The sequence below is a fragment of the Mytilus californianus genome, unplaced genomic scaffold (genome assembly GCF_021869535.1).
Source record: "Mytilus californianus isolate M0D057914Y unplaced genomic scaffold, xbMytCali1.0.p SCAF_1, whole genome shotgun sequence".
Lineage (NCBI taxonomy): Eukaryota > Metazoa > Mollusca > Bivalvia > Mytilida > Mytilidae > Mytilus > Mytilus californianus.
The window spans coordinates 128,966,694-129,038,782 of record NW_026262581.1 but is presented as its reverse complement, the minus strand read 5'-3'; the positions used below and the strand labels follow the sequence as shown (position 1 = coordinate 129,038,782).

Genomic DNA, 72,089 nt, shown 5'->3' with positions numbered 1-72,089 from the left:
AGAGTATAATGTCTTATTCTTATTCCAGCGAAAACATTTGGGCATTAAATAATTCTCTTTTAAGTAAAATAAAATGCTCCGCTGGGTGCAGCTTGATACGACTGCAGAGGTCGAACCCTGAACAGTTGGGGCAAGTATGGACACAACATTCAAGCTTGACACAGCACTGAATTTGGATTGTGATTAAATATTTGACACAGCATAGGTTTCTGACACAGAATGAATGTGGTCTAAGAACTTAAAAAAATTTTAATTTACCTATTCAAACCATATCATTATTATTTGCTTTTATAGATAAATCAGAAATAACCAATTTAAAATGGAAAATTTTAAAGAAAAAAAAATCCCCCCACAAATTTTTTTAACCTCCTTATGATTCATCACCCCCAAACTCAATCCCAGCCTTCCCTTTGTGGTATGGTAACTTGCAGTACAATTTCAGAGAGATCCATACACTTGAACACAAGTTATTGTCTGGAAACTAGAAAAATGCTTGTTTTTGGCCCCTTTTTCCTAAACATTTAGGGCAATTACCCCCAAACTCAAACCCAGCTTTTCCTTTGTGATATGGAACCTTGTAGTACAATTTCATAAAGATCCATATACTTACACACAAGTTATTGTCCTGAAACTAGAAAAATGCTTGTTTTTTGCCCCTTTTGTGGCCCCTACTTCCTAAAATTTTGAGGCAATTACCCCCAAAATTTATCCCAGCCTTCCCTTTGTGGTATGGTACCTTGCAGTACAATTTCAGAGAGATCCATACACTTGAACACAAGTTATTGTCTGGAAACTAGAAAAATGCTTTTTTTTTGCCCCTTGTTGGCCCCTTATTCATAAACATTTTGGGCAATTACCCCCAAACTCAATTCTAGCTTTCCCTTTGTGATATTGAACCTTGTAGTACAATTTCATAAAGATTCATAGACTTACACACAAGTTATTGTCATGAAACTAGAAAAATGCTTGTTTTTTGCCCCTTTTGTAGCCCCTACTTCCTAAAATTTTGAGGCAATAACCCCCAAAATCAATCCAAGTATTCCCTTTGTGATATGGAACCTTGCAGTACAATTTCAGAGAGATCCATACACTTAAACACAAGTTATTGTTTGGAAACTAGAAAAATGCTTATTTTTGCCCCCTTTTTGGCCCCTTATCCCTAAACGTTATGGGCAATTACCCCCAAACTCAATTCCAGCTTTTCCTTTGTGATATGGAACCTTGTAGTACAATTTCAGAAAGATCCACAGACTTACACACAAGTTATTGTCATGAAACTAGAAACATGCTTGTTTTTTGCCCCTTTTTTGGCCCCTAATTCCTAAAATTTTGAGGCAATTACCCCCAAAATCAATCCAATCATTCCCTTTGTGATATGGAACCTTGTGGTACAATGTCAGACAGATCCATACACTAACACACAAGTTATGTCTGGAAGTTACAAAAATGCTTATTTTTGGCCCCTAATTCCTTAACTGTTGGTACCATAACCCCCAAAATCAATCCCAACCTTCCTTTTGTGGTATTGAACCTTATGGTAAAATTTCATAGAGATCCATTCACTTAAACTAAAGTTAAGAGTGCGAAAACCAATGTGTCTTCGGACGACAACGACGACGATGACACCAACGTCATACCAATATACGACCGTATAAAAATTATAAGTTTGACTAGTAATTTTTTCATTCATTATTCATTTTAATAAAATGTATAGATTTATCAATTGAACTAAACTATCAGACTTGACTGTACATTTGTATGATTTTATGTTGCAGTAAATTACTTAAACATTCAAAAATAGAAGTAGATAAGGTCGGACAACAGAAAATAAACATTTTTTATCTGAACATTTTCAATTCCTTTTTAGCATCAAGACTTACAGACTGACCTGATAGAAATTAATTCTATTAATGTACAGCTCCTAGTCAGGACAGCCCTGAAGACTATTTATTCCAGCAATAGAGACAGATTACATTGATACTATTCCTTGTTATTTAAAATATATATGTACATGTGTAAGATAATATAAGATAGTTTGTTCCTAATTAGGTCAAATACATGTGTCAATACAACTAATGGTTCTTCCAGAATAGAATGTATGGGACTTTGGGTAGGGGAGTTAGAGGACATTTTTTTATAATAATACAAGTTTATCTTTCTTACAATTTATTATCATAATCACACTTCAATTTTTTCTATAAAATTGTATGGTTGGTAGGTCTTTAAAAAGCCTTAAAACCTGCCTTACATTTTTTCACTTGAAAAGCCCAAAGTTGATTACCTATTTAAATTAACATCTTTGTTCTGTTCATGTGCTTGTATTAACTGATTCACAATCTCTGTTACTGTCATAACCAGAAGTTCTTCTCTGGAAAATCCAGCAAAATTTCCTAAAGAAAAAGAATATTTGATGTAATTTTCATCAGTAAAAACATCTTTTTATGTTGATATACACATATTTCTGTCAACAGATAAATTTGCTTTGCTACTAATACAAATGCATATATACTTATACATATAACAATACAAGGTATTCTCCCCAGACAATGTTAGCATCATGGTAATGTAATGCTATATGACTTGAATGTGATGTGATCTGAAATTATTTAAGTATGTATAGTAAAATAAGGGGTTGTATAGAGTTGGTAAATTCACAGCTGTTAGCATCCTGAATCTTAATTGGAAATCAACTAACTACATTGTAACCATTATAGACATTAAGGAAAGCATTGGGACACTCCTGAGACATGGCCCCCTATGTTGGATCCCAGGCTATGCTAATATAGTCAGGAATAAAATAGTGATCCAGTCGTCAAAAGATGCAGCAAAGCAGGCCTCAACCCTAAATGACCAATATAATATCATTACAATGTCTTATGTTAGAAGTGTAGTCAGGATGTCAACAAAAATGAAGGTTTATCTATATATTGAATAATGGGGACAAAGATATTTATATTATGCAAATACAATTTTATATGGCCCTTTAACACCAATTTGAAGTGCATTTCTTTTATACGAACGCCACAGTAGTAGTTGGTTGACCGTTGTGGAATATCCGTTTCACAAAAAGAATGTACAACATAATCAAGTTTACGAACAGGTTATTCCAAACTAAATGCATACCAGTTTATAATAAACCAACACATCAATTCTGAAACCTGTGATCACTGCAAACAAAAAGAAGATGTACAACACTACCTTTTTGAATGTGATCTCTATTCCGATGCTATAGAGACAAATTATTTCATCAAATTTACTTCATAACAGGTCAAATTCCAACAGATTTAGACAATTTATTAACAATCAATATGCCAAATGCAGAAAATGTCGTTCAATTATTAGCGGAGTACATAGAGGAAACAAACCGTTTTAGTGGATAATTTAATAGACATTCTTTTTATTTTTTTTCATGTCAATTCAATTACCTGATTATACAATTTTTAAAATTTTTATTTTTTCTAAATACATTTTTTTTCTTTATTATTATTTTTTTTTTTAAATCGCAACCTACCATAATTTAAGTACAACGGAGAAACTACATTAGTGATTATAATTTTACAAGAGAGGATAATTTACAAGAGAGATTACCCTGTCATCACGACAATGATTGTTGTAACCACAATCCAGTCTTCTTTTCCCCGAAAGGTGACCTACTGAGTTAGGCTTATCACCGGATTTGTACTTACATTAGCTTCACAAAAGGTGTTTCATGTGGAGTATGATCTGCTTACCCTTCAAGAGCACTTCAAGCCACTTGAGATCACCCCCGATTTTGGTGGGTTTCGTGTTGCTCAGTCTTTAGTTTTCTATGTTGTGTTTTGTCTACTGTTGTTTGTCTTTTGTGTTTTTTGCCAAGATATATGTCTCTAGTAAAATATTGTAAATAATACATTTATTATCTAAGTCAATGCTCCCTGATAAGTTACTGATTTTTTTTAGTATTATAATTATATACAAAAAACTTAATATTAACCTTTAGCCTTATTTTTCCCCATTTTTGCGAGCACAGGTGTATTATAAACTTATTGCAACATATTTCACTTCACACATGTGTGTTTACATTTTTAAGGTATATCTAAAATCCCAAAATATAATCAAATACCAACGCAATGATTTATTTGCATTTTTTTTTTAAATAAATAACACTGGTTTTGTATCATTATATATCAACAATTACGGAACATTGTCTTTTTTTATTTAAGAAAGAGATGAAAACGGCAAATAAATATGTAAATATTTTCACACAGATATTTTGGGTTATTAGATAATTTAAACCGGAAGTGAAAATCAAACACCTGTTTATTTTTTCTTCTAAGAAAAAAATAGGTAATACTACGTCTTACGATTACATTTTTGTTTATTACTCCGTAACAATAATCGTTGAATATAGCAGGTACAGTTCCAGAACAAAATAACATTCATGTGCAGTGCACAATGTAAAAACAATATTGTCGACACAGGGAAACAAAAAACCTACTTCAGAATTTACAGAAAGAGACAAGGCTCAGCTCCGTCATTAGATTAAATGCCATGTTTTTAATTGCACCTGTATATATATTAAATTGCACCCATTCTCTTTTTGTTTAATAAATTTCAAAAATATTTCATGCGCTCACTCCAAAATGTGGCAGAATAGTCAACCAGTTGACGGTGGCCGCTTACCGGAAGAACTTTAGAAGAAGAAAAGGCTACTGGACTTATTTAGAAACCATCATTTGCTATGACGAAAGCCCAGAAACTACACAAAAACAGAAAAAAAATTGGAATTACATCAGATCCACAAAAAAAGACAGTTCAGGAGTTGCACCGTTAAGATCTGAGGGTATGCTGATAGATGACACAAAACAAAAAGCTGAAATACTTAATAAACAATACCACTCTGTTTTTACACCCGAAAATGACAATGAACAAATACCAACACTTACAGACAACTATCCATCTATGTCAGAAATACATGTAACATCAAATGGTATAGAAAAACTCTTAAAAAATCTCGATCCATCTAAAGCCACAGGTCCAGATGAAATACCAGCACCCATCCTAAAACAATTTGCATCTGAATTCGCACCACATCTCACTTTCATTTTTAACACATCATTTTTGAAGGGAGATGTACCATCAGACTGGAGACAGACAAATGTAATTCCCATTTTTAAAAAAGGCGAAAAATACCTAGCCAGTAACTACAGGCCTGTCTCCCTAACGTGTATATGCTGCAAATTACTAGAACACATTGTAGTAAGTAACATACTAATATATCTGGACACACATAACATACTAGTGGACAATCAATATGGCTTCAGAGCAAAATGCAGCTGTGAAACACAACTTCTTACATTAAGTCACGAACTACTCAGTAACCTTCATAACGGCATACAAACAGACCTTATAATTTTAGACTTCTCCAAGGCATTTGACAAGGTACCTCACAAAAAATTATTAAGGAAGATGGATAATTATGGCATAATGGGAAATACCTTGAATTGGGTATCAGCCTTCCTTAATAATAGAACGCAACAGGTTGCCCTAGATGGGGAGGTATCTGGTCAAATGCCATACCTGTCAACTGACCCGGATCCTGCGGGTGTGACCCGAGATTTTCACAATTCTGAGGGGTCACCCGGAACACCCGCCGGGTGACCAAATAACCCTGGAATTCGGAAAAATAACCCGTTTTCACCCAGATTCCTAAGCCTTCAGACTGATAAGATATAAACTGATTTCTTTAAAATACCGCCAAATTCGTAATTCTTCCTGGACAAGAAGTTCAACTAGCTGTGTAAACTCAGCTCAAGTGACCCATTTCAGTGCATGGCTTAACTTGACAGCTTTGGTGTCAAACACACTGTTAATTAACACCAATTACCTTAGCTTTAGGTCATAAATAATTTGTGCATTTCAAAGTTGTTTTAAAAACAATTTGAATTACTTCCCCTTTTTTGTCAATTCACAATATACTCTTTAAACTTATGTTTTTTTGTAAAAAGATTAAATCTAAAATGAATTGAATGCAAAAACATATCAGAATAATACTTTTAATTATTGTTCTACCTTAGAACAGTTAAAAAATAAAAATTTTGAAAATTACTTTTTTCATCTATACATGTACTTTCTTTAATTGTTTAACTTTATTTTATTATACTCTAATATCAACCTCTGATATGGTGTGTAAATGTATGCAAAGAAAACACAAATTGGCACATTGTATGTCATGGACTGAATATGAACAGGAATAAAGGCAATGTAACACAAATCTATCAATGGCCTCTTAGTGCAATGAAATAATGAAATGTACAATTTTAAATTACTTAACCATGTGGACATGTTTTGGAAAATGTCCCCTAAATACTGAAATTCAGCTCGAAAAAGTTCGTACGCGTTATGACCTGAGATTTCAAATATGTATGCAAATGCCTGAGGTCAGTAGGGTGCCTCAAGGCTCAGTCTTGGGTCCTCTTCTTTTCCTGATTTTCATAAATGATCTTCCTGCAACAGTAACATCAAAAACACGCTTGTTTGCAGACGACTGTATCTTATACTGAACAATTAAAAATCAGCAAGATTGTAACATCCTACAAAATGACCCTAGACTGCCTAGCCAAATGGGAACAGACTTGGGGTATGCAATTTCACCCAGAAAAATGCAATTCACTTACTGTAACAAGATCACAGTCACCATACAAACATAACTATATACTTAAAGGCCACATTTTAGAATCCCTCAACACAGCAAAATATCTTGGTATCACCTTATCCAACAACATGTCTTGGGTTACTCATATAAACAACATTACAGCTAAAGCAAATATGATCTTAAGCTTTTTAAAAAGAAACCTAAAAATAAACCAAGAAGAAACAAAAAGTTTGGCTTATAAATCTATGGTATGTTCAAACCTAGAATACTGCTCTTCAGTTTGGTCTAACACCTAAAAACAAAAAAACAACATCTAAAAAGTACAGAGAAGGGCAGCACGCTCTGTCACCAACAGGTACCACAACACCAGTAGTGTCACTTCCATGATTGACCATCTTAAATAGAAGTCACTAGAAACTCTATTTCTTACCAGTCGGTCCCCATGAAACATGTTAGAAATCTTCAACATATACAAATTGTATTTTTCATGTAACATATGTTTTGTGGCATATTTATATTTCTCAATAAATTGGAATGTCTGTTCCAATGCTTCTGTGTTGATGTTTTTGAATTGTTCATCTGTGTATGGATTTACATTACGTTGAAACAATTTGTCTACATGGTTTGCAAAGTGCATTTTGTCTACAACAATTCTCAACGTGGCTAGAAATTGTGAATAGTGGCTTTTATTTGCTCTGGATAGTTTGAATTTTTTTTGAAATGACAATCAATTATCATATGCCAACAGGTTTGGAAAATGCAATAATTCCTTGGCCAACAAACCAAAAACAAATACACTTGAGTAAATGATTCACAGCCAAACAATTCTTTTATTCCATTTATTATTCCACAATTATGTATTGAGGCAAAATTCCAGCAGTTTTACACTTTTTTGATGGACCTTTCTCCTTTAAGGTGTTGCATATTGTACTATCTTCAGTATCTGCATACTCTTTTGCAACCTTAAAAGAATAAATTAACAGTAAGTTAGTAAATTTTAAGTAAATAAGTGCAATTAGTTAAAAAAGTTGCGTACATTTTTATCAAGGATGGATTTCCCATATTTCTCAATTTTTATATGGAGATGTAACAGAAATGCATGATAACAAGAGTAAGAAGGTATAGACTAAGTAGTCAATATAAACACAAAGTTGACTAGCTATTGTCAACATCTCCATGTTGACGATGTGAACGATTTAAACACAAAGGTAAAGACTTGGATAACAATATAAGCACGATGTTCACAGGATATTGTCAACATCGTAATGTCTATGATGTAAACGATGTAAACAGAAAGGTATAGACTCAGTATACAATATAAACACGATGTTGACTAGCTATTGTCAACATCATGATGTCTATTATGTAAACACAGAGGTAAAGACTTGGTATACAATATGAACACAATGTTGAGTCCCTATTGTCAATATTGCGATGTCTATGATGTGAAATGTGTAAACACAGCTATTGTCAACATCACAATGTTTACGATGAGAATGAAGTAAACACAAGGTATAGATACGATATAATGTAAACACAATAACAGAGATGGGGTAATTGAAAATGTAATGGTAATTAAGTGTAATGCATTACAATTTTCCATGTAATTGAATGTAATGTGTAATTGAGCATTTTTTAAATTACATGTAATGGTAATTTAATTAATTACATTGAAAAAAGCATGTAATGCTAAATTACTTTTCAATTACATTTCATTTACATGTGCATGTAATTTTTTATGTTAATCATAAGAAATTCTGTTTATATTAATTGTAAAATAATATTTAATTCACATATATTAATGAGAAACCAACAATTCCTATTGAAACTTTTAGAGCAAATTGCCATCAATGTACTTCTAAAATATCTGGAAGTTTGACTTTGTGACTTACATGAAGGTAAAAAATTTTAAATCCTTGCACACACTAATTTTGTCAAATTAGTATACACAATAAGTTTATAGAAATAAAATTATCAGCTGTAAAAACAAATGGCAATTAGTCTGATTAATATGTGTGTAAAACAGCCTAGGGATAATGTAAACTATTACATGTATTTTATCTAATTAGCAGATGTATACAAATATATGAAGCATTAAACTTCAATTATTTTCAATGTTATGACAACTATATTTCTTTTGAAATTTTTATAGAACAAAATAAATTTGTAATTTATATAAAACTTTTTAATCAAATTACAATGTACAAAGAAATCCTTCTTCTTAAAAATGAGAAGAAAATAAGTTAACAACCTAAGTTGGCTACCTTAATTAATGGAAATGCAATGGTATTTGACCAAAATGCAAAAAAAAAAAAAAAAAAGACATAGTGATGTTTGTTGCCTTTGACACATATATACAAATGTAGCTTGGCAATAGTTAAAATTGAAAAGTTTAGAAAGACAATAGCTGACAAAAAATACCAGTTATCAAGTAAATGAAAATACTTTACATCCAAATTGTCACATAAGCTTACAATAGATATAAGAAGATGTGGTATGAGTGCCAATGAGACAACTCTCCATCCAAGTCACAATTTATAAAAGTAAACCATTATGGTTCAAAGTATGGTCTTCAACACGGAGCCTTGGCTCATGCCATATATATATATATAAAGAATCAAGAGGTCAAATTAAGCTGAGGGAAGAAGATTTAACATTGTTGGGCTAAATTTGAGACAAGTTTTATATATTTACATTGTACATAACATATTGGTTTATACAATTCTGATAAAATGTAATGTGTAATTTAATTAATTACTTTGGTAAAGTAATTGTAATTTAATAAATTACATTGCCAAAACTGTGTAATGGTAATTAGTGTAATTGATCATTTTTGCAATGTAATGTGTAATTCAATTAATTACATTCCAATGTAATTGACCCCAAGTCTGCACAATAATGACACGATACAGCAGACATTGTGCACTGGACATTCTTCCGAAATAATGTTCAAAAGACCGTGGAAAAAATGAATTTCACTAGCCCAGAATTGTGACTAAATTATTATGAGGATAGGCTTTTCCTCAGGGACTTGCACTTGCCCCTTGAAAATTTTGCTGTAATGTGCATACAGTGTTTTCCAAGACTATTTAAGAATAGGTGTCCCACTACAAAACAATTTCAGCCACCCAATCTATTTAAAATTAAATCTCCCCATTCGCTCAGGGAAGAAGCATGAAAAAATTAGTGAACAGAGATTTAATTTTTAATTAGATTGTCACCCACCATGCTTCGATGACCACAGCTGCATATGTCACTGTGTGAAAAAATTATCGACTGTATATTTATTATTGATATCGTGAAATGACAAGTGTTAAAAGGCAACTAGGTACTAGTCACACATGTTCTGAAATTCACCAGACTGCTTATTTGCAACACATCATATGCTGAACATTATTATTTAACAGCCTTGTTTCTGAAACTTTTCCTGTATATATGATAAGATGTAGATGCCAGATGTATTTAGCATACACAGTTCCAAAATATCTTTAGAGCTATTTTCCTAATGCTTGTAGTTTGAAGGTTTGGTTGGCTTGCTTGCTTGCTTTGTTTGTATAAATGATTACTCAAGCATGGTAATTAAGATTGACATCTGTTATCAATTGATAGGCAGGGCTTCAGCTTGTATACATTATACTCTGCATTTTACTTAACACCCAATAACATTTAAGTATAATGTATATAAGTTGAAGCCCCGCCTATCTTTTGATTGCAGATGTAATTCCAATGCTTGAGCAAACATTTATACAAACAAAGCAAGCAAGCCAACCAAACCTTTAATCTTCAAGCATTAGGAAAATAACTCTAAATGAAAGTTTAAACTATTTTCTGTTCATCCTGACGCTGGAGGTTTGAAATCTCCATTTTCATGATTTTATTTGATCATTGAAAATGCTGATATTAAAAATATTTCAATGTTAATTCTACTTATAAAATTTCAACAGAAATAGATGGGGAAAAAAATATCATTAAGGTTTTCACAATTTTATATGTACAAAAATAATGTATGCTAATAGACTTATTACACTTTTAGGTATAACTATTTAACTGAATTTTGTCTCTGAACAACCTTAGATCTGTCTCCAAATAACTTTCTGACATTCAAGCAACAATCACTTTTTAAATTATGATGTCAAATGTTTTAAATTGAAATGGAATAGTTTACGGAAATGTGTGGTTTTAAGTAATTGCAGACAAAGTTGCATACAAGAGTTAATAATCAAAAACTGCCATACAGACTTGTATGCTGATGACACAACTATGCATACATCAGGAAAGAGTATTGCTGATTATGCAATTAAAAGTACAAGATGATCTCCAATGTGTTGAAAAATTGTGTCATAAAAATAACATGTTCATAAATTCAGATAAGACTAAATGTATGGTTATAGGTACAAGACAAAGGCTGCGTTTAATTCAAGCAGAACCAGTTCTTACTATTGAGAATAATATTCTTCAAAAATCATCAATTGAAAAACTTTTAGGTGTTAGAATTGACTCTAATCTGTCCTGGACAGGCCATGTTAATTACTTATGTTCATCAATATCATCCAGACTTCATTTACTCTCTAAAATCAAGAAATTTCTAAATATTGATACACATAACTGATAAATGAAGAATCAGTAATCAGTGACTACACATCATTGGGCCATGTTTTAGTGTTGAAATCTGTGAATCCATGATTAATTCATTTGAATAACTATTTTGAGGTTTTAAGTTTATATCATTGAGGTTTTGAATTTTGAGGCCAACCCAGGGTTGGTAAAGTATTAAACGGGCGGGAAAACCCAGATGGGAAAACCCGGGTTTTCCCCGGCTGGGTAATATTCCCAGAAACGGGTAATACTTGGCAATCCTGGGTAATAAGAGTTTTGTCTTGCCTTGACGGAGTCAAAAAGCGAGACATAGGTATGCTGTTTCCGGCGTTGGCGGCGACAGCGGCTTCAACAATGTATTAGTTTGTGATTAGGTCTAGTCCATGGTGAACCACTAGTGGTAGGTCAATGATATTTGGTATGCAGTTGTATTAGCATTGGCACATCTCATTACCATGGAGATTATTTGGCCCCCGCCCCTCAAGTCAAGGTCTATTGACTTTGAAACTTTTCATAGTTAACATGTATTAGTTTGTGATTAGGTCAATTTATGGGGAACCACTAGTGGTAGGTCAATGATATTTGGTATGCAGTTGTATAAGCATGGGCATATCTCATTTCCATGGAGATTATTTGGCTCCGCCCCCTTAGTCATGGTCTATAGACTTTGAAAATTTTGCTAAGTTTACATGTATTAGTTTGTGATTAGGTCAGTTCAAGGGGAACCATTAGTGGTAGGCCAATGTTAATTGGTGTTCAGTTGTATAAGCATTAGCACATCTCATTTCCATGGAGAATATTTGGCGCCGCCCCCTCAGTCATGGTCTATTTACTTTGAAACTTTTGCCTAGTTTACATGTATTAGTTTGTGATTAGATCAGTTTAAGATGAACTGCTTATGTTAAGTCATTGATATTTGGTATGGAAATTTATTGGCATTTGCAAGTATCGTTTCCATGGAGATTATATAGCCCCACCCCTGATCATGGTTCATTGACTTTGAAACTTTTACATAGTTTACAAGTTAATGTTTGTGTTTAGGTTTGTTTAAAGGGAACGACTTATAATAAGTCAATGGTATTTGGTATGCAGTTGTATTTGCATTGGCACATCTCATTCCATGGAGATTGTTTAGCCATGTACCTTCAGTCATGGTTCATCGACTTTGAATATTTGCATTACTTTCATGTTAAAGTATTGCAATTTTAATTTCAACATTTGCATTATCAAAATTACAAAAAGGCGAGACATATCTCTGTGATAACAGTTTATTCAAGCTTAATTTTACACAAAATAGTAAAGACTTGTTGTAGTTTAATAGTATTCTAGCTAAAAATATGCATTTTATACAGATAACCATTGAAAGTTATTCCTGAAGATTGAAAATTCAATTTCTTCCTTTTCTCCACTAACTTGTAATACCACCAAATCATAGTAAGTCACATCCGGTTGCATACGAAAAAGGGTCAAAAAAAATATTCCCTTGAATTTGACAGTTGTAGGAAATTAATCCTACATTTCATTGCAGTAAAAAATTTCTGAGTCATAAACATATATCTTGAGTGTTTCAAAGCACCATTATTTTTTTATTTGGTGTTTCTATAGAATATTTTGGAAACTTGAGGTTACATGGTTACTAAAGCTTGTACACAGGAAAAAAGGGGGTGAAAATTTGATTGGTTAACTTCCGGTGATGGTTATTTTCTTATATGCAATGAAATGTTATGTGAAATTTTGTCTATAGTACTGGACAGGATAAAACTTTACTCATGCCAAGTATTTCTTTATTTGATATCAATGCGGGTATTACACCCTAATTCTATGTAGGCAGAATACAAGTTTTGCACATTTTCAGGATACCTTGTCAGACAGAATAGCGATTAGATAGGTTTTTAGGAGGATTATTAAGAAAAGCTTTCCACATTTGTCTTGCGTGTCTTCATGTACACTTGTCTTGTTGCTGGACCATTTATATTTTCTCAGATTTATACACCATAAAAGGGAGTTGTAACTTTAGCTAAAACTCAACAATTTAGCTAAAACTCTACAATAATGATAAAGTACAATGTTAAAAAATTAACTAAACAGGCTGTTTAAAACATCTAAGATGTCTCAAATACAGATACATCAGAGGATAATTTAAAAGTATCCTTAGATCAATTTATAATGTAATTTAGAATTTGAATGCCTTTAGTTTAAAATGATTTTTTTCTTTTTTAAAGGTACCACATAAGATGGGAAATTAATACCATAGATCCACCATGTATTGTCTTCAGTGGCTAATACCAGTGTTATTGATTCCTAAACCACTGAGTCCAGCATTAATTTATAACCATGCTATGTTCCTTGTGTTATATCTGACTAGCTTCTTCCTAGAGAGGAAACCTTGTACAATATGTAGTATTGTTTTCTTAGCAGCTGTGTCCCTTATATGCTATAGTTGTGTTGGAAACTGTGTATTGTGGCAGTGTCCTGAACAGGAATGTGTAACTGACGATTGTAATTAATAATGGATTCAATAGACATTAAATATTTGCTATCTTCATAGAGATTATGAATCAACACGTTAAGTGTCATATAGCTTCAGTAATGGGAAGGGTTGTCAGCCGGTGATCATGAATTTAATGTGATAATCAATCCACTCAAATCAGTTACCTAACTGTATATGTAGCAATATTGCTGCTGTTGTATTGATAATTTATGATTTGAAATATGTGAATACACATTAAATGTAAATGTTATTTTATTACCAATTTTGTTATTAATGATAGTTTACACATGTCCTAATTGTTAATATTTTTACAAAAAATTATCATTTATAATAAATAATTATATGTGTTATTTGTATTTGTCAGAGCTAGTGAGAGGGACGATTAAGGTGAAGGGGAGGATAGTGAGATCTTTTATAAAAAAATTCATGTAGGCAAATTCCCACCAGAAACTATAAGGTTGTATAATAAAACAATCTTTATTCACATATCAACCAGCTGCCCACAAATCCTATATTTTGAAAGATCGTTTCAGATATCCATATACTTTTTCACAAACCTTGATTGTTTCATAGCAAACCACAAACTATTGTTTAATGAATCTACTGCATTTAGTTGTATATATGTTGTAATTATAGGACAGAATACACTGTGGTTGGTTTGTAGACTGTCTTGAAACTAAATTCATGATAGATCCGTGAAGACATATTTTCCTATGAAATGCAATCTGTCAGAGTAAAAATGTTCAAGGAATCACAGCTGAATGCTTTTTTATATGATACCCGGTAGTTTCATCTTTTGTTAAACAAAAAAAATATTTGTAAAAACATTTTACATTATTGAGTGTTTTTTTTTTACTCACAATGTTGGCAAAAATAGTTATATCTATGTTTGTAGTCATTGATTCAACAAAGTACCCTGTAACATGAAGTACATGTTTTTGCACACATATATTTGTATTATTATGACAATATCAGAAAAATTAATGTACAAACTAAAATCAATTCTTTTACTATTGTATTTATGTTATAGCTTTAAATTGTAAGCAGTTTTCCTTTTTATTGATTGGATCCAGATGTGTTTAGTTTCACGTTTTTTTATAAAAATTTTATAATGTTTTACAGTCTTATATTTTTTTAGGAGACATTTTTCTACTGTTTAAAGCCCAGTTTATGCATATTTGAAAAAAGTTTGATTTGGTCAGTTTGTTTATGAGTTTCAATTGAGAAATTGTTGTTTTGGAATGATAAGTACCATTTGCCACTTTTGGTTTCTGTCCTTCTCAATTTAGATTAAACCCAAGTACATATAGATTGAGAAAATATGCACTATTTGCTTAAGGCAACTTACAAAACCTGAATAAATGTAAATGCAAGAAAAGAAATTGGAATAAAATTTATATAAAAACTCCTTTTATAGTAAGATTAATTCTAATTGTAAAGAAGGATATTATCAATAAAAGTTAAATTCCCTTTAAAGGGAAACTAGTCATCTTATGATACAGTGAGTAACAGATAATTTCTTGGTAATTAGTTTTCCTTGATTGAAGCAGTCAGTAATTAAGGGAGACTATTTTTGCTGTCTGAATTTTATAATTAAGATGCAATATGTGGATAAATTTGTCTCTTAATATATATTATGTCATTTACAACAGAAGTTTTGGATATTATTTATCAAAAATATAATTTATTAAAGAAATAAATACTTATATGTGTATATTGGTCCAATTATGCATTTTTTGTTCTTCCAAATAAAAATAGGAGATGTGATATGATTGCCAACGTGACAAGTATCCACCAGAGACCAATATATGTGGATGTTGGCAACAAAAGGTCACAAAACAGTCCTTGTCAACATGAAAAAATCTTACTAAGTAAGCTATAAAAGGCCCCAGAATCACAAAATATGAAACAATTCAGATGAGAAAAAGAACAGCCTGATTTATGCTAAAACAATCAATGATATTCTTGTTTTGAAATTCCAATTAAATTGGAAACAAATGCGGCAGACAACAACCAGTGAAAAGTAATGAAAAACAAGTTCTTGACTTGGGACAGGCACATCAAGAATGTGGCAGGGCTAAACATGTTTGTGAGTGCTCAACCATCTCCCTAACCTAGGACAGTGGTATAATAGCACAACATAAGAACAGACTAAAAATAGGTTTGAAATGGCTTGACTCATCAGATCAGTACTAAGCACAACAGCAACTAACAAAAGACAAGTATCTATTGTATGGTAATAGTCCATGCTAGACAAGTTGTGCTTGACAAGTATCTACTGTATGGTAATAGTCCATGCTAGACAAGTTGTGATGGAAGACAACATCATATGTTATCATCACAATTCTCATACATAGCACAACACAAAGATACAGCAACATTGTAATGATTACCATTGATTACATCTCACACTTTAGTCATATTCATGTGCATATCACAGAAACCTGTGGTTGTATACCAATAATATTTCATTGCAACGGTTCCCTTATATAGTACAACAAATTCCTAAAAGTTTCCCACTTTGACAGATAATTTTTGTTTCTGTTTTATTTTAAGGTCTATACTAAGTTAATATTTTACTCTTTATTTATAATTTATGTAAACACATCCTTTGTTTGTGATTTTTTTTCGAGCCTGCTACTTCTGTCGCAGAAAGCTCAAATTAGGGATAGTGATCCGGTGGTGGCTGCAGCGGCAACAAACCTCTTGAAAGCTTCATATTTCAGAAGGTAGAAAACTTGGATGCTTCATACTTTGTATATAGATGCCTTATGATATGAACTTCTGTCTTTCAAATGTCCATTGTCCTTGACCTCATTTTCATGGTTCAGTAACTACTTGAAAAAAAAGAAGATTTTTTGTAATGTTAATTTCTCTCTTATCATGAGTAATAGGATAACTATATTTGGTATGTGGTTACCTTGCAAGGTCTTCATGCCTGTCAGACATTTTTCACTTAACATTGACCTCATTTCATGGATCAGTGAACAAGGTTAAGTTTTCGTGGTCAAGTCCATATCTCAGATATTATAACAAATAGGTCTACTATATTTGGTGTATGCAATGATTGTAAGGTGTACATGTCCAACTGGCAAGGGTCATCTGACCTTGACCTCATTTTCATGGTTCAGTGGTAAAAGTTAAATTTTTGTATTTTGGTCTATTTTTCCAATCCTGTTTGCAACAGGTCAACTATATTTGGTGTATGGAAATATTTTACGATGTAATGATTGTAAGGTGTACATGTCTAACTGGCAGGTGTCATTTGACCTTGACCTCATTTTCATGGTTCAGTGGTAAAAGTTTAGTTTTTGTATTTTGGTCTATTTTTCCAGTCCTGTTTGCAACAGGTCAACTATATTTGGTGTATGGAAATATTTTACGATGTAATGATTGTAAGGTGTACATGTCTAACTGGCAGGTGTCATTTGACCTTGACCTCATTTTCATGGTTCAGTGGTAAAAGTTTAGTTTTTGTATTTTGGTCTATTTTTCCAATCCTGTTTGCAACAGGTCAACTATATTTGGTGTATGGAAATATTTTACGATGTACTTGTCAGTCTGGCAGGTTTTATTTGACCTTGACCTCATTTTCGCGGTTCATTGCTCAATGTTAGGTTTTTGTGCTTTGGTCTGTTTTTCTTTAACTTTAAGCAATAGGTCAACTTTATTTGGTGTATGGAATGATTGTAAGGTGTATATGTCTGTCTGGCAGGTATCATCTGACCTTCACCTCATTTTCATGGTTCATTGGTCAATGTTCAGTTTTCCTGGTTTGGTCTGTTTCTTTTATACTATAAGGGTCTAGTATATGTAGAACAACAAAATGTTTTGCAAGATCTTTGTTAGCTTACCAGACACATAAGTCTACTGGAATCTTATATTACCACTATGTGACTTTGTCCATCCATAAACCTTAATAAAACAATTCTTCTCTGAAAGCAGAGACTAACTTAGACTAACTTGGTACTGAAGTAATCCGCAATTATTCCTGTGGTATTCAGCTGCAAAATATTTACAACTGATACAACTTGTATGGCCTATGTTGCAATGAATTGAATATAGGGGTAGCAATGACAAAAAGGAGTTTTCTCATAATTTCATCTCATTTTTAGTACACAGATGTACAACAAGAAAGAACCATTTTACACAAATATACAACACTATATAAAAAATAGTTCCTACATGACATTAAAAGGGAGATAATTATTCGATTCATTGAATTTGTATGTGCAAGCAAGATCTTTTGAAGGTAAACTAGACCTATGATGTCATTTTGTGAGCCAGTTGACTGTACTTCTAGTTGTTTACGGCCCTCAAACATGCATTTACTGAAAACTGATAAAAAAAATGACAAAAGTGAAACAGTTTTACTTTTTTTCATTAATATTCAAGAATGATGACAATCTTGCACAGAAAAAGGTTTTTGTCTCGGATGTCTTGCACAAAACTGCTATTGTGATTCAAACTGGCTTTGATGAACTTTTGCTCAAATTCAAATTTTACCAAAAACTACATCAAAATGATAATAAGGAGATGAGGTATGATTGCGAATTTGACAACTATCCACCAAAGTTCAAATAAAGTGGATGTAAGCAATTATAGGCACCCGTACGGCCTTCAACAATGAGAAAAACCCATACCGTATAGTCAGCTATAAAAGGCCCCGACATGAAAAATATGAAACAATTCATGAAAAATATGAAACAAATGAAACTTTTTATTAAAGGCAAGATATGTCTTTGATATCAAATAAATGACATATTTGCACTAAAGTGGACAGATTATATTATGGAAAAATTTAGGGGACAAATAATGGCTCTGACCATAATTCTCCTTTTTTTCTTACTATTAATAACAATTACAAATTAAAGTCTGGACAAGTACAATTTTGATGAAATCTAAATCCAGAGGCCATGTAAGTTTGCTTAATATTGGTAAACTGGAACAAAAGGCAACCTTGATTTGAAAGTCATCATAATAAACTTATGTCAACTTCTACGTCATTTGGTCTCTGGTGAAGAGTTGTCTCATTGACTTTTGATCTGCAGATATTCCACATGTTGTGGTGCTAAGCAGTAGCTCCACTCATAATTCAAAAGTAAAAGGGAAGCAGGTAGTTGGTGTCTGACAGATCTGAATATCACTCACATCAATGTCAAGCTGCTGACCAAATATGAAGTCATTCTGTTCAGTAGTAATGGAGAAATGTGTGATGAAAAACTTTAATATAAAATAAGGAGATGTGGTTTGATTGCTAATGAGACAACTATCCACCAAATGACATTGATTTAAGCAACTATAGGTTACAGTACAGCTTCAACAATGAGTAAAACTTGTACCATATAGACAGCTATAAAAGACCTTGATATGAAAGTTTATTAAACAAATCAAATTATTCAAAGTATTGGCAAATCCTCACTGTGAAGCTGCTAACCAAATATGAGGTCTTTTTATTTAGCAGTACCTCAGAAATAATGATGAAAATATTTGTTAGATGAATGGACAGACAGACAAGGTGATTGCAGTATTACTCCACTCTTAAAGAAGTGCATAAAAGATTGGAAAAGGCGAACGTTCCTGAAATTTTTGAAGTCAAAGGGCTGTCATTCTGCCAAACACATATGTACAAAAAAATAAGCTAAATATCTGCAGGCATAACAAAAAACTAGAGGCTCTCGAGAGCCTGTGTCGCTCACCTGACTCTACTTTGGTTTTAGAAATCATGTAAAGATAGATAAAAATCATAACAGATACCCAAATAATGATTGAGGCCAAATTTTGATTAATATTGGTCCCGTTATTTAATAAAATATCCTGGTGGCCATCTTGAACAGTAAATCAGCAACAAAGTAGCAACACTTGGTCAGCACTTCATAAGGAACATTCATGCCATGTTTGGTTTCATTCCATTCAGTGGTACTCTAAAAGAAGACATTTGTATGTATTTCCCATAGGGTCCTATGTTAAACTAAGCCCCCCGCTGGCGGCCATCTTGGATGATGGATCGGCTACAAAGTAACAACACTTGGTCAGCATCTCATAAGGAAGATTCATGCCATGTTTGGTTTCATTCCATTCAGTGGTTCTCTAAAAGAAGACATTTGTATGTATTTCCCATAGGTCCTTTGTTAAACTAAGTCCCCTGCTGTCGGCCATCTTGGATGATGGACCGACTGCAAAGTAACAACACTTGGTCAGCACCTCATAAGGAACATTCATGCCATGTTTGGTTTCATTCCATTTAGTGGTTCTCTAAAAGAAGACATTTGTATGTATTTCCCATAGGGTCCTATGTTAAACTAAGTCCCCCGCTGGCGGCCATCTTGGATGATGGATCGGCTACAAAGTAACAACACTTGGTCAGAACCTCATAAGGAACATTCATGCCATGTTTGGTTTCATTCCATTCAGTGGTTCTCTAAAAGAAGACATTTGTATGTATTTCCCATAGGGTCCTATGTTAAACTAAGTCCCCCGCTGGCGGCCATCTTGGATGATGGACCGCCTGCAAAGTAACAACACTTGGTCAGCATCTCATAAGGAACATTCATGCCATGTTTGGTTCCATTCCATTCAGTGGTTCTCTAAAAGAAGACATTTTTATGTATTTCCCATAGGGTCCTATGTTAAACTAAGTCCCCCGCTGGCGGCCATTTTGGATGATGGATCGGCTACAAAGTAACAACACTTGGTCAGCACCTCATAAGGAACATTCATGCCATGTTTGGTTTAATTCCATTCAGTGGTTCTCTAAAAGAAGTCATTTGTATGCATTTCCCATAGGGTCCTATGTTAAACTAAGTCCCCTGCTGGCGGCCATCTTGGATGATGGATCGGCTACAAAGTAACAACACTTGGTCAGCACCTCATAAGGAACATTCATGCCATGTTTGGTTTCATTCCATTCAGTGGTTCTCTAAAAGAAGACATTTGTATGTATTTCCCGTAGGGTCCTATGTTAAACTAAGTCCCCCGCTGGCGGCCATCTTGGATGATGGACCGACTGCAAAGTAACAACACTTGGTCAGCATCTCATAAGGAACATTCATGCCATGTTTGGTTCCATTCCATTCAGTGGTTCTCTAAAAGAAGACATTTTTATGTATTTCCCATAGGGTCCTATGTTAAACTAAGTCCCCCGCTGGCGGCCATCTTGGATGATGGATCGGCTACAAAGTAACAACACTTGGTCAGCACCTCATAAGGAACATTCATGCCATGTTTGGTTTCATTCCATTCAGTGGTTCTCTAAAAGAAGTCATTTGTATGCATTTCCCATAGGGTCCTATGTTAAACTAAGTCCCCGGCTGGCGGCCATCTTGGATGATGGATCGGCTACAAAGTAACAACACTTGGTGAGCACCTCATAAGGAACATTCATGCCATGTTTGGTTTCATTCCATTCAGTGGTTCTCTAAAAGAAGACATTTGTATGTATTTCCCATAGGGTCCTATGTTAAACTAAGTCCCCCGCTGGCGGCCATCTTGGATGATGGACCGACTGCAAAGTAACAACACTTGGTCAGCATCTCATAAGAAACATTCATGCCATGTTTGGTTCCATTCCATTCAGTGGTTCTCTAAAAGAAGACATTTGTATGTATTTCCCATAGGGTCCTATTTAACTAAGTCCCCCGCTGGCGGCCATCTTGGATGATGGATCGGCTACAAAGTAACAACACTCTGTCAGCACCTCATAAGGAACATTCATGCCATGTTTGGTTTCATTCCATTCAGTGGTTCTCTAAAAGAAGTCATTTGTATGCATTTCCCATAGGGTCCTATGTTAAACTAAGTCCCCGGCTGGCGGCCATCTTGGATGATGGATCGGCTACAAAGTAACAACACTTGGTGAGCACCTCATAAGGAACATTCATGCCATGTTTGGTTCCATTCCATTCAGTGGTTCTCTAAAAGAAGTCATTTGTATGCATTTCCCATAGGGTCCTATGTTAAACTAAGTCCCCGGCTGGCGGCCATCTTGGATGATGGACCGCCTGCAAAGTAACAACACTTGGTCAGCATCTCATAAGGAACATTCATGCCATGTTTGGTTCCATTCCATTCAGTTGTTCTCTAAAAGAAGACATTTTTATGTATTTCCCATAGGGTCCTATGTTAAACTAAGTCCCCCGCTGGCGGCCATTTTGGATGATGGATCGGCTACAAAGTAACAACACTTGGTCAGCACCTCATAAGGAACATTCATGCCATGTTTGGTTTCATTCCATTCAGTGGTTCTCTAAAAGAAGTCATTTGTATGCATTTCCCATAGGGTCCTATGTTAAACTAAGTCCCCCGCTGGCGGCCATCTTGGATGATGGATCGGCTACAAAGTAACAACACTTGGTCAGCACCTCATAAGGAACATTCATGCCATGTTTGGTTTCATTCCATTCAGTGGTTCTCTAAAAGAAGACATTTGTATGTATTTCCCGTAGGGTCCTATGTTAAACTAAGTCCCCCGCTGGCGGCCATCTTGGATGATGGACCGACTGCAAAGTAACAACACTTGGTCAGCATCTCATAAGGAACATTCATGCCATGTTTGGTTCCATTCCATTCAGTGGTTCTCTAAAAGAAGACATTTTTATGTATTTCCCGTAGGGTCCTATGTTAAACTAAGTCCCCCGCTGGCGGCCATCTTGGATGATGGATCGGCTACAAAGTAACAACACTTGGTCAGCACCTCATAAGGAACATTCATGCCATGTTTGGTTTCATTCCATTCAGTGGTTCTCTAAAAGAAGTCATTTGTATGCATTTCCCATAGGGTCCTATGTTAAACTAAGTCCCCGGCTGGCGGCCATCTTGGATGATGGATCGGCTACAAAGTAACAACACTTGGTGAGCACCTCATAAGGAACATTCATGCCATGTTTGGTTTCATTCCATTCAGTGGTTCTCTAAAAGAAGACATTTGTATGTATTTCCCATAGGGTCCTATGTTAAACTAAGTCCCCCGCTGGCGGCCATCTTGGATGATGGACCGACTGCAAAGTAACAACACTTGGTCAGCATCTCATAAGAAACATTCATGCCATGTTTGGTTCCATTCCATTCAGTGGTTCTCTAAAAGAAGACATTTGTATGTATTTCCCATAGGGTCCTATTTAACTAAGTCCCCCGCTGGCGGCCATCTTGGATGATGGATCGGCTACAAAGTAACAACACTCTGTCAGCACCTCATAAGGAACATTCATGCCATGTTTGGTTTCATTCCATTCAGTGGTTCTCTAAAAGAAGTCATTTGTATGCATTTCCCATAGGGTCCTATGTTAAACTAAGTCCCCGGCTGGCGGCCATCTTGGATGATGGATCGGCTACAAAGTAACAACACTTGGTGAGCACCTCATAAGGAACATTCATGCCATGTTTGGTTTCATTCCATTCAGTGGTTCTCTAAAAGAAGACATTTGTATGTATTTCCCATAGGGTCCTATGTTAAACTAAGTCCCCCGCTGGCGGCCATCTTGGATGATGGACCGACTGCAAAGTAACAACACTTGGTCAGCATCTCATAAGAAACATTCATGCCATGTTTGGTTCCATTCCATTCAGTGGTTCTCTAAAAGAAGACATTTGTATGTATTTCCCATAGGGTCCTATGTTAAACTAAGTCCCCCGCTGGCGGCCATCTTGGATGATGGATCGGCTACAAAGTAACAACACTTGGTCAGCACCTCATAAGGAACATTCATGCCATGTTTGGTTTCATTCCATTCAGTGGTTCTCTAAAAGAAGTCATTTGTATGCATTTCCCATAGGGTCCTATGTTAAACTAAGTCCCCGGCTGGCGGCCATCTTGGATGATGGATCGGCTACAAAGTAACAACACTTGGTGAGCACCTCATAAGGAACATTCATGCCATGTTTGGTTTCATTCCATTCAGTGGTTCTCTAAAAGAAGTCATTTGTATGCATTTCCCATAGGGTCCTATGTTAAACTAAGTCCCCGGCTGGCGGCCATCTTGGATGATGGATCGGCTACAAAGTAACAACACTTGGTGAGCACCTCATAAGGAACATTCATGCCATGTTTGGTTTCATTCCATTCAGTGGTTCTCTAAAAGAAGACATTTGTATGTATTTCCCATAGGGTCCTATGTTAAACTAAGTCCCCCGCTGGCGGCCATCTTGGATGATGGACCGACTGCAAAGTAACAACACTTGGTCAGCATCTCATAAGAAACATTCATGCCATGTTTGGTTCCATTCCATTCAGTGGTTCTCTAAAAGAAGACATTTGTATGTATTTCCCATAGGGTCCTATGTTAAACTAAGTCCCTCGCTGGCGGCCATCTTGGATGATGGATCGGCTACAAAGTAACAACACTTGGTCAGCACCTCATAAGGAACATTCATGCCATGTTTGGTTTCATTCCATTCAGTGGTTCTCTAAAAGAAGTCATTTGTATGCATTTCCCATAGGGTCCTATGTTAAGCTAAGTCCCCCGCTGGCGGCCATCTTGGATGATGGATCGGCTACAAAGTAACAACACTTGGTGAGCACCTCATAAGGAACATTCATGCCATGTTTGGTTTCATTCCATTCAGTGGTTCTCTAAAAGAAGACATTTGTATGTATTTCCCATAGGGTCCTATGTTAAACTAAGTCCCCCGCTGGCGGCCATCTTGGATGATGGACCGACTGCAAAGTAACAACACTTGGTCAGCATCTCATAAGGAACATTCATGCCATGTTTGGTTCCATTCCATTCAGTGGTTCTCTAAAAGAAGACATTTTTATGTATTTCCCATAGGGTCCTATGTTAAACTAAGTCCCCCGCTGGCGGCCATCTTGGATGATGGATCGGCTACAAAGTAACAACACTTGGTCAGCACCTCATAAGGAACATTCATGCCATGTTTGGTTTCATTCCATTCAGTGGTTCTCTAAAAGAAGTCATTTGTATGCATTTCCCATAGGGTCCTATGTTAAACTAAGTCCCCCGCTGGCGGCCATCTTGGATGATGGATCGGCTACAAAGTAACAACACTTGGTCAGCACCTCATAAGGAACATTCATGCCATGTTTGGTTTCATTCCATTCAGTGGTTCTCTAGAAGAAGTTCAAAATGTAAAAAGTTAACGCCGACGACGGACGACGCCGGACGACGACGGACGACGGACGCCAAGTGATGAGAAAAGCTCACTTGGCCCTTCGGGCCAGGTGAGCTAAAAAGGACAACTGTTTGCTTTCAAAATGAAATAAACAGCTGCGCCATGAGCGCATGATACGCCTGTCGCTTTTTCAAAGAGTAAAGTTCAATAACTTCTCAATGTCATATCAGAAATTTAAAAAAAATAAAGAGAGGTTATCTTAATAGATATAAACCAGTCACCAAAGTTCCACGAAAACTGCTCAAAACACTTTAAAGATATTGTTAGAAAACTGGAAAATCACCCCTTTTTATGAATAAAATCCCATAACTCGGAAAAGTAAAATCTTAAATTATAAAAATTAAAAAGGGAGCTTATGTCAATAGATATAAACAATTCACCAAAGTATCATGAAAACTGCTGAAAGCATTTTTGAGTTATTGTCCGAAAACTGGAAAATCCCCCTTTTTTTAATGAATAAAACCCCATAACTCTGAAACCTAAAAAATTTATAAAAATCGAAAGGGAGCTCATGTCAATAGATATAAACAATTCATCAAAGTATCTTGCAAATTGGGGAAAGTGTTTTTGAGTTATTGTCCGAAAACTGGAAAATCCCCCTTTTTTTAATATTAAAACCCCCATAACTCGGAAATGTAAAACCTAAAATTATAAAAAACGAAAGTGAGCTCACATCAATAGATATAAAAAATTCACCAAAGTTTCATGCAAATTGGTTAAAGCGTTTTTGAGTTATTGTCCGACATGTAGACGACGGACGGACGGACAGAGGTATACCATAATATGTTCCGTAAACGGGCATATAAAAAGGAAGGAAGGATTGAATGTTCAACTCTGGTAACACTATACACCTTGGCCATTTAGTGACAGACCTTAAAAATAAACCATAAAACTACATCTCTACTTTTAATTATCTTATTTAATGAAAATACAAAGTTTTACAAAATATTCTTATAAAAAATAAGACTAGGTGTAAATATAGATATAAATTTGATGCAATTTTATGTCAATTGATTGCTCTCTTACTAATAAAGCTATAACATAAACAAATGAGTATTTTGACTGAAATACTTGTGATAACAATATGTTTCACACTTTTTTTATCAAAACAAAGACTTGGAAACAGTTTTGCTTAAATACGTAAAATCAATTTTCCACAATTTTAGAGCAAAAAAAAAAATAATAAAACCCACAATATTATTTGCCCATAGGATAAAATGCCCTACTTGCACAATCTCATTTGCATGTTCAGTCAAAAACCTAATTTGGCATTTATTTTCAAAAGTTCACATCACAATGAACATGTGTACTAAATGACCACAACTTTATGGTAAATTACCTCAATCCAAAACTTGATATGGGAAGAACATACAATGGAACTAACAGAAAGACTCTCAGACCAGAAAGCATAATTCCCCTTACTATAGTTGGCTGGGCATTTAAGCAACAAAACTTTATTCTTCAGGACAATTTTGTTTTGATTGGAAGGCTGTTACACTTTTTAACTTTTGTTACATCTAGCAAATACTGGAGAGGTGATAACCACACCAACACCAAGTGATGGTATCAGTTCAAAACTGATACAGTTAATATGAGGTTAAATATCCTAGAAAACAGTTAACATAGGTTAATTATCTTAGAAAACTAACATATAAATGACATGGACTATTAGTCTGATTAAAATTACAATTCATTTTCAAGAAGATTTATACATTGTTGTTTTACACAACAACTGCACATCAGGTGACCAACATGAAATGAATAAAGACTGATACATGTTCAAAAGTATTGACTTAATTAAGGATATGAATATCAATGAAAATAACTATTCCAAGATCTTTAAAACAAAATCTTCATTTACCAGTAAGTCATCTTAGAAGAAGTTTCCACAATTCTAAATTTCTAACAAAACAAATCGCTATCAAAATGACCTGCAATTAAATAAGATGTTAATACATATACAATGAACATGAAGATAAAGTTATAGATATTTTAACAATAAATAAATATAAATAATACTGCATATGGTAATGTTGTAATACTGAGTATAGCACCATGACATGTCATGTTTGGCAAACTTTATAACATTCATATAAATAACAGAATAAAACTCTTTTCTTAATATAACATCATTTTCATACATTATCCATATTATACAATGTTTTATACTTTATAAATAAATATATTGACTTAGAAACAGTGATTCTTGTGTAGTACATAACAATGTTAAGATCTCATACTTGGAGCCATAAAACTGAGTGCTGCTTGAGTGGTACATTTGTATCTACATCATGTAATTGTCAAATAATAAATAATATGACTAATGTCAAAGACATTCATGACTTGATTCTACATTACATGTAAATGTACATATTTATATTCATACATAAGTTCAGATATAATGAAACCAGCAAATATCATATCTATAAACTACGAGCTGTCACTTCTATAATAATGGATGCTTCAATGTCAACAGAGGTCGAAGATGAATGACTACCCTTAATGTACACACTATTAGTTGCTTTCTGCTTCAAGAAAAGTCTGATATGATTCACTTTATTCCACTTTTCCCCATCTCTATATAAAATAATCTATACTGTCTCTAAGTCTGGCTGTATGTCACGAGGAGTATAAACTTCCAGCATCTAGATACAGTCTCGCTACTTCATAACAATGCTCGTACTGTTCCTGAAATATTCAAAAGTTTTATTTAATAATTAAAGAACCTAAGTGAGCGCACTCACATACCCCACGTCCCCACATTGTCACTGGAGAAATAAAATAACTGTAAGAAAAAAAAATGTATAAGAAAAAAAAATTGAATCATAATTTCCTGTTGATATGCACATCTACATAGTATGTCCTTATTATCTACAAAGTTTCATGAAATTCTGTTGTGTGGTTTCAGAGGAGTTGCGATGACAAACTGTTGCAGAGGTATATTGAAGCAAATAAGTTCAAAGGGGCATAACTCCTAGAAAAAAAATTGAATTGTAATTTCCTGTCGATATGCACATCTGCATTGTATGTCTTTATTATCTAAAAAGGTTTCATGAAATTCTGTTCTGTGGTTTCAGAGGAGTTGCGATGACAAACTGTTGCAGTAGTATATTGAAGCAAACAAGTTCAAAGGGGTGTAACTCCTACAAAAAAAATTGAACCGTAATTTCCTGTCGATATGCACATCTGCATAGTATGTCCTTATTATCTAAAAAGGTTTCATGAAATTCTGTTGTGTGGTTTCAGAGGAGTTGCGATGACAAACTGTTGCAGTAGTATATTAAAGCAAATAAGTTCAAAGGGACGTAACTCCTAAAAAAAAAATTGAATCGTAATTTCCTGTCGATATGCACATCTGCATAGTATGTCCTTATTATCTTAAAAGGTTTCATGAAATTCTGTTGTGTGGTTTCAGAGGAGTTGTGATGATAAACTGTTGCAGTAGTATATTGAAGCAAATAAGTTCAAAGGGGCGTAACTCCTACAAAAAAAATTGAATCGTAATTTCCTGTCGATATGCACATCTACATAGTATGTCCTTATTATCTAAAAAGGTTTCATGAAATTCTGTTGTGTGGTTTGAGAGGAGTTGCTATAAGAAACAGGACTGACGGACTGACGGACGGACAGACGGGTCAAAAACATTATACCCTCCGCAACTTTGTTGCGTGGGGTATAATAAATAGATGTATAAACTTAATCTTTGTTTTGCTGCTGAACTTCACAATGAAAAACATTTATACTTGCAAGTACCATTGAACAAAAGAGTTAGATGGGAGGCAACTCCTTTTTTAATTAAAATGTAACTCAATATTTCACAGAGTTCCTATTTTCAGATTCTTAAAATGTTGTTCCTTTTTCCACAGTTGCAAAATGGGCATAAATACATAACAGTTAAAGTCTGAGTAGCATATGATTTTGGGTTTGATGAAACAAAGATCATAAAAATATACAATTTGTAATGGGAGATAATTCATACAATTATGACAAGACAACATACAACTTTTTCTACTGTTAATTCAATTTTATATCAAAGATATAAAGATCTGTTTGTGGAACTATTCAGTAAATCCAGATATATGGTAAGCATCTCCTTTTCTATTTATGATATATTGTACCTGTTATATTTTAAATACTAGGTTTTTATGTGACAGTATTTGAAATAAGTTTATTTTATGTTTTTCCTATTTTATCTTTGACACAACATAATATGTTGATATAACATTAGATATATTTTAAACTCAATTCTGGCTTGTTATTCTGTTTGCACTATAAGTCCAATCATTTGATGCTACATCAATGAATGCATGGACTTACTGGATGAATGAAATTACTGGATTTAACTGTATTTGTTCTTGGTAATACTCAATGATATTTAGGAGGTAACTTTTTTCTAAGGTAATTCCATATCTGACTTTCTACATGTAATTTAAGTGTATTCAAAGTCAGTGTAATTGTCATCTTCTGCAACAGGTTGGTATAGAAGTGTTCTCAAAGTAACCAAAATTTCCTGGGTTCTTTATAATAATCATGAGAAAAAAGATACTTTGATCTTTAGAATAATTTTAAGAAACTGTCAAAGCACTTTAGTCATTTAATGTTTGAGTGGTTTGATTTTTTCAGTCTTTTTATTGTTTTTTGAACTTACTTTGAATAAGAGAACTTCTGGTTTTCTATTATGAATCTGTCTAAATGCATGGAACACATCCACATCTTGATAGATATCCAGTGCATCTAACACATTAGACACTGCACAATATAATGCACCACGACTACCACCGTCCCTACAATAAAACATTGAATGTGTCAAGTATGTAATTATCTGTATAGAAAAGTGTTATTAATGGTAGTCAGTTGTATGGTAAAATTTCTTAGCACCTATATATACTTTTGTAATGACAGTATTAAATATCCATCCATTCCTATATCTACTGTAAGAACAACAATAACTTCTTTATAGATTAACTTACACATGTTAAGAAAATGCATGTAACATTTTTAACACAAGCAATCCAAAAACAATTCATCAAAGTTATCAAAGAAAATCTACGTTTCATTTTACAAAAGTTCCCTTACAATTACAAACATATAAAAGAACTTAGGTGTGTTAACAGGATACACTGGGACCCTGCCACTGAATCAAGTGAGATACTATACTTCTCCAACCAAGTCATATACATTCTGAAACTTTAAAACACAAAGTCTCTCATGTGTTTGAAATACAGTACCAATCTGCTTTCAGATGGAGATATGGTTGAGGATATGTATAATTTAAATATGAATTAAAGAAAAAAATGTATTAACTGTATGCAATTTGAAAACTGAAAATATACATATTACAATAGTAAGTTTTTTTTTTAACTTAGTGACCTTGATCTATGATTTACCTGCTTAAAACCGAAATAGGTTTTTGACCTTGACTTTCCTGCCATTTATGTATATCATTGTGTAATTCAAACCAGTAGTCAGCATCCCCTGGTACATCCTGGTTCTCTGACCAACCTGTTCCTATCAATATCTTAATGTCCAAACTTTTGTTGGAATACTGAAATCAGAAAAAAGATAATTGTTAGCAGGTTGATAATTTCTCATAACAGTTATGTAAGCTGAAGGAACCCTTACTTTAAAATTTACGATCTAAAATATGAGTGGACAAGCAATTTTTCCCTCTCCTTTCATTGACAACCAATTAACATCGTAATGCAGTAAATCATGCCGATTTAAATTTTTGAAACAATAGTTTTCTTTTGCCAAAAAATTGATGCTGACTAATTGGAAGAAATTTACTTCAATTATGAGTGGCCTAAATTCAAAACATTCAGCCACTATGTTTATCTTTAAATCAGTAATACTTCCCTAATACTATTGATGATAAGAAAAAATTAAAATTGAAGTTTCATACATTTTTAGGTAAAAACAATAGTGCTCTTTTTCAACAATGCATTACCTGACAAATTACTACCGGTAATATTCATTGTAACTTATTGTCTCTCAAAAGACAGAAACAGAAAAAGGAAGATTTTGTTTATGCAATGTGTAATCCTTTTAGAAATTTTTCATCCACCAGACAGACAGTAATAATAATAAACTGTTAACACAGAGATATGTCTCGCTTTTTTGTACTTTTGATAATGCAAATGTTGAAATTAAAATAGCAATACCCTAACATGTAAGTTATGCAAATATTCAAAGTCAATGAACCATGACTGAAGGTACATGGCAAAACAATCTCCATGGAAATGAGATGTGCCAATGCTAATACAACTGCATACCAAATACCATAGACTTATCATAATTTGTTCCCTTTCAACAAACCTAAACGCAAACATTGACTTGTAAACTATGTAAAAGTTTCAAAGTCAATGAACCATGATGAGGGGGTGGGGCTATATAATCTCCATGGAAACAAGACTTGCAAATGCCAATAAATTTGCATACCAAATATCATTGACTTTAACATTAGCGGTTCATCTTAAACTGATCTAATCACAAACTAATACATGTAAACTAAGCAAAAGTTTCAAAGTTAGTAGACCATGACTGAGTGGGCAGGACCAAATATTCTCCATGAAAATGAGATGTGCTAATGCTTATACAATTGCATACCAATTAACATTGGCCTACCACTAATGGTTACCCTTGAACTGACCTAATCACAAACTAATACATGCAAACTAAGCAAAAGTTTCAAAGTCAATAGACCATGACTGTGGGGGCGGGACCAAATATTCTCCATGGAAATGAGATATGCTAATGCTTATACAACTGCATACCAAACATCATTGACTTACCACTAGTGGTTCCCCTTGAACTGACCTAATCACAAACTAATACATGTAAACTAAGCAAAAGTTTTAAAGTCAATAGACCATGACTGAGGGGGCGGAGCCAAATAATCTCCATGGAAATGAGATTTGCCAATGCTTATACAACTGCATACCAAATATCATTGACTTACCACTAGTGGTTCCCCATAAACTGACCTAATCACAAACTAATACATGTAAACTAAGCAAAAGTTTCAAAGTCAATAGACCATGACTGAGGGGGCAGGGCCAAATAATCTCCATGGAAATGAGATGTACCAGTGCTAATACAACTGCATAGCAAATATCATTGACCAACCACTAGTGGTTCACCTTAAACTAGACCTGATCACAAACTAATACATTGTTGACGCCAACGACGCCGGAAACAGCATACCTATGCCTCGCTTTTTGACTCCGTCAAGGCGAGAAAAAAATAATAACCTTAGTCTTCAATGTCCGTTGAAATAGTAAGCATGCAAAAAAAGTTTACAAAATCCACCAGACTAAGCACAGTAAGTAAATTTACAATAACGAAAATTATTACATGCAAGATTTTTTAAGAATTCTGAAACCAATACCCAAACCAATTCATAAAGATAAGGTTAAAAAGTGATCTTAGATTTGTTGTCATCGGTATACAACATGCCATTTAACAAAGAGTGATCAATTTTAAGTAAACTTCAGATAAGAACATTCAAAAAAAAACTATTTTAGTATTGACAACCAATTATAAATATAATTTTAAACAAACCCTTGGAATCATTAGTATGCAAGAAATTTAGTGAAAATAAGCAACAGAAAGCAAAATCAATAACCAACCATAACAACAATGAAGCTGAAAATTTCATGACAAAATGTTAGCAAGTCATTTAGTAAGAATTTTACCTGTGCTGCTTTCTGAATAAACATAAACATAAATTCTTAACTACAGATTTCAGTTAAACACAACACTTTTCAAATTCAATTTCAACCAAAGGATTCATTGAATTCTATGAATATAATATTTGAAATTTTAAAGTAGTATAACTAAAATTCTCCAATTCTGTATGTATTTAGGCCAGTTCTGACAGTCTGATAAATTCTGATAAACCACATGTTGTTTATTTGTCTCAAAATCCATTCAGAAGATTGTACTTTGCTTTTTTTTAGTATTTATCCACCCTTGATAGTTAAATTGTGAAATTTAAACTTTTCTTGTGACAATAAATATTGTATCTATATAAATATATGTCATTTTATATCATTTTATTTTCAAAACATTTCTATGTATAATACATGTAAAACTCATTTACCCTCTTTTCACATTTTTGTATGAAATAAAGTTTCATGTCTACATTTTTTACCTTGTTTGAAAGATTAACAGTAATGTCTCTATTTCCAGACTGTGCTACACAGTGTATTACAAACGCTCCTAAAGTTAAACTTTCACCAATACCAGGCCAAAATACACCATTATCCTGAAATAAAACAGAAAAAAATCATCTACAAGAAACTAAACTTTTACAAATACCTTGTCAAATAAACTATTATGTAAAATTCAATAAAACAATTGAAAATCCACTACTGCCAAAATATCCCATCTTCTGAAATCAGAGATCATTACTGTCAGTTGCAACTTTCATTTGTTTTTTTATTTCACTTGATGACAATTATTCTGGCACCAAAATTTCTCTGAAATTGTTCCTAGGATAATAAATCAAACCAGTCTTTTCTCTATTGGAATGCTTCATACTAATTTTGTTACAACGTTCTGACCATCAATAGCCAAACAGTTTTATATTTACTTTTGTTTATAAATGCATCTGAAATCATTATCTGACAGATAATAGTCAGTCTTAAGTTGTGAAAACAATATATTAATACCAATCAAAATGTATCATCTTTATGATTTTATTACTCTCTAATGACTTTTCAATGTACAAATGTTTCAGCGTCTCAAAATTACTTTTTATTAAAAAAAGGATCTTTAGACAAAAAATTGAATCAAAACCTTAACTTGTATCTTATTTGTAATACTCTCAACACATCCAGTTTGAACAAGTCTTCATAAAAAAAAAATATTCTAAGCAGAATTTGGTGATGTTGTGTGGATGGTTGTCAGGACGTTCCTTGGAGTCCACAAAATAACGTTGTATTGACATCATTTTGCGATGTTGTCACAACAGTAAACAAATGTTGTCACAATGATTCAACAACATTGAATTGTTTACTGGGTATCTTTATGGTAGGTCTAGTTCTTCAAGCATCTTTGAAAATTAAGGTTTGTGCTAATAGGTAAGTCAGTTGCCTTATTAGTATATGTATGTCCTGTTTTAGCTACTATACTACATTTGTGGCAGATAACACAAAAACTGAAAAACATGAGTGAAAAATTACTCTGGATTGAGATTCTAATACAAGTCCTATGAAAATAGATTCCGTTCTTGTTTTAGACATTAGTAAGAGAACTGCATTTACCTGTTCATCAAAATGTAAAATATCTGTAATAACAACAGTGTTAGACTGGTAATCATATAACATCTGCCATAAATCTACCACAGTCGATTTCATTGGGAACTGGGTCAGGATAAAACCCTGCGGACTGTAGTGAGACTGGAAAAAAAATTATTTAGATTAACTTGGTTATATAATATGTTATCACACATAATGCCTTTATATATTTAGAAAACATATCCATTGTTAACACTTATCTAGTAAATGTGATGAATTAAAATTGTTGTTTTCATTTTTTCAGCATGTTCATATGTATTTACTGCAAGTATCAAACAATCAACAGCCATTTTGTATGTTCTTAAATCACAACCAAAAATGTACCACAAAAAAAAATTAGAAAGAACACTAAAAACTCTTGTTTCAAATTATACGAATGGGAAAAATCACATGCAGTTGTAAAAGTCTTATAAAATCTAACTTCCATACCACTGATATGGGAGATAACTCTAAGTTTAAATTATAATGTACTGCAAGAAAAAACTTTTTTTATTTACCCTCAGTACATTTACTTGTTTTTTTTTTTTTATGAAAAAATAGTTTTGTCTGCTTATATCAGGAAGACAACATGTTGTGTAGCAGTTATATAACACAACTTAATATTCCTTGCTTTATAAATATATATCAACTTATTTTCTAAAATATTCTGACATATTTTGGTATTACAATCTTTGTACTTACTGGCAAAATAACAGCATTGATATAATCAGTACGGTTTACAGAATAAGACTGGAGATAGGCTCGGTATTTATCCAAGGCCATTATTTTACTGTTTCTGTGTTTGTCAATATTGACAGGATCATTAGCAATAGAATATTCACCATCTGCGAACTCTGGTCTTAATGCCATCAAACTCTGCAAAGATAAATTTCTTTAATTATCAATTTTACCCTTTTTATAATTAAAACATGATTGCTTTTGTTTTGATTATACCTGAAAAATATTAAATATCATTAACTGATGGCATGAAACCAAAGGTATTCTAACATATAAATACAATGTGCTTAAATGCAATGTAAAATTATAAATAAAAAAAAAAAAATTCATAAATTAAAAATAGAAAAAGTAAACACTGAAACAATTGTATAGTACAGCTAGAAATCTGCATGTTTTATTGAAAACATGATATTTTATACTCTAAATAAAAAATGTACCAAATATTCATCGTGGACTTTGTCTTTAAACTGTGGATCTGCCCAGACTTGGTAGAACATATCTCTAGATATCACAGGATCTTTGCTGCAGGCAAACATCTCAAGTAAAGTTGTATGTATAAATATATACTGAGTCTGAAATCAAAATCAAAAAGAGTATGTACAGACTTTATCAATAAATTAAAACCAGGTTTTAATATTTTTATCGATGTTGCTTTCCAAAACAATGAAAAATTTTCCTCCAAAAAAATCATTAGGATTTCTTTTTTGGAGAGGAAAGAAAGATCTTTGTCATTCATAGCAGTCTCTGTCATACTTGCATATTATCATGACAGCTTCTATTTATTAATGTATAAAATGTAGATAATAAATAATCCCTTGGTCATTAAAAACTAGAGGCTCTCAAGAGCCTGTGTCGCTCACCTGATTCTACTTTGGTTTTGGAAATCATGTAAAAATAGATTAAAATCATAACAGATACCCTAATAATGAGTGAGGCCAAATTTGGTTTAATATTGGTCCTGTAATTTAATAAAAAATCCTGGTGGCCATCTTGAACAGTAAATCGGCAACAAAGTAGCAACACTTAATCAGCACCTCATAAGAAACATTTATGCCATGTTTTGGTTTCATTCCATTCAGTGCACCTCTAGAAGAAGCATTTGTATGTATTTCCCATAGGTTCTTATGTTAAAGGAAGTCCCCCCCATTGGCGGCCATCATGGATGAAGGATCAGCTTCAAAGTAACAAAACTTAATCAGCACCTCATCAGGAACATTCATGCCATGTTTGGTTTCAATCCATTCAGTATGTGGTTCTCTAAAAGAAGACATTTGTATGTATTGTCCATAGGATCCTTTGTTAAACATTGTCCCCATCTGGCAGCCATCATGGATGAAGGATCAGCTTCAAAGTAACAACACTTGGTCAGCACCTCAAAAGGAACATGCATGCCATGTTTGGTTTCATTCCATTCAATGGTTCTCTAAAAGAAAACATTTGTACGTATTTCTCATAGGGTCCTATGTTAAACTAAGTCCTCCGCTGGCCGCCATCTTAGATTATGGATCAGCTTCATAGTAACAACACTTGGTCAGCACCTCATAAGGAACATTCATGCCATGTTTGGTTTCATTGCATTCAGTGGTTCTCTAAAAGAAGACATTTGTATGTATTTCCCATTGGGTCCTATGTTAAACTAAGTCCCCCGCTGGCTGCCATCTTGGATGATGGATCAGCTTCAAAGTAACAACACTTGGTCAGCACCTCATAAGAAACATTCTTGCCATGTTTGGTTTCATTCCATTCAGTGGTTCTCTAAAAGAAGATATTTGTATGTATTTCCCATAGGGTCCTATGTTAAACTAAGTCCCCTGCTGGCAGCCATCTTGGATTATGGATCAGCTTCATAGTAACAACACTTGGTCAGCACCTCATAAGGAACATTCATGCCATGTTTGGTTTCATTGCATTCAGTGGTTCTCTAAAAGAAGACATTTGTATGTATTTCCCATTGGGTCCCATCTTAAACTAAGTCCCCCGCTGGCGGCCATCTTGGATTACGGATCGGCTTCAAAGTAACAACACTCGGTCAGCACCTCATAAGGAACATTCATACCATGTTTGGTTTCATTCCATTCAGTGGTTCTCTAAAAGAAGATATTTGTATGTATTTCCCATAGGGTCCTATGTTAAACTAAGTCCCCCACTGGCAGCCATCTTGGATTATGGATCGGCTTCAAAGTAACAACACTCTGTCAGCACCTCATAAGAAACATTCATGCCATGTTTGGTTTCATTCCTTTCAGTGGTTCTCTAAAAGAAGACATTTGTATGCATTTCCCATAGGGTCCTATGTTAAACTAAGTCCCCCGCTGGCGGCCATCTTGGATGATGGATCGGCTACAAAGTAACAACACTCGGTCAGCACCTCATAAGAAACATTCATGCCATGTTTGGTTTCATTCCATTCAGTGGTTCTCTAAAAGAAGACGTTTGTATGTATTTCCCATAGGGTCCCATGTTAAACTAAGTCCCCCGCTGGCAGCCATCTTGGATTATGGATCAGCTTCAAAGTAACAACACTCGGTCAGCACCTCACAAGGAACATTCATGCCATGTTTGGTTTCATTCCATTCAGTGGTTCTCTAAAAGAAGACATTTGTATGTATTTCCCATAGGGTCCAATGTTAAACTAAGTCCCCTGCTGGCGGCCATCTTGGATTATGGATCAGCTTCATAGTAACAACACTTGGTCAGCACCTCATAAGGAACATTCATGCCATGTTTGCTTTTATTCCATTCAGTGGTTCTCTAAAAGAAGACATTTGTATGTATTTCCCATAGGGTCCCATTTTAAACTAAGTCCCCCGCTGGCGGCAATCTTGGATTATGGATCGGCTTCAAAGTAACAACACTCGGTCAGCACCTCATAAGGAACATTCATACCATGTTTGGTTTCATTCCATTCAGTGGTTCTCTAAAAGAAGACATTTGTATGCATTTCCCATAGGGTCCTATGTTAAACTAAGTCCCCCGCTGGCGGCCATCTTGGATGATGGATCCGCTACAAAGTAACAACACTTGGTCAGCACCTCATAAGGAACATTCATGCCATGTTTGGTTTCATTCCATTCAGTGGTTCTCTAGAAGAAGTTCAAAATGTAAAAAGTTAACGCCGACGACGGACGACGCTGGACGACGCCGGATGACGCCGGACGACGGACGCCAAGTGATGAGAAAAGCTCACTTGGCCCTTCGGGCCAGGTGAGCTTAAAATCAATCTGTTGTATACTGTGGACACAGTTACTTTCGTTGGTACCAATTTTGAGGATTAAAGAAACTAAATTTTTTGTGGAGATTTAATTTTGTGGTTTTGCTAAAGTTTGCAATATCGTTGAACATTTAAATTTGTGGTTAAGGATGTACACCTCTGAGGAGCAAAATATTTCTAGAATTAAACTTTTTTCTTAACCTGATTTTTGGGTTTATATGACTAAATAAATAATTGGTGAAGAAAAAATCATATGGTGGTGCACTTCTTTTTTTGCTACAGCCATTTGAAAGTACCCAATTTTGATGATTTTCCCATTTTTCATCAATTTTTACCCATTTTGGGCTATTATCAGTTTCACAATTAAATTTTTTTTCGTACTTTCACTAAAGATGAAGTGGACCAATCTGAATAAATTTAAGTTAAAAAAACTCTAGGTAGGTATTAATATAAGAAAGTTTTATAAAATTTTGTTGCTTTTTCGTGTCAAATTTACCATGTTGTCAATTTTGTAAATTTGGGATTTTTATCTTTTTTTAGAACAAAAAGCATATTATTTCAACTTCTTTGTTATAAATGATTGAAAAAATACATATCTAAGAAATTTGAAAAGAAAAAAATTGATATTGGATGTACGTTTCTGGTAAAATCATTTCTTGTACCCCTCACCCATTTTCTCAACATTTTGGCTAATGAGACTGACATGATTGGTTATAAAATTTGAAAATTTAATTACTCAAAAACACAATTTTTTCACAGAGTTAAGTTTGATTATAATATTTTTTAAATTCATTGATATTTTCCACTTGTATCACATACTTTGGAAATAATTCCAGAACGAGATTCAACGAGACTGAAACCTCAGAAGAATACATCCTTATCCAACGAATAATAATGAATCCACAGTAATTTTCTATGAAAGTTAGAATTGGAATGAGCCAGTTGTTGTACTTTAATTCTTCAATTTGTTTTTTCTATAATGAGTAATAACTACCAAAAACTCTCAGAGGGAAGTTTTGAAAACCTAATACTCTATACTTACAAGAGTTTGCACCATGTTAACACGATTTTGTCTCATCTCTCTGACATACTGGTTAATTCCTAAGTAATAAGAGGCTTCCCCTTGTTTAAACAGTGAATCAATAGCAACTAATGTACCTGTACGACCAATGCCAGCACTGAAAAATTCAGTTCAAAATTAAATTACATACCCAGATGTCAATAAAAAATAAAAGTTCACATTTTTAATTGCTTTCTTACCATTAAAAATATAAATAATCTTTATAAAGAATAGAAATTAATTGCTATGTTGCATCTAATGTCCACTATTGCTTCTTTTTGGAAAGGGGGACAACTTCCACATTTAGTCTTCCAAAAAGAATATAACTTTATCATGCACATATTATTCAAACTATTTCATAACAAGTATCGAACAAGTGAAACTGTGAGCTACTGCTCACTGATGATACCCCCGCCCAAATAGTTTGGTAAACAGGAAGTTGTTGAGTGATGAATCTGAAAATGCATCACACGGTATAGCTGACTTATATAAACCCTGAAACCAAATTTCAGAAATCCTTATGATATACTTCCTGAGAAAGATGCGACGAAAAATATTCATGGGACGGATGGATGGACAGATGGATGGATGGACAGACAGAGGTAAAACAGTATACCCCCACTTTTTTAAAGCAGGGGTATAAAAAAGGAGATGCTGGGTCAACCTCATGGAGACAGCAACCCAATGACATAATTGGACAAGTACTGGGGAACTTCTAAAGTTTAACATACTTACCTACAATGAACAACCATTGGACCACTCAGAGGTGTAGAAGTTTGTGATATTTTCCTGTGAAATATCATTATTTGGAATGGATCTGGAACTCCATGGTCGGGCCAGGCAGTAAAATGGAATAGAGTTATATTTCTTGTTTCATTTCTCTGGAAATGAAGAAAAAAAGACATAAACTTTTTTCAATAGTATAACATGTCATGCAATCACATCAATATATATATATATATAAATACTGTGTTAAAAAGCAGGATTTTTGGTAATTTTTAAGCAGGTTTTGTTCATTAAATTCCTTAGATAAAAATACTATTTTCAGTTCAGTTCTGTTAAATCTTTCAAATCATTTGCTGCATGTTGTTTATTTCCGAGATAAACAGCTGTTGCCAAACTACAGGTATTTCTTATGCATAATTTGTCCAATACATATAAACTGTGTGAGACAAAATACAGTGCCCACATGAATCATGCTGTGATAAGCACAGTCCTTTATTCATTTTCTAGAATTGCAAATAAAAGCTTTGAAGTTTTTTTGAAATCAAGTCCTAAAAGTGTACCTTACAATTTTTTGTTTGGACTTAAAATAGATTCTCTGCAAATCCTATCAGTCCTAAGCAAATAACAGCCTGGACACTTTCAGCTTAAAATGAAACCTTATAAAAGAGGAAAGAAATATAGTACAAAGACAAACCTCCACATCAATAATAGATATTTTCCTGACAACAAACGACGGATAGTTCTCCTCAGAATTAAGTGATATCTGTAAACTGTTTAATAATAAGTCACTGTCTTCTGTTGGCCAGTACTTATAACATTTCACCTAGGAACATCAAATAAATAATGAACATCATTTCAGTGAACTTTGTTTAGAATGTATAAAACTGTTAGCTTTCATAACAATTTGGTACTGGTTTCAATGTTAACCAGAGAAATGAAAACACTTGCTAGCAACTCTGTGTAAACTATTCCGTCATGTGCTACTCTGCCATATTTCATTCTCACACATGTCTATCTCCTTTTAAAAGCATAAGTTTTCAGAATATTGTTAAAGAGATAAGATGGCATTTTGAAGTTACAGGCAAGTTACAGAAACATTTTACATTGTTCTTGTTGTATATAACTATATATTAAACTAAAAATTGGACTTCATATTAGTGAAAAATGGGGATCATCTATGCAAAGGGAATGTCCACATGTAAGGATATGTTTCAAAGTAATCTAAAACCTGAAGAAAATAAGAATGGATGTTAGGTGTCACTTTTATACAAAGAAAAAAAGAAGGGAAATTTGACCTTTCTGTTAGAACACTGGTTTTTTAAGTAAGATTAAAAAAAAAAATCATATATAAATTTGTGTTACCTTATTGGCTTCCACTAAATTAGTCAACATAACAATTTTGCCAACATCCTCTTGCCAGATCATACACCAAAAATCTTCTGTTGTGTTTCTAGTAGGACCTGTTTGAAAAAAAGTAACTTTCAGAATATTAACACAATATAACAAGGCTTTAACTTTATGGCAAACTGAATTTTCAATGGTTGATTACAAAATCATGACATGCTTTATACATGGCTTTTTTCATTATCCCTGAATTATTCAAAACTGATTGTATCTGACAAGTTATAAATGTAATGTCAATATATTATCATTTATAGATTGCTTTCTAAACAAATATTGCACTGGACATTAAGCAAGCAAAAATCAATCAATCAATTTAAACAAATGAAAATCATGAGTATTATGAAAAGTTATTATTTATTGAATACAATTACCTTGTGTAGCTATGTATGCATTTCTTCTAATAAAACCCTGAAATAAGAATATGTAACCAGTAAAATATTGAATCACAAATTCTATTTCTGTTAATGAAACATTTAATGAATTTACTTTTGATGAAACAACTATGTGATAGATTATATTTACAAATTATGTTTTCATAAAAGATTATAGATTAAAAATTTCTCAAGAGTTGAAAAGTAATACATGTGTAAAAATAGTTATTCAGTTTTTAGCAAGTTGAGGAAATCTTGACTTATACAAAAATCTCTAAATTAACTGCTAGTTTAATGTTAAATATATGTGCTCCATCTTGGAAGTCCTGATGGAAAGAATGAGAACTCTTCATATTTTTAGATTCAACATGAACTTTTTGTAAACTCATTGGCACCTTGGGAAAAAAAATGTGTATGAGAATCATATTTTACAATGAAATCTATTAGGAACCTGTAAACCTCCTTTAACATGAACCTCAACATAGCAAATTGACTTATATATCCCTCTTTCTACCGCTCTTCAGTACAAAGGTCACTTACATCTATATAGTTAGCATTAATATAATCTCCCTCAACTTCTCTGTCTAGTACTACTCTAGAATGGTCATCTGTAAAACACAAACAATGAGTATTTTAATCTGTCAGTACATTTATCATGACTTCACACTGACAAAGACCAGCAGAGAAAGGAGATTGGTCCTGAAATCAATTGTACTAACATTTCTTGAATTATTAAAATGCAGAAGTAAAACTTGGACATATGTATTTTTATTAATAAAAGATCACAGTTTGGTTTGTAAAGTTTTTCCCTTTAATGTATGCTGAGAAATAATGTAGAGCCTGTAATTGTGTGTTTATCTATAGGCTGCCAACATTATTTCAATGATGTCAGTCAAATTGTGTCTTTATACATAAAATTATTCTTGAACGCTTTTATTTTCAAGAGTAAAAAACTTGTTCTTAATAATGATATTACAGTATACAATTTTTCATTTTCAGTAAATTTGGAGGGAAATAAATGCCCCATCTTGTACCTTCTTCCTTGATGGCATAATTGAATTTGTATCAATGAAAAGCAGAATACATTTTAAATCATCAAACATCAAGCAACTTTTCATGAAGAGTATAAATTGAAAAATAATCAGAGAAATTAGAGTAAAACAAATAAAAAAAACAGGCTTGCCAAGTCAACAATTCCAAATTGACCATATATACAAATTATAAAACACAGGTGATCACAACTCAGCATTTATCATAGGTCATATTCCTGAAAAGAATATATTGGATAATGAAATTGAATTCTTCTGTGGGTATAACCTTCAGAATCCAATTCTTAATAAAAGAACAGAGTTCCAATGTCCCCAGCGTTGCACATATTTTATCTATCCAAGGTACAAGGGCAATAACTAAATAAAACACTTTTTTTTTGTTAGCGCTAACGAGGCAATTTTCCATAAATTTAATATTTCCAAGGGGCAGAACTCTTTTAAAAAAAGTCGATTGGCCACCATTATAGAGCTTGTTCGAGATATTGCAGATATTAACCTAAAGTATAAGTTTTATAAAAATCTTGCAAGAATTGTACCCGTGAGAGCGCTAACGACGCCATTTTCCATGAATTTAATATTTCCAAGGGGCATAACTCTTTTAAAAAAAGTCGATCGGCCACCATTATAGAACTTGTCAGAGATATTGCTGATATTAACCTATAGTATAAGTTTTATAAAAATCTGGCATGAATTGTACCTGTGAGAGCGCTAACAAGACCGAACGGACACACGGACGGACATCCAGTATTTCCATGTCCCCCGCAACGCGTTACGCGGGGGACAAAAAATGCACATAATATCTACTCATTATCAAATACTTACAAGAAATCATATTTATATATCTGTTTTTACTTCTATTTTCTTCAAAAAGACCTATTTTATGTGGTAAAACCATCCCAGCTGGTAATACCTATAAAACAATAAAACATCTTAAAAGAACCTAGCTTCAGCAATATAATTTTTGTTGACACATGAATGACGTATATAACATGATTATAAAACAATACTAGGAAATAAAAAATAATCTTGGATTTTGTTTTGTATCAAAACCATCTAGTGTTACAATCAGACTATAACATAATGAGTTATTAGTTTCTGAATAATGATCATCAAAACTTAAAAATGTATGTTGTGATTACCATAGTTGGACAATAATGTGATTTTTATAGAAAATAAAAATCACAGTGAAATAACACCAATGAACCATACTAGGTTGCAGCCAAATTTAGACAAGTTGAATTTCAATATTCAATGAAAAAGTAGGTCATGATGACCTGATGGTTGTATATCACAATCATAATTAGAGACATGTACTCTAATGTGTGCCCAATTTGTTACAAATGCACCTCAAGGTGGCAAATGTACTGTCTTCAAAAATCAACAAATGTCTACAGCAATTTTCTGATAAATGGAACTAAGCACAAAAATGTAAAAAGTCTCCATAACATGAAATGTAGGTCAAGGCAATGCAAATGCTGTAAACTATTTCACATTATGAAAAAAGAGGATTGTGGTGAAGAATAGTTTATATACTATATATATAAGTTGCCAAGTAATAAACATATAAATAAAATTTAATCTAGCATTATTCATGCCTAAAATACAGGTCATGGCAACCTACTTGTTGACTCACAATTTTACTGTATGCAAATTGAAATTTCACTTCAGTCAATACTTTAAATACCTTATATTCCTTTTCAAATCCTTTCTTACTATTCATTGCAGCTATATATGACTGTAGCTTGTTGACAGGTACAGCTTTCCTTGTAGGAACATTGCTATACACATGATTTTGGCTGTTTGCACTACCCACACTTCCTTTGCCTACACTGCCTAAACTTGCCAAACTTGGATTACGACTTCTGTTTAATGATGTTGTTTCTGAAATGCAATAAATTATATTAGATAATGATGCATTTTTCCATCTTATCTGGAATAGTTATCTGAAAATAGAATAAAAAAATACAGGTACACATGTATCATTTAGATTTGGAACTGCTGTCAGTTAAGGAGCTTCTCTATTTCCTTTCTGCAAAACCAATAAAATATTTCTGAGTTTTCTATGCAGTGTAGTTTATAAAGATTTTCTATTTAGAAAACATGTCTTCATGCAAAAGATTAACAATAATCAAATAAAATGGATTACAAAAAAATCAATACTGAGATAAATTCAAGATATGAATATAGTTTTTTTTTTGGTACATTGGTGGTTTAAAAAAATATTGTTTTTAATACTTTGAACCTGCTATCTGTATGCTCTCATCCTTAGATAGCAAAAGAGATTTGTAGATCTTATTAAACACACAACAGTATGAATGTGTTTTTCATCATCCTAAACTTTTTGAAACCATTGACCAATACACAGATTTACTGTAAATGTACAAAATACCCAGATAAGCAATGTCAAAATGTTTTTATTCTTTTTTCAAAAAATCATTTGACTCATAATTTGATGTAAAGAAGCTTCTGTTTACTTGTGAAGATTTCTATGCAAATTTTGAATATAAAAAAAATAAAAACCTCATGGTTAAGCATTATAAGTATTCCATACCCTCAATATATTAACTTTTCTACTTGGATAGAATTGTAATGTTTTTGTCTTTGAAAGTGCTCCTATCCAGAGGTATGTTTTTATGTCTTATCGCAATTACTAAGAATTATCTAATGTGTATAAAAGAAGAGTGTTCCAATGTCCCATGATAATCCACATATTTTATCTGTCTAAAGGACATAAACTCAAATATATGTTTTTTTATCTTTTATTTTATTCTACAACTTTTCAAGAAATGTAGGCATGAGAGTGCTTACAATACGATTTTTAATTATAAATTACATTTCAAAGGGACATAATTCCAATAAATATAGTTGATTCACACTGATTTTCTAACTCGTCCAGACTAGATATAAACCTTTGATATAAATTTCATAACAATAAGACAAAAATTGTAGGCTTGTACAGTGACTTATAGTTGCTTAAACACACATCATTTGGTGCATAGATGTCTTGATGGCAGTCATATCACATCTCTTCATTTTATATTGAGAGCATTAAAATGCATTTACATTTCCAAAAGACATAACTCCTGTAGATATAATTGATCAGAGTTGATATTCAACAAGTTTCAGACAGTGCTGATATAAACCGTTGATATAAATTTCATAAAAATCCTACAAGAAATGTAAACTTGAGAGTACTTACAATGCAATTTCCATGTAAGGGGCACAACTCTTTAAAAAAATTTATTACAACAGATTTTCACCTGAACATTGCTGATAATAACATTTGATATAAATTTCATAAAAATTTGGCAAGTATTGTGCATGTGAGAGCACTTACAATACTAGAAGGACAAATACACAGACATTCCAAAGGGCATACCTCCTTTAAAATAGTTGATCAACACTGATTGTCAAACTTGTCAAAATAATTAGATACTTTATCAATGAGTGACTCAGTCTATGAAGCCAAAAAGATTTGCAATTCCTAGAATTGCTAGCTTTATCAATAACATTACCATAAAAAGCAGGATGTGAAATACCACTTTTTATTAATAACCTGCAAGTGGAATCCAACTTTTGCAATAAATCCCTATAACTGTAAAGAAATTTTATAAGTGTTATTTGGAATTATCATGATGAAAACATTAAGTTCATAGCTTAATCATATCAAATTAACTTACAATGTACACTTCATTAGACCTCGTCAATGAAACATAAGAATCAAGGAAAAGAAAATAAACCTTAGTAAAGGAAAAGTCGTCCTATTTGTCATAAGTTGTGTTTTAGGAATCTCTATATTGTGTATGAATCTCTATATTGTGTATGAATCTCTATCTTCTGTGTTCATTTTGAGGACTAGTTCTAGTAAAATCTAAATCTGCCTTTACAATGTCAAAGCATTGCTTTGCCCTAGACAAATTCTACCAGTCTTATGATTTTGGATGATTTTATTAGTGTCTTCTTTTCCTTTCTATTACAAATAAGTACTGTTAAAAGTATATAAAGGATTCAAAGCAGAAAGATCTAGACAGCAATTCCACTAAACATCAGCACCAATTATTGTATGGGTCAGTCCAGTAAACTTCATCTTATCACCAATAATTGGAAGGGTCAGTCCAATTACCTTCAGTCTATGACCAACAATTGTATGGGTCAGTTCAATTAACTTCAGCTCTAAACCAAAAATTGTTAGCGTTGGTCCACTAAACTTCAGCTGATCACCAAGAATTTTAAGGTAGACACAATAAACCTCAGATTATCACCTAATAATTTAATTTTGGATGTAACACTTCTTATGATTGGTTGAAAGTTTTTTGTCTATCAGCTCATAGACATAATTTTGTCATGTGACCATGACGTTATCAATGTTTTTTCATGATTTACTCCTTAAAAATGGAAATCAGAATTAAATTTTAAGGAATGACTGTAATATTTTTTCTGTCTATTTGATATACTGTGGATTCATTATTATTCATGGATACCAATTTTCATGGATTTCGTGCGTACAGGTGAACAACGAAATTAAATGTTCAACGAAAAAACAAAATTTCTATAGGCTTGTCAGCAGATTTCGGTAAAAGCACGAAATTAAATATCCATGAACATGTAAGTTTTCCTTAATCCACGAAAATTGGTACCCACAAAAATAAATGAATCCACAGTACCTCAAAAATGTGGTGCACACTTTTAAATAAACCACTATGCGGGTTATTCAGTGTGCACCACATTTTTTATGTTATTTCTTCATAGACAGATAAAATATTACAGTCATTCCTTAATAAATGCAAGGGTAAGCTAATTCAACTTCAGCCTATCACCAATAAATGTAAGGGTCAGTTATTTCAATTTCAGCAGATTACTAATAATTATAATGGGTTCAGTCCAATAAACAGCTTATCATCAATAATAATCCACATAACTTCAGCCTATCATCCATAATTGTAAGGGTGTGTCCACTTAACTTCAGTCTATTACTATAATTGTAAGGTATTGTGACTCACTCCAGTCATTTGCATGGTGCTCACAGAAGGTTGGTGGCTTATCAAGGTACTTTCAGTTGCCTCTACCAATAGACTTAACAGTACTTCAATCTAATTGTACAAATGTGTATAAAACCTTATCAGACAAACATTAATAAAAGAACCAAGACAGTAAATTGTGGCAATGATCATTGTTATTAACTATTAGCAGGTTAAGAAAAGTTTATAGTCAAAATATAAAGAAATTGAAGCAAGCAAAAAAGGAAAACTTTTCACGCTTTATCATACTGATATAGGATTACACCAATAACATTTCTCTTCTACAGGTTATTCTTAAATTGTAAATTACTGTTTAATCATTTTACAAGGAAAAACAGACAAAAAAAATGACAAAAAATAGGTGTCAGGACAACTGGAATGCAACCATCTTTAATATGATAGAAAGACCTAAAAAGTTTTTCATTAGAAAAGAAACTCGAATTCAATCTGTTGCTCACCATTATGCATTTGTGCACCAAAAATAAGTTCAATATTTACAGACATAAAATAAAAGAGTTCCAATTTCCCCCATGTTGCACATATTTTATGAGAGAAATGAAGGCTTGAGAGCAAATGCAATGCAAATTTTCCATATAATTAATATACCCAAGGGGCATAACTCTTTTAAGAATAATTGATCGACACTAATTTTCTAACTTGTCCGAGACATTGTTAATATAAACCTATGATAAAAGTTTCATAAAAATTTGGCATCCACATGAGAGCACTAACAATGCAATTTTCCATATAATCAATACTTCTAAGGGCATAACTCTATTGAAAATAATTGACTGGCACTGATCTTTGAACTTGTCTGAGATATAAACCACTTGTGTGATATAAACCTATGATATAAGTTTCATAAAAATCTGGCAAGAATTGTACACATGAGAGCGCTAACAAGACTGGACGGACAGATGGACAGAAGGACACCCAGTATTTCTATAACCCCCACAACGCATTGTGCGGGGGCCATATATAACAAGTGTCTGATTTCAAAATGATGCACAAGGATATGGCCTCTGAAGGGTGCGACACAAATATAAAACTTCCAAAAAAATAATCCATTCCAATGGTTTGCAAGTACACCAGCTAAAGCTAATAATCAAATTCTGCATATAAAGAAAAGAGGAGTTCGGTATTTTTTTATACTTTTTTTCAGCATATAAAAAAAAGAAGCAGAGTAGGTATTTCAACAATAGATTATAACTTGTCAATGTTTTTCTTAGGGAACCTACTCAAATGAATTTAAAGAGAAAACATTTATCTTCACAATATTTAGGTCAGGTGTTGTCTAAAGCAAACAAACTGCTATCATTTGTCATTTTGGTGTCTTCCTTCAATTATAAACACTTATTTTTAATAGAGGCTTGACCAAATTACTTCACAATTCAAAACATTATTCAGACATGTATAGATTTCCACATCAGAATGAAAATGAGATATTAGATTCATCAGATAGACTGCTTGTAAGATTGAGACAAAAAACATACCTGTTCGTGGAAGATCAAACTCTAGAAAGAACATAAAATAATGCACAATAGCAAGTAAACATGCAGTATCAAATTAGATGTTTGAGCCACAACTAATACCCAGACATTTAGTCTGCTTTTCTCACAGAAGTATCAAAATAGTACAACCTCCTGTTCACTGCTCAATGAATTTGGATTTTAAATTTTTGGGTTTCTAATGACACTCAATGATGTTTGCTGTCAATAAATATGTGTTCCTCCTGTGGAACTTTATTATAAACAATGCAATAATATCTGTTCCTGTTGTAACAAATACTATAATCTCTATTCTTTCAAAAACAAATACTGTAATATTTCTTCCAGTGGAAATTATATTCGGAAATATTTCTTCCATTTAGGAACTAATATCATAAAGGAACTTTTTTAACTAACTTGCAGTAACTACGAGTACTCCTAGATCGGTACCTTGTATTCTTAATAGTTACTTAAGTGCTTAGTACTGATTTGATGAGTCAAGCCCTTTTCAACTGATTTTTACAGTTTGTTCTAATTTTTTACTGTTACACAATGCCCAAGGTTATGGAAGAATTGAGTGGTCTCAAACATGTTTAACCCCTCAACATTCTTTATATGTTCTTGTCTTTTTGTGTTTGTCTCAAGTCTGGACCAGTAATCTAGTTGTTGTCTTTGGTTGTTGTCTGCCATATTTGTTTTGTGTTTAATGTTAGTATAATAAATCAGGCTGTTAGTTGGAATTATTTCATAATTTGTCATCCCAGGGCCTTTTGTAGCTTACTATACAATATGGGTTGTGATCATTGTTGAAGGCAATAGTGACCTGTAGTTGTTTAAATCCTTTTCCTTTGGGGGATAGTTGCCTCTTTAGCAATCATACCATATCTCTTCATTTCTATATTGACCTGTATTTCATGGCAGGCATCAATAATGCAAGCTATAAGGTTATCATTCAAAGAAAACTAAATTATCATCTGGAAGCCATTTTCAGGACATGACCGACAGACAGAAGGAAAAAGTGATGACAATATGCATAAAAAGGGTTTTTAATAGGATATTCTTTTACCATTATTTAAAAATTTCATAAAATAAATTATAATAGAACTTGATAAAGATAGGACTTTTATGCCTAAATACTGCAGAAAACAATTTTCTTATATTTGTTTTGATCTAAGATTTGATGATTCATCAATATTTACTTCATTAAATGTGACAAAAAAATACTTAATCAGAATTAGATTTAACGCCAAACTGTATACCCAGAAACTTCTCTATTTTGTTTTGTTGGTAAACTGTCATTTCCTAGTATTATCATTCAAATCTTATTGAATACTCAACATTCAAAGGTTGCTATTCATACCATCAGGGTTATGTCACATATGAGATCTGGACAATTCCCAATGAAAATCTAGTTATTAAATGTCATTAAGAAATATAACAGATAGCATCAAAATATATACATATATATATTACATGTGTAACAACTTATCATGACTTACCATTTATTACGTTAACAGATCCATCTGGTCTGGACTTTTTGTATTCATTTAAACGGACATTTGTGTACAAATCTGCACTTTTTCTTCGGCTTTTCTTTACAAGAATTCTGGACAAAAAACAGATAAAAAATATTATCTAATGATTGGTTTTGTTTTCCTGTTTGTAAATTTAACTCAATGACTTGGCAGAAATTGCCCTTATATATTATGGCTAAACTATATACTGTAAATTCAGAAATTATTGCGAGGTTTTTATTATTGCGACAAATGCGACAGAGTTGTAAACGCAATAATTTAAACTTGCATTTTGAAATATTTTATATGAACTAAACAGGATTTTTCTCAAAATCGTAAAAATTAAAATCGCATTTAAGTCTAAAATGACAAAATCGCAATAATAAATGCACGCAATAATTTCTGAATTAACAGTATATGTTACAGGGATTTTGTAAAATCCAGAGAATAATTAGTTATTAGGCTCCGTGTTGAAGGCCGTACTTTGACCTATAATAGTTTACTTTTACAGATTGTGACTTGGATGGAGAGTTGTCTCATTGGCACTCATACCACATCTTCATATATTTATTTTGTAAAATCCCAGAAATTGTTAGGGATTTTATAAAATCACTGAAAATATTGCTAATTTGTAAAATCCTTGATTACAAGTTTAAACTTGATATTAGAAATGTGTTTTTTCTAAATATAAATAGACCAAAGATTTGACTATATACATCCTTGAATAGACCAATGATTTTGAAATAATTTTTTCAATAAACACTACTAGTTAAAACTATTGTACAATGATTATGAATAAAAGGCATAATTGAACTGCTTTTCGACAGGCACACCTATTTTGTTTACATCTATTCTTTCCAGAACATCCACATTTTAAAAACCTTGTCCATCACAAATGGAAGACAGTTTCAATATGAAATTGTCAATAGATACAGCTGACGGACTAAAAAACAGGGAATCAGTGGGTTCAAACTGGTTTCTAGTTTCTATTGTAACAAAATACCATGTATGGTAGCAAGACAATAATCTTTCTCTGACTTTCCATGGACAATTGGCATTATATTTCTTGTGCCACCCTTCCCACGATCGACAACTTGGATAGGAACAACAACATTGCATCCAATGTCTACTTCTAAAACTTTATTAGACCGACTTATTACATAATATTGGCTCATTTTTTCATTGATTAAGAAGTGTTTGCACGTTTATTTTCAATGACGGTTTCCATATGATTACTTTTGACGGAAACTCTTCTGTTATGACCAATTTTCCACATTAAGCATGTACAGCTTTTTTAACAAGTAGAACACAAAGTTGCATTCACTCACTTAGTAATAAAATTAAACGCTAAATTAACCCCAAACTTGTTGAGTGTAACTGCTATAGGTTTTTTAAAAAGAATTTTTTAATCAAAAATAATAATTTTTTTTTTTAAATTCCCTGAAATTTAATGAGAGAATCTGTAAAAAAGATCTTAATTATTTCAGAGATTTTGTAAAATCCTTAGTCAAAACCAGGGATTTTATAAAATCACTAATCAGTTCAGTGATTATACAAAATCCCTGATTTTACAAATTCACTGTAACATATATGTTTGTCAATGAAAAAATATGCATATCTTTATAATGTAAATTCAAATGTTGATGCAATGTATTTTTTTTAATTAGACACAATAATAAAATGACTTCATTCAGAATTTATTATTGAAATTTGACAACTTTGTTTTAATCATGCATAATTTCCCCAAAAAATCTAAATGTCATGCATTATAATATTTAACTTCTAGTCAACTCAAATAAATAAAGAAACACTTTAATTTCTAATTTTACAGCATTGAATAGAAAATAAAATGTTCTTTATTCACTGAACTTATATGCGACGTGTGCCACATGTAGAACTGGATCTGCTTACCCTTCCGGAGCACCTGAGATCAACCCTGGTTTTTTGTTGGGGTTTGTGTTGCTCAGTCTTTCTATGTTGTGTTCTGTGTACTGGGGTTTGTCTTTTGGTTGTTCTTTGTTTTTTGCCATGGCATTGTCAGATTGTTTTGAATTATACATCTGAATATCCCTTTGGTGTCTTTCGTCTCTCTTTTATAAGCTTAACTTAAAAATGTTAAAATTGTAAAGAAAAAATATGTTCCTCTAATAAAACTTAAGATAAACCTCATAATATTCAATGTTTGATACTTACACAATGAAGAAAACAATGACTAGAAGTAACAAAATAGGAATCACTATACCAACAATTAGGATGACATTCTGTGAGGATCCAGTAGCTGGGCCTGCTGTTATTGAAACTGGAATAAAAGGAATAAGATGTTATAACAAAGAATGACAATAGTCACATTCTGTGAAGATCCAGTAGCTGGGCCTGCTGTTATCAAAATTAGAATATAAGTAATTAGATGTTTTTACAGGTAGGACATTCTGTGAAGATTGAGTAGGATAATTGACAAGAAAAATACCATATACTGTTGATTTCTTCAATTTCCTTGGTATCAATTTATGCTGTTGAAGAACAATAAGCTATTAATAGGGTGTATAATTTTATGGTCTCATGATTTACTCCTATTATAGTACTGAGAGTAACTTAAGATTCCTAATTTTTGTCAAGTATTCATTTTTATTTTTTTTTGCCTTTAAAATGTGTATATCACAAATATTAATGAATCAACAGCACATGAGCCTCTATGTGAAGTTAGAATATAATGTGTTTTTAGTGATGAACCACAAAATGTGAGTAAGAACTGTACGCTTACAGTGATATAATGTTAGAGACAATATAAACAATCCTAAATAAACATGTTACTTACATACAGTAGAGCCTATGACAGTTTGTTCCATAGTACTTATTTCAGTAACGACCACAGAAGTGCTATCAGTAGCTGGGCTAGTTGTTATACTCATTGTTGTTTTCTCAGATGCTGTACCAGTTGCCAAACTTGTTGTTTTTTCTTCAGTTGCAGTGTTGGTTGCCAAACTCATTGTTGTTTCTTCAGTTGCTGTACCAGTTGACATACTTATTGTTGTCCCTTCAACAGCAGTGCTAGTTGCCATACTCACTGTTGCCCCTTCAGTAGCAGTGCCAGTTGCCACACTCACTGTTGTACCTTCAGCAGCAGTGCCAGTTGCCATACTCACTGATATACCTTCAGTAGCTGTGCCAGTTGCCATACTCATAGTTGTTTCTTCAGATACTGTAACAGTTGCCTTACTCCCTGTTGTCTCTTCTGAAGCAGTGCCAGTTGCCATACTCACTGTTGTCCCTTCATCACCAGAGCCAGTCGCCATACTCATCGTTGTTTCTTCAGAGGCCGTGCCAGTTGCCATACTCATTGTTGTTTCTTCAGTTGCCATACTCATAGTTGTTTTTACAGAGGCATTGCCAGTTGCTATACTCATTGTTATTTCTTCAGTTGCAGTGCCGATTTCAGTGCCAGTTGCCATACTCATTGTTGCTTCTTCAGTTGCAGTGCCAGTTTCAGTGCCAGTTGCCATACTCATTGTTGTCCCTTCAGTTGCAGTGCCAGTTGCCATACTCATTGTTGTCTCTTCAGTAGCAGTCCCAGTGGCAATACTCATTGTTGTCTCTTCAGTAGCAGTCTCAGTGGCAATACTCATTGTTGTCTCTTCAGCAGCAATCCCAGTGGCAATACTCATTGTTGTCTCATCAGTAGCAGTCTCAGTGGCAATACTCATTGTTGTTACTTCAGTTGCATTGCCAGTCGCAATACTCATTGTTGTCTCATCAGTAGCAGTGCTATTTGCCATACTCATTGTTGTTGCTTCAGTAGCAGTGCCAGAGGTCATATTCATTGTTGTCTCTTCAGAAGCAGAGCCTGTCGCCATACTCATTGTTGTGCTTTCAGTGTCAGCACCAGTTGAAATAATTGATGCTGTCCCATCAGCAGCATTGCTAGTTGCAATACTCATTGTTGTGTCAGCACCAGTTGCATTACTTATTGTTGAGCTTTCAGCTGCAGTGACAGTTTCCATACTCACTGTTGTCTCTTCAGAAGCACTAACAGTTGCTATTCTCATTGTTGTGCCTTCTGTTGCAGTACTATTTTCCATACTCATAGTTATGTTTTCATTGGAAAAACCAGTTGTTTCCGTTGCCATACTCATTGTTACGCCTTCAGTAGCTGTATTAGTAGTAAAATTATGTGTTGCTTCTTCTGTGGCAGTGCTAGTTGTTTCTGTTGCTATACTTATTGTTGTTCCTTCTGCAGCAGTGACAGTTGCTAAACTTTGTGTTGTTTCCAGTGTACCAGTCACACTTGCCATACTTACTGTTGCACCTTCTGTGGCAGTACCAGTAGTTTCAGTTGCACCACTTGTTGTGTCAACAGTGGCAGTGTTAATTGTCATATCTGATGTTGTTTCTTCACTAGAAGTGGCAGTTGCTAAACTGTTTGTTGACCCTTCTGTGACAGTCTCATTTGCTGTATTAACTGTTGCCCCTTCTGTGGTAGTAACACTATTCATAGATGTTCCTTGTGTAGCAGTGCCACTTGCAAAACTTAAGGTAGTACCTTCAGTTTGTGTTATGGCTTTAGTATCTGTACTTTGTGTTGTTAATTCTGAATTTTTTGTAGTATGTTCTGTTTCTGCAGTTTGAGCTGTTATTTCTGTTGCATTAATTTGTGTTGTTTGGTCTGTAACTACAGTCTGTGTTGCTATTTCTGTTCCTGAAGCTTGTGTTGTTTGTTGTGTTGTTACACTTTGTGTTGTTTCATCTGTTGCTGCAGATTGTGTTGTTACATCTGTTGCTGCAGATTGTGTTGGTTCATCAGTTGCTGCAGATTGTGTTGTTATATCTGTTGCTGCAGATTGTGTTGTTATATCTATTGCTGCAGATTGTGTTGTTTCATCAGTTGCTGCAGATTGTGTTGTTACATCTGTTGCTGCAGATTGTGTTGTTATATCTGTTGCTGCAGATTGTGTTGTTATACCAGTTGCTGCAGACTGTGTTGTTACATCTATTGCTGCAGATTGTGTTGTTATATCTGTTGCTGCAGATTTTGTTGTTACATTAGTTGCTGCAGATTGTGTTGTTATACCTGTTGCTGCAGATTGTGTTGTTTCATCAGTTGCTGCAGATTGTGTTGTTATATCTGTTGCTGCAGATTGTGTTGTTACATCAGTTGCTGCAGATTGTGTTGTTATATCTGTTGCTGCAGATTGTGTTGTTACATCTGTTGCTGCAGATTGTGTTGTTACATCTGTTGCTGCAGATTGTGTTGTTATATCTGTTGCTGCAGATTGTGTTGTTATATCTGTTGCTGCAGATTGTGTTGTTATACCAGTTGCTTCAGATTGTGTTGTTACATCTGTTGCTGCAGATTGTGTTGTTACATCTGTTGCTGCAGATTGTGTTGTTATATCTGTTGCTGCAGATTGTGTTGTTATACCAGTTGCTACAGATTGTGTTGTTATATCTGTTGCTGCAGATTGTGTTGTTATATCTGTTGCTACAGATTGTGTTGTTGTATCTGTTGCTGCAGATTGTGTTGTTATATCTGTTGCTACAGATTGTGTTGTTTCATCTGTTGCTACAGATTGTGTTGTTGCATCTGTTGCTTGGTCTGTTACTGCAGTAAGTGTTGTCTGTTCTGTTGCTTCTGTTTGTGTTATTTTTTCTGTTGTTGCGATATCTGATGTTTGCTCTGCTGCTACAGTTTGTGTTGTTTCTTCTGTAACTGCATTTTGTGTTGTGACTTCTGATGTTCCAGTTTGTATTGCAGTTGCAGTCTGTGTCGTGAAATCTGTCACTACAGTGACTGTCTGTGAACTGCTTCCTAGCTCATCAGTAGTTGTGTTTTGAGAGCCCAAGTTCAAAAAATTTTGGTCTGAAAAAAATAAGAAATCTTAAATGGATCTAAATCATGAAAGGTTATAAAGATTGTACATTTTACCTTTTGCCCAAAGGTTGATATATAATAAAGTTTTAACACTTTTTGGCATTCAACTTTTTCCCAAAATACATGATACATAAAAATTTCTATGCTGTCCAATTTTCACTACTTGCTTCTATATATCCTTTCTTTAAACTTGGAAATAGAGATCTTTTAATTCTCTTTTTGTAAATGAAATACTGTGGATTCATTTTATATTTCTTGGTTACCTATTTTTTGTTGATCAACGAAAAATGGAATTTTCGAGGATATTTGAATTTGTAGTTTTGCAAAAGTTTGTTTATAAGCCTACAGACAATTTATAATTCATTGAATATTTAAATTTGTAGTTTCCATATACCCATGAAATCAACGAAAATTGGTACACCACGAATAATAATGAATCCACAGCAAAGAAATATACCAGGGACTGCATGATACAACCCCAGCATGTCACAAGGGAAAGATGATCAAGTGTGTATCATAAATGAATGTGGACACATAACAGGGGTTTAGTCCCTTTTAACTAAGAAACTATAAAATCAACAATAATTTTGATTGATAATCAAGACAGGAACTTTTCATAAAGAATTAAACAAAAATTCAAATAAAAACATCATGAACAACAATCGGTCTTTGAATAAAACGGTTCACCTCAATTATGCATATAATAGCTCTAAAACGGAAAGAATTGTACACAAGAAATGCTTGCAAAAGCCTTTTTAAAGAGGATCTCAACTAGAGGCTCTAAGGAGCCTGTATTGATAGGCAGACATTTTTGCATAACATTGAACAAGAATATTTGTTGTATGGAAATTGTGTAAAGGAGGGGGGTTTGAGGGGGTCTCAACCAAAACCTGAAATCCTGTGAAAATAATTAATGAATCCTGAATTCCAGCAAAATTAATAGTGGATGTTATTTAAAATTGTCGTACATAATTATAGACATTTATAAAATAGCCATGACAATAGAATATGGGTCAATACATTGCCGGTTTTCATTATGTACCAGTGCAAACCCAACACATTATGCCTTCTTGTGTTTTCTTAGAAAAAGTCTAAGTCTATATTTGGAGAAAAAAAAGAGTTCACAATGTCTACACACAGGATCCACGCACTGCAGAGGCTGAACAAAATAATCAAAGTCAGAGTAAGGTTAATGGATTGCTATTAGTAATACAATGTAGTCAAAGATCCTTGATGAAGCCCATAGTGTCTTTCCAGATCTTGACACATTCCAATTAACCATGAATTGAAGTTCTGTTGAAGATGTCTTCGTATTGTCAGAATTAGTTGGTAAGATCTCTTAGTCTGCCTCGGTTTCAGACTCGCTGTTATCGTATTTATCATCATCATACTATATTTGATCAAATATCTCTTTAATGGCTTTGCAGACCGACTCTTGGTATATATAAAGTGGAAGTGTACCACACTTGTATGCTGCATTTCTTGACAAACAGTACGCTAACGAACATATTTTCCAAACGTGTTCACCCACTTATATCAAGGCCGTAATGTCTTCCTTCCTGACAGATACCCCCTTTGGCTTTGAAAGAGAAGGGACCATGTCTGAAGGTAGTCTACAAGTAGGGACAGAATAATAAGACAATTCTGCAATATAATAGTTAGTTGCCCTTGATGTAATTTTGTTACACATTCTCTGAAGATTGTGCCGATGTCTCAACAGTATTGTTGTTTTGTAGGTAATTTCTGCTTTATCCCTCTTGCTACCCTTATTTTATATGGTTGCATTTCGTGTGTAAGAAAATAAGACAGCTGGACATTTGTGACATTACATGCCCAACAAAGACGTCATTTGACATATGACGTAATGCCCTAATGACATTTCATTGGGGACCCATTGAAGAAAAATATAACACAGTTTAATCTTCGGTAATTATTTGAAAGACATACAGCAATGTTAAGAAGCTTGCATAATTAAACATATGGACATATGTGTCCCAACGGCACAGCCTGTGTGGACACAAGTATCCTTCCGAAAGCAAGAGTGTTAAGTGGTAATGGGGTGAAATATCCATCACGGTAAAATTAAAACCTGATTTCCTGCTGAAAAAATATGTCCGTTCCCTCATCCCGATATAATGAAATTCAGAATTCCCGATGATTTAACTTGCTATTCCTGTGAACAGCTCAATCCAGACATCCCGATAAAGGTCCTTCCAACCCTCAATATAGTTTTTCCCAACAATACAAAAGAGTGGATAAAGTGGGTTACAATTCTGATCTATGGGCAACAACTCCAGTAGAAGTTCAATTGACAGTTTCATCCATATTGACTTATTTGTGGAAGTTTTTTGCTGTTCAAAGTCTCAGTATTATAGTTTTCACTAGATAAAAATACTGAAATGGGTAATAAATCATCATTTAATTCAGGACAATAACTCCTGTAAGGGGTCCTCAGACAATTTTAGTCATGTTGACTTATATGTAGATCATATTTTGCTGATTATTTTTGGTATCTACAGTTTCTCTCTATCTACTTCAGTTAGTCAAAAATGCAAAAATTGGTAAAAAATCATCATTCAAGATCTAAAAGGAGACCATTGACGATTTCCACCATGTTCTCTTAACTGCAGACCTTTTTTTGCTGATCAATTTTGTCAATTACAGTTTTGCTCCCTCTACTAAAGTTTCCATCAAAAACTGGTTTAATTAGTCATTCGATGGCAATAAATAACTCCTACAGCGAGTCAACAGATGATTTTGGCAATGTTGACTTATTTGTAAATCTCATTTTTCTCTTCTCCAAAAGTGGTGGTTTGTAGGTCATAACCCCCAAAATTTTGCAAAGGACCGAGACAATTTTGGTATTTTGCAATAGAAATAATAGTGAGGACCAGCATATTTTCTTCAAGGACCACAAAAGAAAAAAATAATTCTTTTTTTGCTTATCATTTTTGCTTTTGAAAGTTCTCTCTATTTACTATAATTCTTGCAAATTAAAACACACAAAAAATTCCCTTCAAGGACATTAACTCCTACAAGATTAGATTGACAATTTTGGTGCAGGTTGACTGATTGATAAATCTATTATTTTGCTATCCACAGTTTCTTTCTATCTACTACAGATTCTGCAATTAAACATAAAAGAAACAAGAAATGATTGTAACAGGATGCTGTTACGAAGTCTCCCAAACGAAGCTCCCATAATTCGTAATTCCCAGGGTCACCTGACATTGGGCAAAGTCAGTGAAAATTGGTTTGGTCCAGTAAATGCATTAGGGATGCCTGGAGACTAACCCTGTATATCATTCAAATCATCTTGGCATGACAAACCAGAATATATATGGTTTAGGGGTGGGGATCTCGACCATTTACAAGATACCAGAACATTGGGGGTGGGGGGAACCCCTGGGGACTGACCCTATACGTCATTCAAATGTTCGAGACACGACGAACAGGAATATATATGGTTTAGGGGTGGGGATCTCGACCATTTACAAGATATTAGAACATTGGGGGTGGGGGGAACCCCTGGGGACTGACCGTATACGTCATTCAAATGTTCGAGACATGACGAATAGGAATATATATGGTTTAGGGGTGGGGATCTTGACCACTTACAAGATATTAGAACTTTCTTAAATGGCAGGGGGTGGGGGTGACCCCTGGGGACTAACCCTGTATTTCATTTGATGTGCTTTATCATGACAAACCAGAATATATATGGTTTAGGGGTGGGGATCTCGACCATTTACAAGATATTAGAACTTTCTCATATGGCAGGGGGTCGGGATGACCCCTGGGGAGTAACCCTGTATATCATTCAAACCATCTTAGCATGACAAACCAGAATATATATGGTTTAGGGGTGGGGATCTTGACCACTTACAAGATATTAGAACTTTCTTAAATGGCAGGGGGTGGGGGTGACCCCTGGGGACTAACCCTGTATTTCATTTGATGTACTTTATCATGACAAACCAGAATATATATGGTTTAGGGATGGGGATCTTGACCACTTACAAGATATTAGAACTTTCTCAAATGGCAGGGGGTCGGGATGACCCCTGGGGACTAACCCTGTATATCATTCAAACCATCTTAGCATGACAAACCAGAATATATATGGTTTAGGGGTGGGGATCTTGACCACTTACAAGATATTAGAAATTTTTTAAATGGCAGGGGGTGGGGTGACCCCTGGGGACTAACCCTGTGTTTCATTTGATGTGCTTTATCATGACAAACCAGAATATATATGGTTTAGGGGTGGGGATCTCGACCATTTACAAGATATTAGAACTTTCTCAAATGGCAGGGGGTCAGGATGACCCCTGGGGACTAACCCTGTATATCATTCAAACCATCTTAGCATGACAAACCAGAATATATATGGTTTAGGGATGGGGATCTCGACCATTTACAAGATATTAGAACTTTTTCAAATGACAGGGGGTCAGGATGACCCCTGGGGACTAACCCTGTATATCATTCAAACCATCTTAGCATGACAAACCCAAATATATATGGTTTAGGGGTGGGGATCTTGACCACTTACAAGGTATTAGAACTTTCTTAAATGGCAGGGGGTGGGGATGACCCCTGGGGACTAACCCTGTATTTCATTTAATGGGCTTTATCATTTAGAACATTTTCAATTAAAAAGATTGTGTTTATCACAAACAGTTTTCAATTTATAATCATTTGAAAATTTAAAAAAATAAAATCCCGTAGGGTTTTATAGTAAAACCCTCTTTTCTTTTTGCCCCTCAAAGTACCCCTTTATAAACCCCATTGCACAAACAAAACCCTGATTGCACCACTAGACATGTTAGTCTAACATATTGTGAAACCCTAAGTTAATCTGACAAGCGGTTTTGGAGAACGGGTGCGGACAAGTTCAAATTTAAAAGCGTCGGAAGAGGAAGAAGAAGAAGAAGAAGAAGAATAATAATAATAATAAGAACTGAGCAAAAACAATAAGTCTTCCCAAACTTCGTTTGGGAGACTTAATGAGTCAAAGTCTCATTTCAAGGACAATAACTCCTATGCAGTCAGCTGACAATTGCAGCATTACTGACTTTTTAGAAGTTCTTGTTTTGCTAATCAGTATTAGCTATTTACAATTTATCTCTATTTAATACAGTTTCTACAAAAACACAAAAAACTGGTAGATTTGCAATTCAAGAGCTGTTACTCTTGTAAGGACTTGATACTAATTACCCCCATGCTGACTTATCTGTAGGTCTTAGTTTGCTGATCATTTTTGCTATTTCAAGTTTTTCACTACTTAATTTACTCCAAAAAAAACAAACGGTATATTTTACTTGCATTTTATCCCTATCAAAGTGAGCTAATAAAAATGCAATCCAAAAGTTCACTATTTCATGTAAAACTGTGACTTTTGTAAAATTATACATAATTTACCTCACTAATTTTTAAGAAATTTGAGACTGAAGATAAGAATAATTTTTTGTTTATAAAAAATTAGTGACATTTCAAACTTCAGAAATATGTGCATTTAGGGGAAAATAAAATCAAATTCCAGTAATAAATTCAACTTCAATATCTTCATTAAAATTTCAAATCAATTTTTATAAATTGTAATTTGTTGAGTTTTGTCTTAAGTCCTCTTTTATAATACCTGTTTTCTGTCATGTCTATATAACAGTTCATTTTTATTGTTCAATTTTCATTAATACATTATAACAAAACAAATATCCATTCACTTCACAAATGCAACACAGTGCAAAGGTGTAGGTTGATAAGGCCCTAAAATGGCCCCTGTTTCTAGCTACAATCAAATAAGGATTTATTGACCAATATCACAATTAATCATAGCTAAAACAATGACTAGACAGAAAATATATCTTTTTGTTGAAAATTTACTTACTTGTGTTCTATTCATGACGTCACAAATAGCTCTCATTTTGATTTTCAAGGAAAATTCACTGAAAATGGGTAAATTTTTTGGGCAGGAAACATAAAGCTCATGCTTTGACAAAAATAGATTTTTTAACATAAGGCGTGATATAAAATTTTACATATCTGACATGAATATTTAGTTTGTTGACGTCTGCACTCTATGTTTCCTAGCCTAAGATTGGTTGAACTCTGGATAATTTTGTCAAATTTTGCAAAAACCTCTATTTGTGGCCTATTTAATTGGGATGTAAAAATCTACCTTTTAAAAACAAAACTTTGACAAAAATAGTTTAATTTAAAACTTTGACAAAAATAGTTTAATTTAAAACTTTCTCACATGTCTTTTCATCAACATAAAACATTTTTCATCTTGAAACATTGAACTTAATAATCGGGGCCAAATATAAAAAGTGTAAACATTTGTTTTTTATATTATTCCAAGAATAAATATGTTTTTTTATCAGTTCTATTGGCATGATTGGTGATTTTATGCATGTTATATAAAATTTTTCTCTCTAAATTTTTTTCTTCAATAAGCTTCTTTCTGATCATATAATTTAACAAAGCAAGTAACAATAGGACATTAAAATGTTTATCAGTGTTCCAAATGTCTGTACCACTCTGCTCAGCACTTCATAAAACTGCATATCATGTCTTTGTAACGTCAAATACGTTGACCTAGCCTTAATAACTTTGACCAAGACATATCACCAATGTCATAATGAATGAATCGACCTTGATAAGTTTGACCAGAACTTATCAAGTCATATTCTTGTTTGCTGGTTAAAAATAGAAAAACACTTGTTTCTATCATGGAAAATACAAAATACTATCCAATAAATCAATTATCACGTTGTCTGCATATTGTTATTGTAAAATATCAGCTGCTTGACACAATATGAAGCATTTTTGAACTCGTTCGATGCACTCACTCTACAAAAAACTTCATATTGTGACTCGCAGCTGATATTTTACAATATTGATATGTAGACAACCTGATAATCGGTACTTGTCAGACTACTCCAAAAGTAATCTGCATATAAACTGTATTAGCCTCTCTTACAGGCCTAACATCTTTTAACATGTTTGAGAAGATACTTATTTTTGTCATTTAAGTTAAAAAGGGGAATAATTTATTTACCATATTTGAGATCAAACTGAGTTCTTTCTAATGTATGAAATTCATTTAAACCAAAAAAAAGGAAACTTATTTGCAGAGCATTGACACAAAGCCACTTGGAGTAAATTTTAAGTAATAAAGGGGTATAACTCCTGCTGAAATTTGGAATCAAGATTCATCTTTGAACATCCTTTAGATATATCATTGAATTTTCTAATGTACTATTTATTTGCAATTCTGATTATAAATAAATTTACCTGTGTACTGATGATGCCTAACACCCTGCATTACCATATTTCCTGCTCAATGTTCAGCAGGAAACAATATTTATTGTTTTAGCATGTTTAAACAACTCAATGTTACATTGAAATTAAATATTTGGAATACCTACTTTCTTTCTAAAAAAAACATTATTGATTGAGGGGCCAGAAAAAAAGAAGGGAAAGTAAAAGATTTTAAAAATAGACAAAATTAAAAACAAAAATATAAATATACTGGGAGATATTTTTATTTATTTTTTTAAAATGATACTGGTACTTAAGAAATAAAAGGAACATTTTAGATTATTTTCAATAAACTGTTGACACAGAAATATGTCTGGCTCTTATGTAATTTTGATGGTATATTGCAAATCTTTTAATATAAATGGCAACACTTAATCATGTAAAGTAAGCAAAAGTTTCAAATTCAATGTAGTATAACTTAGAAGATAGGGGCCAAATACTGTAAACCAACTAATTTTCGGAGATACAATACTAAAACAAGCGCTTACTAAAATATCATTGTCTTACCATTAATGGTTCCTTTAAAAATCACCTTATTTTATATTTTAGCATGTAAACTATAATAAGTTTCAAAGTCAATAGAGCATTGCTGTGGGGCTGGCCAAATACATTGCTGTGGGGCTGGCCAAATACATTGCTGTGGGGCTGGCCAAATAATCTCAAAAGAACTGAGATTTGTCATTGCAAATACAACTGCCTACTAAACATCATTGATTTACCAATTGAGTGTTGACTTCTCTTATTTTAAGTACCCAAATTACAAACTTTCAAAGATAAACTATTAAAATTTCAAAGTCAGAGGAGCATGACTGATGGAACAGGGTCAAATGATCTCCAAGGAAATGAGATGTGCCATTGCTTATACAACTGCCTACTAAATATTATTCATTTACTAATATAGAGTGGTTCCTATTCAAGTACCCAAATCACAAACTATAAAATAGAAACAATGCGAAATTTCAAAGTCACATGCACAACTATGTTAAAGATTGAAAATCCCTTGTTTTGGTCTTCTTTCAAAAATGAAAATACATTGTACAAAATAAATTATCAACCAGCTGACAACACTTATAATGTATAATATTATGTTCATATTTCCATAACATTTAATGCAGTTGTACTCTATTTGTTGAACATCTTATACTTATGTAATGCTATATTAATCATGTCTGCACTTTTTATTTTTCAAAAAGGTTTATATTGTGTATGATGACGTCCTAAAGGATTTAGATTATTTTTATAACTAACTGTGTAACCCTCTTAAAATAGAGTATTGTTATGGTTAGGATGTGAGGATTTTGAATAAATATACAAAGTACCCAACACTTCTCAACCCACACATAGTATTTGTACTAGTAGATAAGTTCAAAATCTATTCATAAAGACTTCCTTTAGAAACGGATTCCAACTTAATTTTTTTAATTCAAATGGAAGTAGTCGCACATTTTAGTTCTATTATTTAAAATGGGTGGGGTCAAAACATCTTTCATAATGGATCAGATTAGTTGAACAAACATCAAGTGGCTATTAGACAAATTATTAATATGATTACAGTATATAATATCAAATCCTGATACATAAACTTATGACAGTTTTTACAACTTATGATTTGAATATTTACATGTATTATTTAATATAGAATGTGAATGTCATTAGTATACAATTCCCAGGTTTTATGAAGCGTGATTTCCTCATATCATTTGATTAAAAATTATAACAGATTACAAAAAACCGCAACTAACAAAATCAAATAATAAGATTACAATCAGATCAATAATGAAACAGGAAGGAAGGAACCTACCCTTTAAAACTGTCTAGTACATCCTTCATTTGTTCATTATACAGAGCATTATACACAAGGATGTTTATAGTATGTTAGATTATGGTCACCTTCCAAATACCAGATGGACTTTATAAAACACCTGGTGAAAATCATCGGTTTCTTACAGATTACATTTGTTCTGATTGTCAACATGTTTATTAAATCTATCAGTATATGTTTGTTATCTTTTGAACAAACTCTTAGATGTATGATGTGCAGGAATTACTTCATTAAAGTCATCCTCAAATCTATAACATAATTGTTAGCTTGTATTTACCAAATTCAAAATCAAGAATGGATTAATTCCCCACCCCTTCCTCCTTTGCTGCCTTCAGTGGTAAAGTTAGGGCATTTCAAGTCAAATAAAAGATGAGGTCAGAGCATTCATGTTGGCAACACTTTGCTTAAGTCTGTTGTATATAAGTAATATAAATATATATCTATAGAGAATTAACCAGTTTATTAGATATTTTTTGCACTAATTACATTTTTTTGGGGTTTATATCTTTAATATTCTAAATACTAGCCTTTTCTTTTAAGTTTCTGATAAAAATGCTTAAGTACAAAGAGTAACACTTTTAAAACACATTATAAAATTTATATATTTTTAACAGCAAAAATAAAAATATATATTCAATTTTAATTTTCAAACTTGAGGAGTGACTAGACTATAGTACCCATCCGTTATTTGACAACTGACAATTTATCAAAATATTTAATCCTAGAAACTTATTACTGACATGTGAGCAAAAATTTTAACATTCTTTGTTATAGAAAAAAAAATTGTATATGATATTTGTAGTATGAGATTCTACAATAATTTCTGCCTTTATTTTCGAGTATTTTATGAAAATATAAAAATCAATCCATTTATTTGCTTTTATATTAATTTCAAACTCACTTTTAACTTCTGATAGGCACATTTTACCCTTTTATATAAATCAACCAGAAAAATTACCTTGTCAAAGTGTTGATTAATAAGAAAAAATTACCCCCCCCCCCCCCCCCCCCCCCCAAAAAAAAAATCAAGTAAATTATGACATCATGGGTTTTCATTTCTTTAAGGTTTTAATTGGCGATATAAAAAAAAATATATTCAATAAATAACATTAAGTTTGTATAAATATATTCATTCTAAAATTAGATTTTTCTGGGTTAACAATATTGTTCTATAATTTTTGAAACCATGAGCAGTAGGTGTTTGTTTTCACTCATAGATTTGGAATATTGTATCATGTTAAACTAGCCCATATCTATATAATAAAATCACAAACAATCAGCCCATCTAAATTTGTATGAGCTAAGAGTCCAAAAAGGTATGGTAATAAAAATGTCTAAAATTACAGTAGTATATCATGATAAAATATCGAAGTTTCATGAAAAAGAATGAATTAATTTGAAATAGACAATAATACTGTCACATGATCTCATTTCCAAGAAACAATATATTCAAATCTCTTTGCAAAATATGATTCCATGTTAATAAGTGTAACAATACATAATTTACGAATGAAATAATATCTACCTGACAAAATCGTGATTAATCCTTAAACATTACATAAACAGGATGTAGAAGTAGCTACGGATATAATCAGAGGAAATACTCATATAAGGTCAATGAGCATCATATATGGCCCTGACTGATAGTAATAATTATTACAGCTACCGATAGTCGTAAAATACAGTTACACCCATTTGTAGGGCAGCTGAGGAACATATAGATCATGTTCAAATACTAGAGTAATCCTGAATGTCAATTGCCTTATGCAGTTTACAGCTTGCGGAATTTATAAAAGCCATCATAGGTCATCACAGACCTTCAAAAAGCAGTTGAAATTTATCACAATACCATGAAATTTATTATACTAGATATTTCAATGTTTAAATCAGACAGCAATTTAAAGCTAAAAAACAGCTGCGAGATATTTACTGACATGTAAGTAATTTCCCTGCTTCAGAATAAAACTTACTTTAAAGTACAAATGTATAGTTAGTTGCACCTCAGTGAAACCATAAGAAATATAATTAAATAACTTGAATTGGACAGGGGTTCAAAATATTGTTTAAAACAAATATGCACACTTGCATTCCAAAGAATACTAATCGAGAACAGGAGTTTAGAAAAAAAATTGAAATATTTTTAGATTTTCACAATTAAATAAATCTGGAACTATGTATAAAATAAAAGAAGAATGTGTCTGAGGACAGCTTGCTTATAATATGTGAAGATACTTTTGGGACGAACGGTAGGACAGACGAAAAAATCGGACAGAAAGACAGACGGACAGCAGGACGGACGGTCAAGGGCAACACTTAAAAAAAAATCATAAGATATATCCGTTTCATTATGATGGATATTTTTTACAGATTATTTATAATTTACTTATTAGATTGAACATACCATTCTTTACATTTAGACTATATGAGGTTCTATCAATTGTAGCTGGATCACCCATTTTCACTTAAAGAAAAAAATTGTTAGCAGAAAGCTTCCAAAAAGAAACAGCAGGGCCATAAGTGTATGGTAATTCATAATTGTTTTCATGAAAAAAAAAAAACATTTTGAGTTCTGAACTCAGGAAAAACTCATTACAAATCTCAAATCTCAATATGAAAAAGGAGGTTACTTTTATAGATTTAGAAATTGTTGCTAAATCTAATGCTATTTAGACATTTTAAACTCTTCACTTATTTAGTATTTAAATAGAAATAAGATGTGGTATGAGTTCCAATGAGACAACTCTCCATCCAAGTCACAATGTGTAAAAAGTAAACAAAATCCAATAACTAAAAAAAATACAATTTAGAAAAAATCATGACTTCTTGTCTTAAAAACTTTGATTTTATTGATTATAAAGTTTCCTAACAACAAAATTCTAAATAACTTACAGGTATTACATCTGTAACCATACCAACCAGTTTGACAGTCATTAGGACACTCTCCGGTTACCTGGTTACAAGTGGCACCATATTTACAGTTACCACAAAAATTCTCACATTCATTTCCCCAGGTATAATCTGTACAGACTGAAAAAAGAAAACTCACATTGATTTCCCCAGGTATAATCTGTACAGACTAAAACAATAAAAAATTATCCAACAGAAGAACAAATACTGAAAGTTGAAGTGATTTATACGCTCTGGTTTCAGAAACTTAACATGATTGTTTCGAGTCACTTGGGCAGCTCTCCTACTGTGCACCAAAATTATTTTATATTTATAGTGTGGACAGGAAAGTAATTTCTTAAAAGCACCAGTTGCATAGGCAGCATTTAATGAGCTACATTATGTACCGTTTAGTATTAATCTATGAAAACTTAAGATTGAAAAATATATTAAATTTATAGTTTATAATAAAACATGTAAAACCATGATAACATAAATGGTTATATACCAACCGTATGCTTCCACTTCACATATCTTCAGTTCTTTGGGCTCTGTCTTCTTTATCAGGTACAAATGTTGGCCACTGATCTTACATTCAATATCTAGTTCACCATCAAGTGGGAAATCACCGGTATGGTTGTGACAGGAGGTTGCTTCTTTTAATACTGTAGTGTTACCAATTTTTACAGTCAAATCATTTGACCATACTCTCTCTGACAGAGCACCTGTTCATGTAAAAATGTTTATCATTTTTTTTATTAACATTTTATCCGCTTGTCTATATCGAACATTTTAATCCTTAAATTTCTAAACAAAAAGTTGTTGTAAGGTAGCAGAATACAAAACAAAATTTCAAATTGTTTTATTTTGTCTTTTAATTTCTATTTTATATATTTTGTTATTTTTATAAAAGAAAGAAAGTTTCCTATTCAGAGTCCAAAGAAGGTTGACCTAAAACAATATTGGCTATTTCTTTTAGAAACCTTTTGGTTAGGGAGAGTTAACCATCAGAAAATTATTTTGGCTATTCCTTTAATGCCCCTTTATAACTGTTAATGTATTCTTACAAACTTTTGGTTAGGGAGAGTTAACCATCAGAAAACTATTTTGGCTATTCCTCTAATGCCCCTTTATAACTGTTAATGTATTCTTACAAACTTTTGGTTAGGGAGAGTTAACCATCAGATAACTATTTTGGCTATTCCTTTAATGCCCTTTATAACTGTTAATGTATTCTTACAAACTTTTGGTTCTAAGTGTAAACCAGATAAAATGAAAATGCAACAATAGGCCCAAGAACACAGTTATTTTGTAGTGCATTTCTTTTAGACAATAAATTCAAATTAAAAAAATCGCACCTGCTCTATCTCAAAAAGATTTTTACAGTGTCGTGTACTACTATTGGGACAAATAATATCAAAATTATAGAAAAGTTTACCAGCTCTAACTCAAAATATTGACAATTCTATGTTAAGGGGGTCTAAAATTCAGTTTGACAGCTTCAGACATACTAGTTTTTGACCTTTTTGAACTGGACCAAATCACTTCTTAACATAAAGATTCAGCACCCAAACTTTTTTAACATGTAATTTCATCCCTTTACTTAATATTTCATGCATAAAATATAAAGAAATAAATTTAAAAAGTGTATGAAAAAAATTTGCAAGTTATACACTGTCCACACTAAGGACTATATTTGTAGACAACGAAAATCTAAGGACGATAACTGTGTCCTCGGACCTAATATGAAATTTTTTTTGATTAAAATTATCTTTTTGATTTATCTCCCCTACCACACAGATATTAGAATCCAATACTTACGATTAGGTTTGTCAAATATTGTTATATGATGTAATGACTCTGCTTCACCAAAATCTATTTTTAGTCTTTGGGTATCTACCCCACTGACAGACAAACATGTGTTTTCCCGATCTCCATCTACTAATTGGTCAGCCATTTCATTAGGGAATTTCCTTAATCTTGTAGGTTTATTCATGGCTACATTGTCTAAAATGAAGATAAATAATCAAATCAAAATGAATTTGAAATTAACTGTCTCCTGAGTGAAGGAACATTGATGCTGATGAAAATTCTTACTATTTCTGATCAAATTATTATGTGATATTTTTATTACACTCTACCCCAGATTATACTTTGATAAAAACCTTAAGTTCCAAGTAAATTTTATATTCAGCTGGGTTATAGCTAAGATGAGCCAAACATGTGAGACCCTTGTGGGTAGTCAACGTCGTCATACAACATCACAGTAGTAGATATCTAGCAACTGAATTCTAAAAAAAACAGCTTCTTGTTAAACTTTTGTTCAATCAAAACTGCACTTATATGAAATTTAAATATATACTGATTTATTTTTAATTTCATTTCATCAAACATGTAAATCAAGTAACAATTATTAAAAACAAGATACACTGATAACCACCTCAATTACACTGATTACTTCACTTTGCCTAGCTAAAGAATTTCAGGCAATAATCTTGCAATAAAAAAATAGCTTATAACACTTACGCATCTGACAGTTTGGTCCATTCCATCCAGGTTTACACATACTACAAGCTCCACTCGATTGGTCACATGACAATTCACAATTACAAGAATACAAACAATTGGGTCCAAATGTGTTTGGCCCACAACTGGCTTCTGAAATATAAACAGAATACAATTTTTTTTTCATTTTGATTAACATAATTATGGGCCATCACAAAATCTCCTGTGACAATCAAAGTGAAAAAATACTGCAATGGTTGTGTTTCTTTCATTATCTAAAATATTTTTTTTGCATTCGTTCTATTTTATGTAGATTTATAAATAACCATGCATTTTAATTTTAAAGGAGAACGGGTATTAATCTTCTCCAAATATTTTCATTTACCTAACTTAGTAACTATACCTATTAAATCATACATTATTTGGAAGAAATTGTAAAGGGCAAACTTAAGTGGATAAATTTGTATTATGCAATTTTATAAAGATATGTTTCATTTGTATAAAAAAACAAATTTCATCAAACATGTTTTAGTGAATGATATGTAAATTTCACAAGATTTCTTAAACACATGGATGCCACATCCTTTAGATGTCCCCATAAGTGAATAAAATGGGTCTATCCATAAAACCTAATCAAAGGCACTCAAGCATAAAAAATAGGTCAATGTGACTCTAAACTGCATAACTGATCTACCAATGTGAAATGAAGTACTAAAATGATTTTGATACACTACTTCAGATTTCTAAGTCATTAAGTGTGAAAGTTTCCATTAACTCAAATAATTTTAAATTTTTGTGCAACCCAGTTCATAACTTTTTCTGTTATTTTGAAAAATGTTGAATGACAGTGACAACCAAAATGTTAGCCTTATATAAGATTTGTTTTTATATTTTTTTTATAAAAGTAAACAAAGGATAACAAATTCAATTAATAGCTGGGCCATGAGCGCATGATACGCCCGTCATCTTGTGAATTTTTA

General features: G+C 33.0%; 2 protein-coding genes and 1 long non-coding RNA gene across 7 annotated transcripts in view; all 3 read right to left on the bottom strand.

The window, feature by feature from the left end:
- The window catches only part of LOC127734101 (elongator complex protein 3), a 19,573-nt gene extending 15,498 nt beyond the window's left edge, over nt 1-4,075 (bottom strand). Inside the window, exons 1-2 of the mRNA XM_052243734.1 lie at nt 3,974-4,075; nt 2,282-2,390 (exon numbers count right to left, since the gene is read on the bottom strand). Coding sequence (XP_052099694.1) covers nt 2,282-2,390; nt 3,974-3,995 — 131 coding nt within the window. The 5' untranslated portion in view covers nt 3,996-4,075. The remainder of the gene's footprint in view (nt 1-2,281; nt 2,391-3,973) is intronic.
- Nucleotides 4,076-19,385: 15,310 nt separating this feature from the next.
- Nucleotides 19,386-24,915, bottom strand: LOC127734074 (uncharacterized). Of its 5 annotated transcripts, none has more exons than XR_007997400.1 (4): nt 22,910-24,915; nt 21,584-22,081; nt 20,092-21,253; nt 19,386-19,925 (listed from the first exon to the last, which is right to left on the bottom strand). It is a non-coding gene; the product is annotated as an uncharacterized LOC127734074 (long non-coding RNA). The 5 variants fall into 5 exon arrangements; XR_007997404.1 differs by having other exon boundaries at nt 19,386-20,921; nt 21,088-21,253; XR_007997416.1 differs by having other exon boundaries at nt 19,386-21,253; nt 22,910-24,237; nt 24,570-24,915.
- Nucleotides 24,916-25,741: 826 nt separating this feature from the next.
- Nucleotides 25,742-71,170, bottom strand: LOC127739006 (uncharacterized). Its single transcript, XM_052250543.1, has 23 exons — nt 71,131-71,170; nt 70,426-70,611; nt 55,770-56,558; nt 53,520-55,715; nt 52,898-53,003; nt 50,690-50,796; nt 49,197-49,217; nt 44,370-44,566; nt 43,508-43,595; nt 42,177-42,244; nt 41,637-41,673; nt 41,224-41,321; nt 40,556-40,684; nt 39,871-40,016; nt 39,118-39,253; nt 35,302-35,436; nt 34,829-35,002; nt 34,115-34,249; nt 33,001-33,114; nt 32,543-32,554; nt 30,236-30,393; nt 29,497-29,632; nt 25,742-27,536 (listed from the first exon to the last, which is right to left on the bottom strand). The coding sequence occupies exons 1-23, from the start codon at nt 71,168-71,170 to the stop codon at nt 27,468-27,470; spliced, it is 5,277 nt and encodes a 1,758-aa protein (XP_052106503.1). The 3' UTR covers nt 25,742-27,467.
- Between the last annotated feature and the right edge of the window lie 919 nt (nt 71,171-72,089).

Bases quoted from the DNA above. Each gene is read 5' to 3' on its own strand.
- LOC127739006 (XM_052250543.1), bottom strand. From the start codon at position 71,170: ATGTGTAAACCTGGATGGAATGGACCAAACTGTCAGATGC. The intron at 55,716-55,769 runs GTATAACAACAC...CTGCAGCAACAG, and splicing joins AACACAATCTGCAGCAACAG to ATATAACAACACAATCTGCA. The intron at 29,633-30,235 runs GTAAATCATAGA...GTTTTATTGTAG, and splicing joins CCTATTTCGGTTTTAAGCAG to GGACGGTGGTAGTCGTGGTG.